General features: G+C 44.9%; 5 protein-coding genes across 10 annotated transcripts in view; 3 read left to right on the forward strand and 2 right to left on the reverse strand.

The window, feature by feature from the left end:
• The window catches only part of cdkn1cb (cyclin-dependent kinase inhibitor 1Cb), a 2,173-nt gene extending 1,018 nt beyond the window's left edge, over nucleotides 1-1,155 (reverse strand). Inside the window, exons 1-2 of the mRNA XM_012839085.3 lie at nucleotides 441-1,155; nucleotides 102-216 (exon numbers count right to left, since the gene is read on the reverse strand). Of these exons, the coding sequence (XP_012694539.1) occupies nucleotides 104-216; nucleotides 441-975 (648 nt within the window). The 5' untranslated portion in view covers nucleotides 976-1,155 and the 3' untranslated portion in view covers nucleotides 102-103. The remainder of the gene's footprint in view (nucleotides 1-101; nucleotides 217-440) is intronic.
• Nucleotides 1,156-5,525: 4,370 nt separating this feature from the next.
• Nucleotides 5,526-22,695, forward strand: ptdss2 (phosphatidylserine synthase 2). 5 transcript variants are annotated; one of them, XM_031565303.2, is made up of 13 exons: nucleotides 5,526-5,543; nucleotides 7,006-7,280; nucleotides 9,252-9,353; nucleotides 10,690-10,772; nucleotides 12,352-12,419; nucleotides 13,688-13,822; nucleotides 15,716-15,766; nucleotides 16,484-16,597; nucleotides 17,193-17,311; nucleotides 17,730-17,844; nucleotides 18,019-18,164; nucleotides 18,500-18,685; nucleotides 19,880-22,695. In XM_031565303.2, exons 2-13 carry the CDS (start codon nucleotides 7,036-7,038, stop codon nucleotides 20,046-20,048), a joined length of 1,533 nt encoding a protein of 510 aa, XP_031421163.1. In that variant the 5' UTR covers nucleotides 5,526-5,543; nucleotides 7,006-7,035; the 3' UTR covers nucleotides 20,049-22,695. The 5 variants fall into 5 exon arrangements, with proteins under 5 accessions (XP_031421163.1, XP_012694598.1, XP_042563312.1 ...); XM_012839144.3 differs by lacking the exon at nucleotides 5,526-5,543 and adding an exon at nucleotides 5,585-6,559 and having other exon boundaries at nucleotides 6,911-7,280; XM_042707378.1 differs by lacking the exon at nucleotides 5,526-5,543 and adding an exon at nucleotides 5,585-6,559.
• A 528-nt stretch (nucleotides 22,696-23,223) lies between these two features.
• Nucleotides 23,224-33,629, forward strand: fcsk (fucose kinase). The gene is made up of 23 exons (XM_031565301.1): nucleotides 23,224-24,099; nucleotides 25,118-25,269; nucleotides 25,395-25,445; nucleotides 25,553-25,678; nucleotides 25,899-25,971; nucleotides 26,097-26,194; nucleotides 26,337-26,417; nucleotides 26,647-26,766; nucleotides 27,146-27,317; nucleotides 27,434-27,540; nucleotides 27,824-27,925; nucleotides 28,042-28,215; nucleotides 28,428-28,495; nucleotides 28,641-29,008; nucleotides 29,504-29,720; nucleotides 29,973-30,139; nucleotides 30,390-30,617; nucleotides 31,004-31,147; nucleotides 31,326-31,445; nucleotides 31,744-31,931; nucleotides 32,396-32,495; nucleotides 32,826-33,049; nucleotides 33,169-33,629. Exons 1-23 carry the CDS (start codon nucleotides 24,018-24,020, stop codon nucleotides 33,253-33,255), a joined length of 3,249 nt encoding a protein of 1,082 aa, XP_031421161.1. The 5' UTR covers nucleotides 23,224-24,017; the 3' UTR covers nucleotides 33,256-33,629.
• commd9 (COMM domain containing 9) lies at nucleotides 33,601-36,427 on the reverse strand. Of its 2 annotated transcripts, XM_012839146.3 has the most exons (6): nucleotides 35,221-35,401; nucleotides 34,832-34,957; nucleotides 34,570-34,709; nucleotides 34,433-34,467; nucleotides 34,153-34,256; nucleotides 33,601-33,995 (listed from the first exon to the last, which is right to left on the reverse strand). In XM_012839146.3, exons 1-6 carry the CDS (start codon nucleotides 35,269-35,271, stop codon nucleotides 33,858-33,860), a joined length of 594 nt encoding a protein of 197 aa, XP_012694600.1. In that variant the 5' UTR covers nucleotides 35,272-35,401; the 3' UTR covers nucleotides 33,601-33,857. The 2 variants fall into 2 exon arrangements, with proteins under 2 accessions (XP_012694600.1, XP_042563313.1); XM_042707379.1 differs by lacking the exons at nucleotides 34,832-34,957; nucleotides 35,221-35,401 and adding an exon at nucleotides 36,320-36,427.
• A 3,411-nt stretch (nucleotides 36,428-39,838) lies between these two features.
• On the forward strand, nucleotides 39,839-60,740 carry LOC105910374 (transmembrane and coiled-coil domain protein 3-like). Its single transcript, XM_031565305.1, has 4 exons — nucleotides 39,839-40,184; nucleotides 57,483-58,480; nucleotides 58,658-58,793; nucleotides 59,328-60,740. The coding sequence occupies exons 1-4, from the start codon at nucleotides 40,101-40,103 to the stop codon at nucleotides 59,634-59,636; spliced, it is 1,527 nt and encodes a 508-aa protein (XP_031421165.1). The 5' UTR covers nucleotides 39,839-40,100; the 3' UTR covers nucleotides 59,637-60,740.
• Nucleotides 60,741-61,435: the final 695 nt, after the last annotated feature.

The raw sequence follows: 61,435 nt of genomic DNA on the forward strand, positions 1-61,435 counted from the left end.
TCACAACACCACTGAACAGTTACACTATGTACTAATTTGTAGTGTTTAGCCTATATAAACATAAAAAATCACCACTGATGACAGTTTGTCACATAACCTACCTTCAGCGAATTCTCTTGCGTGGAGTTTGCTCAATTGGGAGTGTGGTTGAAGACTGCTGGCAAACATTTTCACCTGGCTTCGCAACCATCGTTCTTCTCCTTTTCATGTAGAAATCTGAGAGGAGAAAGAAGGCAACATTTAATTATCTTGCAGGCACCAGAAAGGAGATTTATTTAGTTAGCAGCTTTTAGATTATTTCTAGACACAATGTTAAGCTTTACGAACGACTCGTCAATCATTCGTTTTCTAAAATGTACGCACACGAATAGGCTACGCAAAAATCTAATCATAAATAATACAATCTAATAAATACGCAAAATAATAATTAGATACCTTACCTGTGATGTGCGTTGTGGTAAGATCACTGGCAGTAGATCTTTTTCGTCGGACACAGGGGGTAACTTTACGAGACATTTTCCCTGAGTTGAGTGTATCCGCACAGTTCTCCTGGTTCACTTCGCTTGAACAGGGAGCACTGCCTTCGGAACCGGCGAGACGGTCCTCGCAATTCACAGGTGCATCCTGAGCAGTACAGTCCAATGGTCTCAAGTCCACGGATGGATTCCCCGGCAGAACAACTCGGCTTCGCCCAATTTGCACAGATTCGTGATAGAAAGCAGGTGATGTTTCTAACGGCTTTCCTTCCCACTCATAATCTCCAAGTAGTGGCTCATCTCTCTCGAAATTAAAGTTCCATCTTCGCTGATCCCGTTCGGAGATTTCTCGAAGTTTGGATTTCATCTCTCGGTTCAGCTCGTCGTGATCCACCGGTCCAAAGAGACTCCGACAAGCGCCCGTACGAGCGTGTAGAGGGAAGGTCCTCCTTGCCACCAACCGCTCCAAGGTGCTGGTAGAAAGCTGGACGTTAGTCATGATTTCGAAATCCCACGGACAAAATTAAGAAACGCGTATGATGTTCTTAAAGAACACCTGAATGAGTATATCCCAGTCTATCGCTAAATAGGACTACGCTACTATTTTTTTGTGGGGATGTGCTAGTAGCCTGGGTGACGTTTAAATGTATCGATGTTGTGCCCAAGATTCGAATTTAAAGTCCTTGACGTTTTCAGGGTTTGAACAGACACTTTGTCCTCTGCTCTCATTGGTTCGTTTTTGTTCCGCCCTTGCTTCAAATTCCCGCCTCCACTTAATTTACATTGGATATGAATCACGCACGTGATTTGTAGATGGGGGTGTTGGGTTGGGGTGATTGAAATGCTACGATAGGAACTGTTGTTGCTGCTCAAGGAACGTTTTGCTTACTACGTGTTTTTTTCTCTACCCATCCCCCGAGCTACTCCCCTCTTTACAACCAGACTGGCCACGTCCCGCAATAGAAAACTGTTGGAAAAAAAGAGTCCCATAAAAACATTCAAACATAGGCAATATTCTGCGTATCCTAAAACACTATTGAAGTATTTACAGCAAATATCTAATTTTATAAAAAATACAACGATGTAACAAATGAGGAGGTTATGTCACATATTATGATTAATACTGATTTGCCCAATTCAAATGTGCAGGATAGTCTCATACGGTATAGAAAAGTACTAAATAGGTTATGAAGGGTAGCCAAATTTCATCGTTTTAAAATATCCTCAGAAAACAGCATGTCAAACCTTATGGGTTGCTGTTTAGGTTCCTTGAAGGCAGTGTTGTTACTTGTGCGAAACACAATCATGGAATCAGGAGGAGTATGAGGGGGTGGCTAGAGAATGCTTTCCTATCTTAACCCCATGAAATAGACAATTTCTTTTTATCAAACCTATACAAAATAATTAAGTTTAAGTTTTCGTGATCACTAAATCCCAACATAAAATACCCTTTGTGACTTTTACCATCAGGCCTATCCATGCTTAAAAAAACGCAGTTAACAAGGGGTTTGTGACATTTAGTTACCAAATATCGTTCACTGATTTAGTTTACATCAACGGAGGAAAGTGAAAACAGCGTACTTCGAAGGACACGCCTTAACTCGTTCTGCTTGCCCAATCGCACCCCCACTTGTTCAACTCGAAAAATCCCTGATGGATATTTTGCCCAAAGTCTGCAAACTTAATGGAAGAAACTATATCTCAAATCATTTTAAATCATATTGATGATTAGAGTATTGTGTATGCAGCAGCTTTTGCATAGACGACGTACTGCAGGGTAACCTAATCAATGTAGGTCAGTTCCTAGGCCTATTCATTAATGAATTAAAAATAAAACAGAAACAGAAATTCTTACTTAAGTTAAAGATTTGATGATAACTGATTTGTTTTCCTCTAATGGTCTCGTTTTCTTTCTAGTCTAATGAGCTCCTTAACTTAGATTTCATGTTAATGGTACAACATTGCCCTCTTGTGACAAGATTTGGCACTGACTACAAAGAACTTTTAAGTGGCAGGATATGGCCCATTCAGAGTGCTGGCAGATAAAGGATGTCTAATTAAACACTCTGGCTGTATATTTGCTTACATTGAGGTGTATTTTAAAAGACCCTACACTGGTCAACAGTGAAAGGTTTGGTTCGTAATTTCAATCCAATAGACTTAAAAAAAATACAACAAATTGCTCCTCACAGTTCTCTATCTGTCCATTCTGAGTGTGTGCTAAAAAAAAACTCCAGTGTTCAAACACAGTCCTGGTTCTGTCAATTGGAAACAAATGATGTGGCTTGGACAATGCACAATGCACTATTCCAGCCGATCAGCAACCTTTTAATCAGAGCCACAGACTGTACCTGATAATTTATATGGTTTAAGTATATTTGTCTTACTCTTGTCTCTCGCTGCATGTTTGAATGAGAGAGAGGGAGAGTTTAGACAAAGAGAGGCCCTTAGGACATCAGACACAACGCACCCAAATTGCAGTCTTTGTGCACCCCTTCACCACCCCATGACTTTGAAAGACGGCCCCTAGAGACTCATGCGTACTTGTCCTGTCTGTCCTCTGCACTCATCCTCTGATCTACTCATCACTGAGTGCCTCAGGGCTCACCGCAAGGCTTGGCCTCTCTCTCGTGACCAACACGAAAATTCCTACACACTATCACAGAGAGAGAGAGAGAGAGAGAAAAACTCTTTATGGGTGTTGGCCTCTAACATACACTCTTCACCACCCTGGCAATTGATCATCTGTTATAATATATAGCATATAGTAGCAAAAACACAGCAATCAGGCTTTTCTTTGGTTCTATGCTGTTTATTGATGCAGGAACACAAGCCTCAGATTAATGCAGAACAGGGAAAGTCTCTGGGATCTTATATGCAGACACAGGTTACAAGGCAAAGGTGACACAGAGGCTAACGCTCAAGGAAACTACACCAGGGCATTTCACATAATACAACGACTCCTGCTAACATTAGAACGCCCTACATGGAAGATTAAGCACAGAATAGAACATTAACATACACATGCACAGAACTCTGGGAGCTCACAACTCCCTTTGCAGGCTACAAAATGTATTGTTTACACTGCATGTCCATGCAAGTTTTCCACATACAGTTCCAGAGAGTAACCAGAGTTCATAGCTTTTAGAATTAATTTAATAATAATAATTAAGACCTTTGTCAGGTTTTTAATGGCACACACGACACACTGGAACACACACGTGCATATATGGCACAATATACCCCTATTTCCATTGGGTGTAGTCTTGTTTAGGCCTCACTTAGACAAATCAAGCTTTTGTTCTGGCATCATCCCAACAGCAGAGGGAAATGGTTGATTACTGATGGCACTGATGCTGTCCCTTACAACCATAAAACCACCATAAAACCATTTAGGCTGTGTCTCATAACCTGAGGCTTGCATTTTGATTGGCCTCTTAGTCATTTATGATACTCACTGTGGGAAGAAAAGGAAACTTTGAAAACAGAGAAGTCTTAGGATATTACAGTTTTTTTAAAATCATTTTCACACTTTCTCAAATCATGACCACTTTTTGCAAAACACTAATTCGTCAAATCAGTAGAATATGTGAACGAAACTGTGGATACTTTTGTATTGCTTTGATGCAAAATGCATTCAATGACCCGTTCTTCCAAAATTCATGGACATTCATCTCGATCAATGCTCACCGTCAGCAAAATTTTGCAGACTTTTTAGACACTGTTGAAAACCAGCCAGAATTCATATCACTGTAGAAATATGTGGAAATATGCTGCATTTTGATAGACAAATGAAACTAAACTTGAAATAAAATAGATTATTATAGTTTTTGTGTAAAATGTATTCCTTTTTTTGCAGCCTTGTTACAATCCATACAAAAGTCATATTTGCATTGAAATATGCGTGTATGTAGGAAAAATATAGATGTAGTTGTCACTGAAGAGCTTTTCCCACTATTACTGACATGGGCTATCAGTGAGACAAAGCGTCCCAAAAATACAACTACAGTGAGTTTACCACACTCAACAGTGGTATTTACAGTATTGTAACAGGCAATCCAAAAGATCGAAAAGTTTGTTCTTGGTGTCATGATAGCTGCTTGGCTTGAAATATTTGTGGGGTGTAGGGGATTGTAGGAGTGGAAAAGCTTTTGCATCTAAAACATTATTTATTTATTATATTTATATATTATTAATATTATTTATTATTTACTGTAAGCCAAGGGAGAATGTGGCAATAAATGTGAAGTTCATAAAAATGTCATTCCAAATACAGAGGACATCATGGATCATCATTAGGGGCTACAGTAGACTTCTAGTGGTAGTATGTTGTATTGTTGTTTCACTTACTGTACTGACAAGCATCTACACACCTCAGATGGATGTGTTTGGTATTGCAATATGTACTATACAGAGGTGTCATATTTTTTTTTGCAATGCAACATTAATTAATTCAAAAATATGGGAACATAAGATATGCATTTTTCTATGCTTCAAGATGTTTGTGTTTTTTTGTGCCAAATTAGTCTTGGGTGACAGCCTTAGCTATAGTTTTGGCTACATTACTTCACTTGTGTGTGAAGTGTTTTGATGGTTGTAGTGCATTTGCATGAAAGGTTAACTGATGAAAGACTAACTTTTACTTTGTCGTCAAAGAATCCTGAGCATATGATTTTTGCTGTCTTATGTATAGATGTGCCTCACCAGAATAGATATCCGGTCAAGAAAACATAATTCGAATCTCCACATAAGACACATTTGAAAGCCTTTACTTGAGTTCAACTTGGAACACAAACAGTTATTCAGGTTGTTACAGAATAGGCCTATCACTTACCCTGGTTCCAATTAGTCTGATTGTAGTAGGCTCGTAGCTATCTTAGGCTAGCTAAAGACTAAGTCATCACAAAAGTGTTGCGGGCGACCTTGTGACTTCTAGCTCTCAGACTATGTAACGTCTCACATGTTTCATCTGTAGGTGACCTGAATTAAATAATTGATCTGTTAGCTGGTTTGTTATTCACCTCATTATGCAAGGGTGGTACGATGACGAAAGACGCCTACTTAAAGGTACAGTAAGCTATCTAAGCTTTTGCTGTGAAATGTTAAAGCCTAACTACCATTTAATTACAACAGTAATAGCCTTTCGATATTCATGTTTCTGTTTAAGCCTGTGCCTGTAAAAGCTCGCGTTTTCAAAATATAATCAGAGCAAAAAAACAGCAACCTCAAAGACGCCTATGTATATGAATTTGGAGAAATAGCATTTTAGCACGTCCCGAGAATTAGGCAACAAATCTGTTGCAAGTCTAGAAGCATTTTTTGATTTTTGTCTCTAGAGAGGATAGCCCTACTTCTACGGCAGGCTACTTCAACTTTAAGCCTAGTTTGGACAGAAGAAACGGAAGTGACGACACCCAAGCGACCGCAAGTTTTTTTTTATGACTGACAGCAAATTATTAGGAGTATAAGCCTTGGCAACAAAACGATGTCTCACATGTACAAGCTGCAGCCCACAGTTGTAATTCAAACGTTCGAACGTGAGCCTAGCTATAGCTAGTGTTGTTGGCCTGGACATCTGACTACATTGTTAATGATTTCTCAAAAGTCGAATGAAAAACGGAAGATTTCTGAAGTGGACACAATACCCGTAGCGTACCCATGCCAGTCGCATGCGTTCTCTATCGCTAGCATGTTGTATCGCTATCCTGTGCTAGCTAACTCGCTCTAGGACGGTCGTAAGTTAGCTAGCTACACTGTGTGTTAGTGAATTAGAAAGCTAGTTATCCAAATATTGGAAATTATACATAAATAATACAAGATGTGTTGCTTGTAACCTAGTGAGGAAGTGCCATACCAAGTCAATGCCACACGCCTCCGTGTTGCAACCTTTACGAATTCGTGGCTTAAGGAGGTCGAAGGAGGTGTTGTAACGTAGACAACGGCGCGTTTTAAGCGGGGAAGCGGTTACCTCGGGAGGTAGGCTATTTCAGTGTACATGCAACTCAGGACAAGACACTTTGGATTGATGACTGGAAACATTTGTAACATTCAGTGGACAGCGTCTGTAGGATTTGTGTGAAGTGGTGAGTTGGCTACAATCGTTCTCAAGAGTTCTAGCGATAATCTGCTTAGGTAATTATGCTGTCTTGAAGCTAACCCTTGATTGATTTTTGACAACACTGTATGATACATAGTTAGCTGACTGATATTGTTAGCACATCTCTTGGAAATCTAACGTTCGTTTAGTGTCAGATTATTTTAATCTGTTTAGCCTACACCTTCACACGCCAATATCGACGCGATTTCACAAAACGTAACGTTAACGGTTAGAGTTCATTTCGTCTCTACAAGGTCATGTCATAGTCTGTGTGTTTTAATGTGAAATATTTGAATGTGAAATATGTATTTTGTATTCTGTATTCTTGTGACTGCAGTTTCAATACCATTCGACTAACGGGTGGGGTTGGTAGCCTACCTTGAACGAGGCACATCCAAAACACTAACAGAAGAAAAGTTTGGATGTTGGCAGCTTGACAGAGAACGTGTCAGCTAACTGGTGATGGCGAAACCCGAGTCGAAAAGAGGTGCCATGGCCTTTGTCGCCGGAAGACCTGCTGCGGCACCGGAGGACCAGGTCAACAACGGGTCACTCGACCCGTCACCATCCTCCAGTTCTCACGACACATCACATACCACAGTGGCAGCCAACAAGTCTAAATCTGGTAAACAGACGTCTAAGGATCACCTGTCGCGACGGACAACCGAGAGTGAAGTGTTTGACGACGGGACCAACACATTTTTCTGGTAAGATGTAGCATGTATACAGTACCTGTCAGTTCAGATAGGTTAACGCTTCTCTCACCTTTTGAATATTGAGAAGAAAACAATGCCGTTGACCATGTAGCAGTTGCTTATTTTCTCCAGCACATCACTGTAATCTAATCATCGATGCCCCCTCTATCTTCCCAGTGATTCTTGCGGCATGTAGCTTACTGTTGGCTGTGATTTTAAATCTGTGGCTAGCCTAGTTTGATGGATTTGGGCTTTTGTGTACCTAGTTTCACAAGGGCAGGCATGTGTGTTATGCATGTCAGGCTAGACACATGGCATACATATATAGGAAATTCATGAGATTAAATAAAAAAATATCAGTATCTGTCTTTGAATGAATATTGTCAGGGTTGTGTTCTTTCAACCCTGGAGGGTCTTTAACCAGTCATTAGGACTGAAATGCTGTATTTGTAATTGTTCACACTGTTGTTAACTTACTGGTCCAGAGCAACCCATGAAATCCACTTGAGCAACAAGAGCTTTACTCAGAGTAGAGAGAGTCTAACTGTCATATGTGCCTTGGACCAGTCTTGCTGGGCACTGCTAGTTGTCTGTACATTTCTGGGTCTCAGATACAGGAGACGCTAGATATAGCTCTATTCTACTGACACATGACTTGCTTTCTGGTCTAGTGTAGGTGTGGCTGCCTGGTCAGGTTAGCCAGGCTGCTGCTGCTTCTTCCACTGCTGTTTTTGTTGTCAGGCAGAAGGGCAATTCTCGCCAGATGAGCAGGTTCCCAGGAGACAGGTGTAGGATGCCAGCCTGTCATTGCTTAGCCCTCCAAAGATTGCATCATAAAATGGAGTTACATCAGTGTCAAATGAGTGCATGCCTTCTTCATTACTACAGGCACTTTTATAATCTTGCCCAGGAGTAAAAGTACACATAATGGATGGTGAAATGAATCTGCCCAGAATTATTCAAAGCTATTGTAACTCCAGAGTTAATCAGCATAGAGTTGAATCTTCTTTGTAACGACCTCTGACCCATGATGACAACACCATCCATCTTCATGTTCACCGGTTTCTCTTTGCCTGTGTGGCTCTCCCAGTTTGACATTAGTCTTTGACTTACAAACTGATGCGGTTATTGTTCTTAGAATATACAGGCTCATTTGCGGATAGGTTCTTGATATCAGGCCATGAGTGAATGAGGGCTGGTGTGTGTGAGATCTCAGTGGAGACAGAATAACTCCTTAAGTGCTTGAATGACACGGCTCAGGGCCTGATATCAAAACAGAGGTATGGCTGTTTGAATGACCTTGCTTTGTGTGGTACAACCTTTTCCTTCTTCAAGTGAGGACATAGAAGCAGAAGCTTTGTAATTCCTTAATTATACAGGCATGTCTGAGTGTAACCTTCCTTTAGCTGTGTCTATGAAGTTTGACCTACGCTCCATGATTTCCTACTCAACTACCTCATCTGTGAAACTGAAGTATTTCCTTAGTTACCAGACAGGTCTGTTTATCACACATAAAAGACCTGTGGCACTATTCTAATTTATAAAAGAAGAAGGTAACCCACACCTTGGCTAGACCATCTATAGTTTTAGGTCTAGTGTTTTACACCTGCAAGATTAAGTTCTCCAGGGGCACATAGGGATTCGACATCTTGTCCTGTTTGTGTGGTCAAGAAGCCACCACTGGAAGTCCTCTTAGGTTATGTTAAATTGGGAGCATTTTCTTAAGAGATGTGAAAGGAGAAAGGTGTCTGTGTTTCCAAAGCTCATGTTTGGAAAAAGAGCTCTAGGAAAAACTGATATCCACATAACTACTGCAGAAGGAGAGCAAATGAAGTCTTTAAAAAGTGGATGTGTTGAAGGGCAGCGCTGTTGCACTTAATTAAATGAAGTGGAAAGGTTTGTATGCCGCATCACCTGATTCTCTTCCGTCCTTCTCCATTTCAATCTCTCTCTCTCTCTCCTCCTCGCTGTCTGTGTCTGTAGGCGAGCACACACAGTCACGGTGCTGTTCATCCTTACCTGTGCCCTGGTGTACGTCACACTACTGGAGGAGACGCCACAGGACACGGCGTACAACACCAAAAGGTCAGCATCCACAGAGACATTTTCAACACCCCCCCCCCCCCCCCACAATGGTGCCATGGGACCCCGCCCCTTAGCTCTAAGGGTTGGGCCCACAACAGACTGATACCATGCAACACGTTACCACGAAGCCTCTGAACCCTGGGGTGTGTCATAACACACATACACTCTCTCATGCGTTTATCGGAGTGGCCAGCGTGGCATTGATGCACTTCCATTCTCAGTGTAGGTGATACTTAGACAGATGAACAGTTTTGTGGATGGTTTTGCTTATTCGGTGTGGTGCCTGCTACCAATCCGCTCATTACCACACACACACACACACACACCCCGGTCTAGCGTTGTGCATGTGCATATTTGAAATTCACGGAGTGAGTGTCAGCGAAGGCCTTTTGGCCAGAGGAAGTTTGCGTATGTGTAGCCCAGGCCAGAAATAACCACGTGGACGTGGGAGGTGGACGAAGAGGAGGAGGAGGAGGAGTGGGGGAGGGGGAGAGGGCTGGTTGTCTGGGCTGCACACTAACAGGATTTGCTTGGGTCAGCGTAACCCAGGCTCAGGATTACTGAGCCCACGGCCCAGCACTGTCCTCCAATGTCTGTGACCTCACCTGATTTAATCCCCCAGCTCTGTTTCTGTCATCTCTCTCTCTCTCTATCTCTCTCTCTCTCTCTCTCTCTCTATCTCTATCTCTCTCTCTGTCTCTTTCTTTCTGTCTTTTTCTTTCTGTTCCTAACAGTAGATACACACTCTTTTTCTCTCTCTCTCTCTCTCCTCACACTCACACTCACACTCACACTCACACTCACACACACACTCACACATAACTCTCTCATGCTATAGTAGAACACATGCACACCCCTTGACTCATGGACGCCTAAATGACATTGGCCTTTGTCTCTGTCATCGGTAGGTGTTATCATAATATTCCACAAAGGGTGAACCGTTAGTGTAGCCTCTAACGTATACAGTATACATACCTGGATGGGAAGGATGCGTTTTGACAGGCGTTTGACAGGTTTCAGGCAGTGTTGACAAAATTATGATTGAAATGTTATCGTTTAGACAGGTAAAAAGTTTGGAACCCTCATAAACATGACCCCCCATTTATACAACATCTTTTACATCTTGTAATTATATGGACTTTTCCTCCTTCTATAAGCCTGTTAAGTGTGTACTCTGCATTTTTTTATATGAATCAGATTTATGTTTTACCACTAGCCCGCTGTCAGTTGATTTTAAAAGCAAGCTATAATGCATGGTACATTTTTTTCATGGTTCATTTTTATTTTCTTCACATTGCACATGTGTCTGATGGCTCTCTGTGGTGTCATTTTCCAGAGGGATTATCGCCAGCATTCTGGTGTTCCTCTGTTTCGGTGTGACCCAAGCCAAGGATGGACCCTTCACCAGACCGCACCCAGGTAGGAGCCATTGCTCAATGCACTCTTGTGCTGCAAACGGCGTGCACCCTCATGACCCTCTCTCCCATAATGGACTATTGATCGCTGACCCTCCCTCTCCTTCAGCAGTGGAATCCTGGACAGACAGACAGAAGCAGCCCACAGTCATTCCAGAGCACTACTGACATGTAGCCGTACCGGTAGCACTTAGAAGAGCCAATTTACTGATTGCCTGTAGTAATCCATATGCTACCACTCAGGCCCCGTGGCTTCTGTTGCCTCTGTCGACAAAAATGAGGGGGGGGAGAGAGGGGGGGAGAGAGGGGGAGAGAGAGAGGGAGAGGGAGAGAGAGGGAGAGAGAGAGGGAGAGAGAGAGGAGAGAGAGAGAGAGAGAGAGGAGAGAGAGAGAGAGAGAGAGAGGAGAGAGAGAGAGAGAGAGAGAGAGAGAGAGAGAGAGAGAGAGAGAGAGAGAGAGAGAGAGAGAGAGAGAGAGAGAGAGAGAGAGAGAGAGATTCCTTGTGATTGGCTGCAGAAACTGGGGCATTCGCATATGTCTCCTAATGGAGCGGCTTAGGGCGGCAGAGGAGGAGAAGAACGAGGGAGGGAGGGAGGGAGAGGAATGAAGGTGGGAGGAATGAAGGTGGGAGGAAGAGAGAAGAAGTTTTGTACTTTTAATTTGTACTTCTTTGGGTGGTGGGTGCTGGATTCTATGGGATCTTGGGAGTGGAATTCAGGCAAGTGTTACAACATTCATAGAATCCAGCACCCACCACCCATGCTGATACCAGGACTGCTGTTGTTTTTCTCTTCAACTCGGTGTATCTCGCTGATGTTGCAACCGTCACTCAACTGGTTTGGCCAGCAAAGCCAGTGTGTCTCTTTACCCTCTCCTCTGGGGAGTGGTTATCTCAGTCCTACCCACCTGGTGACAGTGGCACGGAGGTTATGTCTGTTATGATGAAGAATAGAGGATTCATTCATTTGCCATTGAATCTCCTGGATACAGAAAGAAAAAAAACAAAGCAAAGAAAGCAGTTGACTGTGTGTTGGTTTGTGTGCTTATGTTTGTGAGTGCTCATGTCAAGTGGTGTTTACTTAAAGGGCCCCAGAGAAAGCTGCTCTGCTGGCATGCTGGAGACACGTGAGAGAGGGCTTGTGGTTGGTTGGGTGTGAGATCCAAGCAGGGGCCTCTGAAGTACACAGAAGCTGAAACAAGATGGCCACCTGTCCCTCCTGTGCTTCTCCAGAGCTTTAGGGGACAGGGTTGAGATTTTTTTCAGTTAAGGGGCAAGAGAGAGAGAGAGAGAGTTCTCCAGGCTGCTTAAGATTTCTGGGAACACGTTGAGTCATAATTTGTTGCCTGGTGCTGTTGATCAGCGATCCAGTTTTTTTATTTTTTTATTTACACAAGAGAGGCAGCCATGGTTACACTGCACTCTTCAGGGTGTGTTCAACAATGAGGGGCTCTGTCTCGGGGGTTCCTGACTCTACAGCAGTGTGTGTGTGTGTGTGTGTGTGTGTGTGTGTGTGTGTGTGTGTGTGTGTGTGTGTTTGCCTGTTCAATCCTCATCTTTGCAACTTAATGTGCTTCCCCTGCAGCCTACTGGCGGTTCTGGCTGTGTGTCACGGTGGTCTATGAGCTCTTCCTCATCTTTATCCTTTTCCAGGTGAGACAAACGCCAACATAAAACACACAGCCTAATTACAAACAAACACACACACACACACGCGCGCGCGCGCGCGCGCCAAGTGCAAACCTCTCCCTTCTCTCAGCAGGCTCGGCCCTCAACAGTTCGCTCCCGGTTGACACGTGCACCCACCCACACACTCACTCCCTCCCGCTGAAAACATTCATCACCTTGTAATCAAACATACCCCACAAAGTAATGAAATGCGCACACACGCACACACACACACACACGCACGCACACACACGCACACACACACACACACACGCACGCGCACACACACACACACGCACGCACACACACACACACAGTCCCTAATCAAAAGAGACCTCATGAACGCCTGCTCTATTGTGAAGGGCCCGGGCTGCACAGCGTTATTAATCATTGTGCTGTTGTTTTGACCCGCGGAGGAGTGCTCTACAGGAGTGTACGACAGACTGGAGAAAGCCTAGTCAGCCTTGTGCTTCAGCGTCTGTCAGGCACCACGGGGCAAAAAAGGCCCCCTTCTACAAAGGGTCTCACAAGTGGACCCTCGACAGATCTTGTAAAACCCCTGCTAGTTACATCTTATTTGAAATGACCATATGACGGGTCAACGATTAATGTATGCAACACAGATGGAACCCTTCAGTAGGTGACGTGTCTATTCATGATGTATTAATATTCAGCTACGTTGTTATGCTAAATAGCATTGTGGGAGTTCATGGCGTGAATGACATTGGCGCCCTGCATGCATGACACAGGCTGTCGACGTGGCCCATCAGGTTAAATTACCACAGACACGACAATTAAAAACCACGACTGTCACAGTAATGGCACAATGGCATGTCTCAAGGGGTTTTGTCCGATGATATTCCCCATCTGCATGAGAGAAAAGGAGTCCATTAATGACCCTGTTCCTCTAAACAACCAACTTTGAATTCCTTCTTAATAGTCCACCATGTGATGACCACCCCCACCGCCTTCGGGGGTTTCCCTGCAAAAATGTCACTTCATTTGCGATTGCCTTCTCATGCCTTTCTATTGCTGTTAGACAGGCCTGTTTGTGACCACCATTACTCCCCTTGCAACGTGTGCCTTTTGAGACGTAGGTTGTTAAGTTAAATGTGGAGTTAAATGTTTTTTTTTTTTTTTTTCTGCAATATCTTGTAGAGTAGCAAACAAATAGAGTAGTCACAGTTGCTCTAAACTGGACGTTGTCTTTTTTTTTTTTTTTTGTGCAAATCCTCTTTGCTTTCATTGGCCAGACGGTGCATGACGGACGCCAGTTCATGAAGTACATCGACCCGAAGCTGGGCGTGCCTCTGCCGGAGAGGGACTATGGCGGCAACTGCCACTTGTACGACCCGGACAACACCACCGACCCCTTTCACAACATCTGGGTAAGGCAGTGCATTATCTGACACACGGCATTCACCACCAGTCACCTTTGGCCACAAACATTATCACACTCGGTTAATCATGAAACCCTGGGGCCAAATGGAGTGACTGATTCTTAACCAATCTAAACAGTTGTAGTGGGGAAGGTGACCGTGCCCTTTTGGGGGAAAGTACTTGTTTGTGAAGCTGTAGCCGAGGAGGTTAAGGAGGTTGTTTTGTTGTCTCCTCGTCGGCTCCTTTGTCCTCCTCCCTCGTGCCACGTGCCTGTGGCGTGACGAGGCTCTGAGGGGAGCCGCGGGGGTTGTGCCTCGTCTCCCTCAGCATCACCCCACCTCCGCTGCTCTCTCACCTGGCTGCGTGCGGAGCTCCCCCCTGCCCCCCCCCCCCCCCTCCCCCTCTCTCTCTGTCTGTGTCTGTGTCATGCCATCTGTTTCATTTCTCCACTGCTGTTGTTTTCCCCTTGCGTCACTATCTGTGAGGTGGTGTGATGTCTGGGGGTGGGAGGTTAAGAATCCTAAGCTCTGGCTGGCTTTGGGATGCGTCAGCCTCTTGAGTATCCCCCTGTGGGAGGGCAAGGCTCCTTTCCAATGTCTGTCTTTTTTTCCCTTTTAGACCCACTGCAGTCGTTATTAGGGCTGAACGATTTGGGAAAATAATCTAATTGCGATTTTTTACCAAAATATTGCGATTGCGATTTAATATGCGATTTTTTTTATCCTCTTTTTTTTCCCCAACAAAACCTAATGAATGATTTAAATATTACCAACACAATATAAGATACATTTAGTGTAAAATATTCTATCCCACATTTTACATTTTTATTTAACTGCTCATTACAGAAACAAGAACAACAAATCGGTGGCTTTGCCACTGTGCATTTAAGTAATTTAAAAAAAGTCATTTTAAGTATAAACACTAGGCATGCACTTTTTTTTTTTTTAGACCACGTTTTTTAATCGTGAACGTTGCGGTTAGAAAATCGCGTTCTATCATATCGCGATTAAATCGCAAATGCAATTAATCGTTCAGCCCTAGTCGTTATTCTTTTTCTCTCACTCATCCCCTCATACTTTCTCTCTGTACATATGCTTCTCTCTCTCCCTCCGTCACATTCCCCCTCTCCCTCCCTCTTGTTTGTGTGCATGCTGTCTGTGAACGGCTCAAGTCGGTCAAGTGTGACCGCAAACATTCAGACAAACACCCTCTTCACCGCCCCCCTGCCACACCACTCTCCCATTCGTCTCCAGAGCACATCCATTTCAAAAGACCCACGTTAAGCCAAACAGGATAAGGGGACATTGTTATTTATTGAAAACAAATAGCCACGCTCGTTTGATTGTTGAATATGGGCCCAGCCTATGTAGACAGGATGCAATATGGAGCCCAGCCTATGTAGACAGGATGCTATATGGGCCCAGCCTATGTAGACAGGATGCTATATGGGCACAGCCTATGTAGACAGGATGCTATATGGGCCCAGCCTATGTAGACAGGATGCTATATGGGCCCAGCCTATGTAGACAGGATGCTATATGGGCCCAGCCTATGTAGACAGGATACAATATGGGCCCAGCCTATGTAGACAGGATACAATATGGGCCCAGCCTATGTAGACAGGATGCTATATGGGCCCAGCCTATGTAGACTGAATGCAATATGGGCACAGCCTATGTAGACAGGATGAATTCAACAAAAGTGGAAAATCCCTGCACTGCTCTCCCTTTCCCAGCTCTGCAGAAAGCCTGGTGTAGATTCGGTTCTTGGTCTCTGTGACTCTCTTGTATTGGGTTACTCTCATGGCATTGGTACCACTGCAGTGGTGGTGGATTGGGCTGTCCTCTGCTGGCACGCAGACCTGCTGGCTCATAATCTTGACATGCACTCCCTCCTCACAGGACAAGATGGATGGCTTTGTTCCGGCACATTTCCTTGGCTGGTACATTAAGGTAGGTGACACACTGCCCAACTGTGAATGAACACTATACCTTGTTTTGTTCCTGTGCAGTCCACTGCATTATAGACATCATAGAAAGTCTTAAATGTCCTAATGAGACTAAAGAAGTTAAAGTAACACTATGGAGTTTTTGGAGCCGCTAGGTAGGGGGCTACTTTCTGCTAGACTATTCAGTAACTTATTTGCTTTGTCTTGTGTTGCACTTGCTTGATGTTTGACTGTGTTAGGAAAGCTGTTGACTTGCTAGTTTGTCATAAACAAAGTAAGCTCATTTCAACAGGTTTAGCTGCTAGCAAGACATCTCGTTAGCGATGTTAGCAAGCTTGTTATAACATTACGCTTGGACATTGATGCTAGTAATAAGTGCTCTTGCGTTGGCTTCTTTGTAATGTTATTGTGATAGCTGTGTTGGCTAGCTTGCCAACAGCTTTCCTAACACAGTCAAACATCAAGCAAGTGCAACACAAGACAAAGCAAGACAGCAAATAAGTTACTGAATAGTCCAGCAGAAAGATGCCCCCTACCTGGCGACTCCAGAAACTCCATAGTGTTACTTTAAGCTCTGAGAAAAGTCATACCATGTCAAATGTATGTTAAGTCATAACATAAATGTCTGCCATATTTCCTGGAAAGGTTAGAATACAAACTTGAGTCATGTGATGTTGTAATGATGGGGTGTGCCTCTCTGTATGTCTGATTGCTCTCCTAGACGCTGATGATTCGAGACTGGTGGATGTGTATGATCATCAGTGTCATGTTCGAGTTCTTGGAGTACAGCTTGGAGCATCAGCTGCCCAACTTTTCTGAATGCTGGTGGGATCATGTACGTACGGAGCAGTTTGGCTCTCACACACATCCACAGATGTATGCTTATGTAGTGTCCATATCACTTTATGCTAGTTTGATGAGATGGTGTCTTGTGTTTTATAATGTTAAAATATAATGTGCATTCATTCGTTTTTCACAAATGCTGGAGCCACAGTCAGAGCCCCATCATAGATATTTTATACACACACACACACACACACACACACACTCACACTTGGGCTGTACATTGACTGAGCTCACTACCTTAACTACTAGCTTCAACATGACACACAAAGCTCTTTCATTCACAGCGTTGCAGCTCAGTGCTGAGATTATGTAGCTGTTGATTTCCTGCTTTTGGTGATTACTGCAAGGATGTGCAAAAGCCTTGTGAAGGCTCCTCACTAAACAAACAGAGTGGGAATAAGAGCTCTGGGCTGAAGGAAGAGGATTTGAATGTAATCTGATGAAAACAGAAAACAAAAGCAAAATGGGTTGATCTAGAAGCCAAGACATCCTGTGTCCGACTGTAACGTCTGTCCTCTCTGTTCTACCGTACTTAAGCGTGTCTTCTGTCCACGTCTTTCACTCTCTGGCTCCATCATATGCAGTGGATAATGGATGTGTTGGTGTGCAACGGACTGGGAATCTACTGTGGGATGAAAACCCTGGGCTGGCTGTCCATGAAACCGTACCAGTGGCAGGGACTGTGGCACATCCCCACATACAAGTAAGGAGTTCCTCCCCCACTCCCCTCAATGCCTCTTTTCACATAGGAGGTCATATTTAACTAAAGGTGTCTGTAAGTGTGTGTGTGTGTGTGTGTGTGTGTGTGTTGTTTTTTTTTTTTTTTTAACAGTGATTTAGTTTGGTCCCTACAGTGTGATTTCACTTCAGGTTGGCTTTAGACCCCCCTCCCCCTCCCATTTTCCAGTGTGCTATTCTGAGTGGCACATTTCAACAGCTTTTGAAATTGCATCTGCCCTCTGTCTAATAATATCTTTCACGCACAGATTTGCCATGAGTCAGTGTTCAGTGTCACTGTGATGTCATTCTGCCCTCAAACGGCTGGCTGCTAATTAGCATCTCTTGTCGAAATTGCTTATCAGTTTGCCAATACTTAAAGGATTCTGTGTGTGTGTCCATAGGGGGAAGATCAAGCGTATAGCCTTTCAGTTCACACCCTATAGCTGGGTGAAGTTTGAATGGAAGCCTGCCTCAAACCTTCGTCGCTGGCTAGCAGTCCTAGGCATCATTTTCATGGTAAGTTTCCCCCCCCCCCCCTACACACACACGCACACACACACACACACACACACACACACACACAACTCACAATTGCAAATGACCCCATTTTCCACCTCTACATTCAGCAGCTACTACGTGATGTGTTTGCGTCATAAGTCTTAGCTTTCCCCTGGGTGTGTCTGTGTGTAGTTCCTGCTGGCTGAGCTCAACACCTTCTACCTGAAGTTTGTGCTGTGGATGCCCCCGGAGCACTACCTGGTGCTGCTGCGCCTCGTCTTCTTCGTCAACGTGGGCGGAGTGGCCATGAGGGAGATCTATGACTTCATGGATGACCCGTAAGTGTGGGCCAGAACTGGGCTTGGGCTGCTGCTGCTGCTGCTGCTGCCATTTGTGCCCGTCCCTGTGTGTCATACGTCCGTGTGTGGCATATGTCCGTGTGTGGCATTCGTCCCCGTGTGGCATTCGTCTGAGTGTGTACGTGCATGTGTGGTTGGACAACTGTGTGTGTGTGTTTGGATATGTGTCTTTGTGTTTGTCTCTGTGTGTTTTTTTTTTTTGTTTGTTTGGCTTTTTGGCATCTCTCTGCAGCTGGAAAAAGGGTCCTAAGTGTATTAAACGTTTCTTTGGGCTTTAGCGCTGTAGAGTTCTTAGTTCTCCTATTTCCTCTCAGGAAGTTCCATAAAAAGCTGGGCCAGCAGGCATGGCTGGTAGCAGCCATTACGGTCACAGAGTTCCTCATCGTGGTGAAGTATGACCCCCACACCATCACACTGCCCATCCCCTTCTCCGTCACACAGTGCTGGATTCTGGGGATGTTCCTCATCTTCAGCTGGACACTGTGGCGCTTCTTTTTCCGGTAAGCAAGTTTCTCTCTCTCTTTCTTTCTTTCTTTCTTTCTTTCTTTCTTTCTTTCTCCCTCTCTTCTTTGCGCTAGCTTTGGGAATCCAGCCATAGTTGCCCTCCACCTTGTTTTTGAGTGTGCCTTTGTCTCTAGCAGTAAGTGTACTAATTAGGCAGAGATGAATTAGTCTGATTACACACTGGTGGCCCACCCGGAGTGTGGGCATCGTAATGCTCCCTGTGTGTTTTAAGCAGCATCACTTCAGCTTTCATGCCACTCATACACAGGCTGCCTCCCTGATTCACGTTTGTTTTCATTTCAGTTCTTGATTTGTCACTGCTGCTCTTTGATTTGTCTTGACTTGATTTGTCACTGATTTTTGGCCTCCTCCTTTGGTTTTGTTTGTCTTTTTCACTCTCGTCGTCTGTGAGCGAGAGAGCGTCAGCCCGGCATGTTAAAGCTTGTGGTCTGTTTTCTTCGCCTGTGTCCACCCCTCCCCTCCTCTTCCTCCCTCTGTCCTTTCTTTCCTTCCTGCGCTGTGGCAATGTCCATGTGCAGTAATGTGGTGTGTGGAGGCGGGCCCCTTTTCACCCCTGGTGTGGTGCGGTTCACTTGTCCTCTCTCACTGCACCTCAGGGCGAAAGGAACCATCCTGCATGCTCTTTGACATTTCAGTTTCTTCCTGTTTATTTTTGGCCTTATTTATCAGAGCTTTTGCCCCCTCAGCACAAAGTTTGAATCCTGTCACGTGACCATGGTTGCACAGATACATTATTCATTATGCTGATATGGAAATAAAGTTGACATCCCGTCATCTTTCAGTCAACACATTTGTTTCCTCCGGCTTTCACCTTTTCCCATAGTCTGTCGTTGGCGTGTGTCTGTTTGACTACCAGTCACAAAACACCTTTACCGGGCACGTCCACACACTCTGTACGTGCCATAATTTTATGTCACTGAGCTGCAGGTACTAAAGTGAAACGGCACTAGTAAGCACACAGTTGAATGAGGCCTAGGCATTTTTTTTCTTGCTTTTTTTAGTTTTTTGTCTTTCTTTTTTCAGGTGCAAACTTTGTCCACTGGTCACTACTACCAGACTGACTTGCTCACTGAAGTAATTTCAGCTCTGTGTTAATCTGTGTTTGCGGCTTGTGTGTATGTTCTACCTTCCTGGTTATGTCTCTTATGTTTGTGTGTATGCCCATGTAGGGACATCACGCTCCGCTACAAGGAGACCCGCCGGCGCAACCAGGAAGGCACAGGGGAGCGGGAACGACACCTTGGCAACAGTAACAATGGCAACGGTAGCCCGGCAACCACGTCTGGGCGCAGCAAACTTAACGGCAGCACCGAGGCAGTGAGACAGAGGAAGTCCTGAGGACCCCCCGGCAGGGATCACACTGCACTGCACTGCACTGTGTCTCGGAGGGATGAAGGGAATGGTGGATGGAGGGATGAAAAGGTGGATAAAATGGACAGATGGAAGGCAGAGGCACTCTGTTTTTGCTGCTGTTGCTGCTGCCATTCCCACATTCAGAAACCTCACCAACGTCATCCTATCCAGGGCGTAGGTGGGCTGCTGTGTGTGTGTGTGTGTGTGTGTGTGTGTGTGTGTGTGTGTGTGTGTGTGTGCGCGCGCACCAGAACTGTCATTCCAATGCTGACTTGTCACTGTTAACATTATTCACAGAAGCAAACAAACCCAGAGTTGAGGTGAGGAGGGGATTTTAAAGAAAGGGGGCATGAATCGGGTCCATGGGGAACAAATTTGGGTGTCAAAACATGTGAAATCACAGGAAATCAGTAATTCTTAATTTTTCCAAAGGTGGGGAAAATCAGTGTGCGACTAGTCTTTGGTGTGTGTGCGTGTGGGATAACTGGATTAATGGCAATAAAGCCTGAGCCTTGCAAACAATGACCTTTTCTCACTGACTAGCTATACTGATTGCAGTATCCTTGCCAACGCAGATGCAGTTTTAAGACGTGTTCGGTCATGCTCATTGACTAGCATTTGGGTTAGTGAACAGTGTTTTGAAGCAGAATTCCACGCTCAAATTCAATGAGGCTGACTGCTGCATCACAAACTCTAATATATTTTTAGACTCTGTGAGAAGTGGCCATTGTAAGGCCTGCGTGTGGGTGAGTCTCTTGATGAAGATGTTTCGCTCCCTTCTCTTTGCCTTATTGACACAAGAGATGTGTGGCTCGTAACTTTGATGGAAGCTCTTATGTTATTTTTCAGTTTTTTTTTTTTTTGTTTTGTTTGTTTGTTTTTTAGTTTAATTTGTATTGCACTTACATGTCCTTAGCACAGGGTTTAAGCGAGGGGCTTTCTGCTGCTATGCAATAATGAAGGTTCACTACCATAGTTTCTTCCCCAGTGCAGATCACAGGATTTTGGTGGAGTTTTGTCAGACGTAGTTTTGAAGAATGGCAATGCCTTCCCTTAACATGTAGGTCTCATTTCTACATTTTCGTATTAAACCAGAAAGAGGATTGGCATCATTGGAGTTGTAACTAACTAGATTGGGTTCACCTGTTAGCTATTGTCTTTGTTAAATATAGCAAAATACATCAATTGTTTTACCAAATGGAAACAGAAGTCTGCAAGTCAAGCCCTGTGATCTCAATGGGTCGGATCACCCATAACTTAAATAAGAGTGATTGGAGTGACATGCTTGTCAATGGATTCATTCTTCTGTTTCCAAGCGTATAGATGAAGAAGGCCACGTTCAAAGCCTCACTATTCCACAGTGCACATGGGTGCCAGCACTACCTAGCAACATGTTCTTCACACTCATTACCTCCTGGAGCAGAAGGCAGAATAACTCAAATGTACTCTGAAGGATACTGCATAGTTAGTACTCCACTACATAGATATTTATAGTTTTATTTTAGTTGTTATTTCTCTTTCAATTAATTTGTAACAAAATGTTAAAACTCAGAATATATGTTTCAGATGGTATTACAAAACTGACATAGTCCTTAAAATTCACAATAAACTCTTGCCAGTACCACTAGGTGGGACAATCACACTAACTTGAGTCTTTGATGGATTAACTGTTGCTATAAGGATTCGGAAGCCAAACCCTGACCTAATGTACAGTTATCAGGTTAAAGTGTCGGTTACTAGAGGATGTTTTTTTTTTTTGGGGGGGAGTTAGGGTGTTTGTTTTGCGTAGAAGAGAGTCCTGGAAGCCCATCACTATTAGCCACATAACCACCCAATTGTGTGGATTTGTATGCTGAAGCCATACTTTGTGACATTGATGCTCAAATGTAACTGTTTCTATCTGCTGTCCTTTTAACATCGTCAGACCAGGAACTCCTCGGAAATCACAAGCCATTGGCCATTGTAAATGCTGTCTGTATGCCGTGTCGATGGTTGGTGTTAATGTTTTGAATGCACAAACATGTAAGGAAAAAAGAGACAAAAGCAGTAACCAAAATAGTTTTTTTTTCCAGTGTATGTGTAGTAGTCGCAGTGGTGCATCAGTCATTTATGAGGTTACCTTATAGGATGTGTATTCCAACCACACCAAAAAATAAAAGACATCGCAAATGTTGGTGTCTAAGGGAAATTGTGTATATCTCACTGGTAACATGGTGTTGGGGAGCTGGATCCATTGAACTGATTTGTTGTTTGTAAATGGTTCTGTATGAGTGTTTCCACCTGCTTCTGTCACTAAGTAAAATGTAGTGGTTCCAGGGAACCATTGCCCTGGCATGTAGAGATATTGTGCAAATTGTCCAAAATGGCCTCTTTGTGTGGTCTAGTTAACACTTGATGCCATTATAATTATGTGAATGTACAAAAGCAGATCTTGATGTTTTGCAGAAGAGGGCTACATCTTATTCAAATGCCAATTTATTGTTAACCATCCCAAATTTTATTCTTATGCCGAAAATTTGTTTTTATTATCCAGTACAATGTGTGGCTATTACATAGCACAGGGAACAATCCAAATGTATTTTATGTTGATGCTTTTTTTGTTGTCCAATAAAAAGAAGGGGTCCTCTTGGAAGATATGTCTTGGAAATACTTTATCTAACCTCGTCTTGCTTTGAGCAAAACATTTAACCCTAATGTGAAAATTGTTGATGGTGTAACTTTTCATAGATTCTCTGTATCCTCCCTTGTTATTTCTAAATATGGTGAAGCATCTTAAAAACGGCTTGCAAAAAAAGGCTTGCATGCCGGCGATATCCGATGTATGTAAGCTACCTATGAATTAGTTAAGTGCGAGTTCAGTGAGCGTCCAGCCATGTCCACGCGAGGGCAGTATATACGTATTTTTGTCAGTACCGCTGTAACTTTGTCAATTAGCTTTTCATTCCCAACAGTACAGAAGCTATTCGCTTGGATATCAATGCATACATGCAATGGGTGGAATGAATAATAATGAAGCGAACCACATACTATTTTATATTGTTTCAATTAAAACACGACAGACAAATCTAAGAAAATAAATTGTAGTTTTTGTGTTGTTTATTAAGTGACGCCTGTGTATATGACGGGGGTAATCCTGATTTTAGATTCCCTTTCAGAATCCAGATGGATACATCTGATCATAGCCTAAATCAGATTTTTGTTCCAAGGTAGGTCACACTAAAGCCTATTCCGATATCCAACAACGAAAATGACAGACTGATAGTTATAACTGCAGGGGCTTTGGCCTAAATGTGTTGCCTCCACAAGTCAGAAGACATCACTGGATAAACCAGTTAAATTCCAAAAACTCAATTTAGCATAGCACTGAATGCAAAGCGAGGGCAGGACAAGTTGGCCTTGTTAATAGGCTAAGTACAGATATTTATTTTTTAAAAGTTCAGATAGGGTTCCAATTCTGGATCGATGACGTCACTTACAAATGGCGGCGGGCGTAAAGCAAACTAGACGTGGGATTTTATTTGTGGAACCACTATAACTTGATGTAGTATTTTCATGCTTTTCAAGTTGGCTTTCGAGCATAAGTTTTAGCAGGCTTTACTAAAGCTGTTTGAAGGTTTTTCTAACCACAGTAGCCAAGAGTAGGCCTGCAGTGGTGACATTGTTTTGGTACGAGAAAGCGGGTCTATATGTGTCGGTATTTCATGTGTACAGCACAATTCACAAGATGTAAAGATAACTTATTAACCACAGACATTGATTTTTGCTTGATGCATAAAAAACCATTGCACAAGTTCGTTGAAAAAAATGCCGAAGAGACCCATTGCTCGAAAAAAGCTCTTCCGGGTTCATAAACCAACTGATCGTCCAGGTTGACATTGCTAGAACGCCCCGAGTCTCTAGGTATTGGCGACTTCTTATAGATGTCATCTGAGCATTTGTCATGCACGGAGTAGTATGGCAAACAACGGGAACAAAAATTGGACGGTTGTTGTTTTAACTTGTCAGCACAAAGACAGTGTATATGCATTTCAGAGGGGTGAGTAACAGTTAGGCTACTTTACTTCATTTGACGTTACTGTCACTGTTACTTGTCATACTTTATTCTTATAGAACTTACGTTGCTATCATTATGCACCGTAGTGCATTCCGACCGACCGTTCTGTCACATTGAAACTCTGTTCCCAAATGCATCTTTCTGTTTTTTCTTCAAGTGATACAGCGTAGCGGTATAGTGCTCTGTATTGACTGCAGCAGTCATGTGCTTGTTGGAAGAGGTTGTTGATATTTCCGCAGTAGTCAGTGTAACCCCACCACCTCTAAGGGTAGGTCAAATAGCTTTTCAGAAAAACAACAGTGAGCTTACAAACACAGAGATTCGTAGAAAGATGGAAGATTGCCTTTCCTTTGAGTCAAGAATGCAGTAATGAACATTTCAAAGACCTCATTTTTTTTTAAAGGCTTAAAAAGAAGTGGAACCCCTCGGAAACTATGTCAGAATCTGGGCCGGACACTTTTCCAAAGTGTCATCTTGGTCATCCCTTGGCGAGGTTCTTGTCTTCACATTATCCAAAGCAGTTAGATGGCATTTGTCTCAGTGACATTAGCAAGCCCTTCAGCCACTTGTAGATCCTGATCCTAAAAGGTCTGCTTGCATCTATTTGCGTAAGATCCTCCTGTGCTTGTAGTGTAAGCCTGGCAGGATTCTCATATCCTTGTTTACCTAGCTAGAGTGAGCTTGATGAAAAGGCTCAGCAGTAGTCTCTCTCTGGGGAGATGGCAAGGGCACAGGCCTCCAATACATTCATGTCCTCCAATACAGCCCTGTCATTCATGACTGACTGCTAGACACTAAAACTATGCCTCAAACTGGAAAAACGTAATGTGGCTGGTATGCAAACGGGCAGGTTTGTCATGGACTAGGCCTATTTAACGTGTGTCACTCCAACTGCTCCCCTGGGATGACATGCACTTGTAAACGTTGTGGTGAGACAGGGTTTGTCAGAAGTACCTCTCATAAAGCATAAACCTGGCTTAAACATGCTCTTGCATCTTAGAGTTGGACTTGCGGCAGCAGCGTGGGGGACTTCCGCCAGGCACCCTGCTGCTGACCGTGGCCGACCCACAGGCGCGACTGGGCAGTGGGGGAGCCACTCTCAACGCCCTCCTGGTGGCCGCCGAGCACCTCAGCGCCAGAGCAGGACACACTGTGAGTGAAGAGCCCGTTTGCCAGCCACATTTAGCAGCACACATCTCTCATGCTGAGTTTCACAGTACGATACACAGTAGTATGTTGTATTCATGGGAATGACCTGTTTGTTATCTTTCTTGAAGGTGGTGACTGCAGATGTCTTGGATGATGCCCACATTCTCATCCTTCACACGGTAAGAGAGGGAAAGATCATTTCCGTTGGAGGAAACTTGAAAACGGCTCGTACCACATAAATACAAAATTTACAGTGGTGACTAATTTCTCATACCCCATTGTGCAGGGAAGAGATTTCCCCTGGGATAGCTGTGGGAGAGCATTCTGTTGGCTACCTGTAGGGGGCGCTCAGCAAGCAGTGGAGAGTCCAGTTTGCTGCTTGGACACGCTGCTGGACTGCCTTTCTCATCAGGTCAGAGAAAGTGCCACGGCACGACTCCCGTATCTGCACTGATCCCTTTGGTCTCTTTGCTTTTGTCCTCTGGCTGGTTATTGGCAAACCCCCAATAGCCTTCTCTTAGCCTTCGTTCCTTAGAGAACTGGTTTGTAGTACAGACAAGTGGGCTGCTCTCTTATAAATATGTGAGGAGGAGTAATCTGGTATTTTGTGTGTGCGCTTTGGGCCTCTGCAGGTCAGCCCTGGCTCACCACCAGGAGTGTGGGTATGCAGTACAGACATGATCCTCACCCTCCCCTCCAGACAAGGTAAAGACTAGTCTGGGCAGAAACCGTGGCACCCACAGTCGTATGAGCCATTCATAACCTTTCTTTTCTCCCTCTCTCCCTCCCTCCTTCTTTTCCTCCCTTCTTCCCCCACTCCTCTTTTTCAGTGATGTCCTGGGAGGGCTTCTCAGGGGTTCGAGTGCTGGCGCTGCCAGGTGACGTCTCATACGCCACCAATCACGGGGTCTATCTCAGTGATGGACAGGTAGGTGTTCACTAGGAATGTGCTTGTGTTGTTGTAGTGCCTGTCTTTGAGCAACCCTGAGAGACTGGTCCTGCTTTGTGTCTTGTTTAGTCTGAATACTGGTTTCACTGAGCAACCAGCCTGCCTGTTCTTCTGGTCTCAGGGCGGAGTGTGTGACATCATCTACAGGGGGTCAGAGGAGCAGATCCGGCAAGCCATCCTGCCTGATGGGAAGGTGCCGTTGGTACGTCTGGGGGACACTTTGAGGCTTAGACCAAAGACGCAAGGAAATAGTCACTTTGTGTTTGAATGGCGTTTCAACCTCATTTCACACAATTATCAGAAACAATAAATCAACACTGAACCTTCTTGATTGATATTAGGACATTTTTGTTACAGTTTCTGTGCTCCACATTACTGTGTGTAGACAGCACTCACGCCCAGCTGCTTTGTGCTATTGTGCCTTTTTTCAGGTTTCTGGCCCAGTGTTCCTAAGCAGGAGTGTGTCCGAGAAACTACTCCAGACTCATGTCACCTCACCACTGGACGGCTGCACCTACCTGGGCATGGATTCCGGGGCTCCATCCTTACAGGTACACCGTCCTCAGGAGCTGTCAGGGTCAGCCTCGGTCAAAGGGGGGCGACAGTGGTACAGTGGTAGAGAAGTCGTTTTGTAATCAGAAGGTTGCTAGTTCGATTCCCTGTCGAAGCGTCCTTGAGCAAGACACTGAACCCCTAATTGCTCCTGATGTGCAGTGTGCCATCAGTGTAAATGTAAAATGTGTATACATCCTTGTAAGTCGCTTTGGATAAAAGCGTCTGCTAAATGACTAAATGTAAATGTAAATGTCAAAGTCTGCCAGTAACAAGGGGCCATTTCAATTTCCTGCACTTCTGTCTTTGAATAACTTAACTTATGTGTCAGCCAGTTTCTTTCCTTCATATCCTCTGCTCTCACTGATTTTCTTGCAGATCTCTCTCTTTCTGGACATACTGATGTGTCTGTGCTCAGATGTGAGCGAGACTCAGTTTATCAGTGAGGAAAGGCCCGGCTCCACCTCCCCAACAGGGCCACAGGGGGCAGCAGTGAGGTCGGCCAGGGCAGTCCTGTGGAAGACGCTGAGAGGAACTCCTCTCTCTATGGGTAGCGTAGTTTAAACATAGTAGTTAACATGACGTTAATCATTAACATTTCCACAGTATTTTTGCCAGCCTTCAAGTGATGGGTGTAGAGATGACTGGCATATTTTTTTCTAATAGAATACATAGCAGATGGGACCTATGACTACATGACTCTATCAGGGAAGGAGCACATTAGCCGGCTGACAAGAAAAGGATGGCAGATGGAGACCCTGTCTCATATCCAGGTAGCTGGCCTTGATTTTAAATAAGCTGTCTCATATCCAGGTAGCTGTCCTTGATTTTAAATAAGCTGTCTCATATCCAGGTAGCTGTCGTTGATCTTAAATACCTTGAAGATGTAATGCCCATCTCTTGAGTGCCATAATAATACATTTTAGGGGCAGTTTACAAGCTCACGTACTGTTGGCTGTGGTCAACATGACCTTGCAGTGATAAAGATGTTTCTCTCTCTCTCTCGCTCTCTCTCTCTCTCTCTCTCTCTCTCTCTCTCTCTCTTTCTGTTCTCAGAAGATGGACTGTGTGAGTGCAGATAGCAGAGTGATAAACAGTGTGCTGGAGGGAAATGTCACGGTGTCATCTGGAGCTGTAATTCAACATTGCCACCTCCAGGTGGGAAGACAAATTAACAATTTCTTTAGTCTGCGCCAGCGGTATAATAAACGACACGCAACAGTTTATAATAGCTCTTGCCATCAGATGTCTCTCTGTTTGCTATGCCCACCCAGGGCCCAGTACAAGTGCAGTCTGGGAGTTTCCTGTCCGGACTGGAGGCCACCTCTGGAAGCCACCTCCAGCAGCTGCTTCTGAGTGGTGACATTATCATCCAGGGACACCGTGTGCAGCTTGGAGAGCTCAAACTGACCGTTTACACAGTGCTGGGAGCACATGATGCTCTGGAGGTACCATTTCAGATATGGACAGAGTGTACTTCATATCTTTAGTTTGAACATTTTGCTGCAGTAGTGTTTTTTTTGTTTCGTTTAAAGAATGAATTGCAGAGAGGAGTTTAGCACATGTATCTTTAAACCCCAGTATCGGGTCCTGATCAGCTCTGAAATGTAGTTTACTGTTTGTTTACCCTATTTCTTATCTTCTTCTGTTTTCTTTACAGGCTTCTTATGAGGAATCCACTTTCCTGAACCACAACTGGACTGACCTGTACAAACGTACTGGGATACGGTAAGAGACTGAGCAAAATCAATTCTGGGCTTGCTTTCCAAATTGCATCTGAATGGCTTACATGCAGTGGACATTAGACAACTACAGTGTGGAGGTCATATGAGCATCATGGTTCTCCTGCCTTCCAACCCCTCCCCCCCTTCAGGCCTGAGGAGATATGGGCCACCAGCAGTGAAAGCAAGACGCCTCGACCCCTCTGGGACGCCCGGCTCTTCCCCGTGTTCCAGCCCCGTGACGGAGCGGTCGGACTGGAAGGGGTTTCCTGGTTAATGTCGGGGGGCCCCGGAACTCTGGAGTGGTGGAGAGGGGCCTGGAGGCTGTCCCTGAGGGAGGTGCTGTCCCTCACCGACCAGGAGGGGGAGCTGTGCTGGAGAGAGGAGCTGTTCTTCCGCGCGGCTAGGAAGAGAGCCACGGACACGCTGAGAGGCCACAGCGACCACAGCCTCCTGCCCAGCATCAGAGCTGCTGTTCTGGGTGGCCAGCAGGGGAAGCTCCTGAGCACGCTGGACAGTGGTGAGGAGTGGGGGTGGGGCACAGAGTCGTCATGTCAGTGCAGCCACTGTGAAGTATACAAATGTTTTTGAAAGATTTTTTTTTACTCTTCCCTATAAATAGCAAAGCTTCTTGTCTCTAAGGCTCCCATGCACTCTATAATATGCAGCTAAATGGGATAGCCAGGTCCAGATATATGAATCAGGAATCAAGCACGTCTGCCTGTTCGGTGTCTGCAGAGAATATTTAAGGGTCTTTGCAATGGCCGATCAGGTGGAATCAGCAGCTTTAACCATCGAGTGAGGTTAGTGAGGTTAGTGAGGTTAGTGAGGTTAGTGAGGTTAGTGAGTGTGAGTGTGAGTGTGAGTGTGAGAGAGAGAGAGAGAGAGAGAGTGAGAGTGAGAGTGAGAGTGAGAGTGAGAGTGAGAGTGAGAGTGAGAGAGAGCGAGAGAGCGAGAGCGAGAGAGAGTGAGTAACTCTGCCCGAGATGAGATCGTTTTCCTCATCTGTCTGCAGTGGCAGCAGGCAGCAGTGAGAACCTCGGTGTGGCCGCACGAACTCTGGCCTGCATAGCCGACGTGCTGGGCTGCATGGCCGGGGAGGGCAAGGGAGGCCTGAGGAGCGGCCCCGCCGCCAACCCCGCCTGGGCCGCGGCCTTCAGCCTGCTGGAGCGGCCAGATCTCCCTGCAGGGATCCAGGCACTGGCCAATCAGAGGAGTCACTGGATAAACAGGTCAGAGGTGAAGGGTAGCCTGAGGGCACTGGATGAAAGATGATTTCACTGTAAATGAAAAGTGCAGCAAAGTCTGTTAGGGTACGTCTGATACCACATTTTCAGTGATTTCAGCATTTTAAGTTCTGTATATCATCTGCTGTATAGCAGAAGCCACTTATTTGCATTTGCTCTTATGTCCACATATATAGTTAACATACTGCAGAAATACATTTGTGTGTTTATAATCTTAATGTGTGTTCACTATCACAGGCCTGATATGTTGGTACGTGCAGCAAGACACTATGAGGGGGCAGGTCAAGTGTTGCTACGGCAGGCGGTGATGTCGGCACAGGAGTTTGTATCCATCGGCCAGGGAGAGATGCCACCCATTGGGGAGTGGCAAGAGGTGGAGTGCCCTGCCAGGCTGGACCTATCAGGTGAGTCTGCTCTGTTTGAATTCATATTCAGAAAGTAAACCTCTGTCACGCAGCTTACTAGCTTTGCTCATTATTACTTTAATAACCGCCAACAAAATACGAGAGCAACTGATTAAAAAGTGAGAATGGTCTTCACATTCTGCATCTTGGCTATCGACCTGTGCTTGTGAGATGCAGAGGGAGGGAGGGAGGGAGGTAGGTGTGAGGGTAATGTGATACCATATGTTAACTCAGACTGGTAACTCTTTAGGTGGCTGGAGTGATACGCCGCCCATTGCCTTTGAGCGGGGCGGGGCCGTGGTGAACGTGGCAGTGAAGGTGGATGGAAGGCGGCCCATTGGTGCCAGAGCGCGCCGCATCAGAGAACCCCGTCTGCTATTGGTCACCTCCAGCAGTGGGGCGGACTGCAGTGTCGCCACGGAAACAGTCTGCCGGACACTGCAAGATCTGGAGGACCACTGTCAACCCCATGCCCCTGGTGAGGCAGCCTGTCAGGAGATGTTTTATTATTCAGTACACTGGGTTTGAGTTCAACTCTTAAAATGCGTAAAAAAATGAATTTGTGGAGTGTTAGGTCATGAGCACAGCTTTGCTGCTTATTGTCAGTTTTCTAAAATGGCTCTGTAGTTCTCTTTCAACCTCTGCAACTTCTCCTCCTCCTCCTCATTTCTTCACACAAGATTGAGGCAGAGATGTGTGACCCCCTATCAGCAGATTCTGGCTTACACATGCAGTGTAATAATAGTAGTAGTAGTAGTAGTAGTATACTCAATGGAGACTCTGGCTGTGCTGGGTTCTTTAGTGTGTGCGTTATCTAACATTTGGCAAGAGGTTTGTGTGTGATATGGTGTGCTGTTTGTGCAGGTGCCCTGCTGAAGGCTGTGTGTGTGTGCAGCGGGCTGGTCACCTTCCCTTCCCAGCAGCCTCTGGCCGAGCAGCTGCTGCAGCGCTGGGGTGGAGGACTGGAGCTGCACAGCTGGTCCCTCCTGCCTTACGGCTCCGGCCTAGGTGAGTGAGGAAGAGAGAGAAAAGATGGAAGTGTGGTGGAAATAGCTTTTTGGGTAGAGAAATACCTGATGGCTTAAGAAAAAACTGATACTCGAACACAATACTCGTGTGTGTGTGTGTGTGTGTGTGTGTGTGTGTGTGTGTGTGTGTGTGTGTGTGTGTGTGTGTTCATGTGCAGGGACCAGCAGTATTCTGGCTGGGGCAGTGCTGGCCGCAGTGTACAGGAGCACAGGCCGCACCTACGACACAGACTCCCTCATTCACGCAGTGCTACATCTGGAGCAGACTTTAACAACAGGTAATGGCCTGAACAGTGACTCATACATTTGCTGTATATCTCAATACAAATAACAAGATGAAAAACATGATGACATGAAAGTGAAGAACAGAGATATAGTCATAGTGTTGGTTAGTTAATTTAGTGAAGTGTGGGGGCCATAAATGCTTTGAGACACTGTCATCTGTAAACTCTTAGTAAATGCATACTTTCTATCAGAGCTTGTGCTTCCTTTGAATTAAAAATGTAATTAATGTGTTGCCCTTCCTTGAGATTTCGTCATCCCCATGCTCTGAACATGGCTTGTTCCTGTGTTCAGGTGGAGGTTGGCAGGACCAGGTGGGCGGGCTTGTGGGCGGGGTGAAGGTGGCTCGCTCTAGGGCCTCCCTGCCCCTCAGGGTGGACGTGGAACGCCTCTCCCTCTCCCAGGATTTCCTGTCTGCCCTGCAACAGCGCCTCATACTGGTGTACACGGGCAAAACGCGGCTGGCGCGCAACCTACTGCAGGTCAGGCTGTGGCATTTCTCTTCAGACTGGGTTCACAAGGCCCCTTTTCATGTCTGTGAAAGGAATATTGTTAATGGTAACTTAAATGTAATATTTGTAATATTTTTTCACTTGATAAATATGATTGAATTACTGTTAATTACATTGAATTACATTACTCGTTTCCTGTATTCGCAGTCTCACAGGCCAGTTTTGAGCATATTACTTCTGGTGTTCTTACCACCATCTTGCACTTTCGTTTTTTCTCTCTCACTTAAAAACTCAATTTTGTTTCTCACTTGAAAATAGGCACACTTGGTAAAACCCATGTTCTTCTTTCCATATCAAGTGTCATCGTATCATCAAGACCACTTCCTGTTTCCACTGAAATCTATCTTAACTAACTTACATGTGCTTTTGTGGTGATACAAAGGTTATCTGGAGGTCCATCTGTTGGATAAGGAGTATTGATCTTCTCTCTGCAGGATGTGGTGAGGAGCTGGTACAGCCGACTGCCCTCCATTGTCACAAACACTGACCAACTGGTCACCAATGCTGAGGAGTGTGCTCTTGCATGCACTGATGGTGAGACCCTTGTTTTAGCCTCGTAACGCCTGCCTTCATGGCCATGTATCATTTTAGCGTGGTGCACCCATGTGTAGTTTGGTGTACACACAGACACACACACATTCACACACACACACACACACACACACACATATTTGAGTCATACCACTTGTCATACCCTCTGTATATCTTTTACTGCTGGAGATTAACTACATTTAAAAAACAGATGTTGACTAAAATGCTATGGCTACGGATTTTTTTTAGTAAATAACATTTTAGACAAATAGGGCCTTCAAACTGGACATCTTTCAAATTCAAACCCCTTTCGGAAACCCCTCTCTCCCCCAGGCTCCCTCTCCAGGCTGGGGGCCTGTCTGGACTGCTACTGGGCGCAGAAGAAGGTGATGGCGCCGGGCTGCGAGCCGGCTGCGGTGCGGAGCATGATGAACGCCCTGCGGCCGCTCGCCTTGGGCCAGAGCCTGGCTGGAGCGGGCGGCGGGGGCTTCCTCTACCTGCTGACCCGAGACGGCCAGCAGGAGGAGGCAGTGCGGCAAGTTCTCGGCAGCACACCGGTGAGCAAACGGTGGTATATATTATGGTATAAAACATTAGGTTTTAGTGACCTTATTAGGACACTGGTTCCCAAATTTCTGAAGTTCATTGAGCATGACTGTATTAAACTGTTACACAGGGTCTGGGAGATTTCACTGTCCACTCCGTAGAACTGGACATGGAAGGGATCTGTGTTCTTCAGTCAGCAAGATCACCAGACCAATGAGGAAAACTACAGTGATCATGAAAGTGTTTGGATGTCAAAAGATGTCTGTTTCTGGTCTTTTAATCACTGTTAAACTGTAAGTCTAGAAGATTTTTACTTTTAACATAGAAACCTACGAACTGCACATTTGATACATACATTATCATAACAGAATTATTCAAAAATAACTTTTCCTAACACTGAATGCATCACCGACATGAGAATGCCAACACTGTGTGAGAAGACTATGAGTTTTGTATTTTTCTTTCCAATCTGTAAATACTGACACTTGTGTTCACACTCCAAGATATGTTTTCATGAGACATGCTTCTCTCAAGCAAAGACATACTTGAAACATTCCACAAATTAAATAATATTTGTATTTTAATAATTCACAATGGTCTGGTACAAAAACATCATTCATACATGCCTAAACTATTAAGGAATGTGAAATCTGCATTGAAAACTCTCCATGTATTTAAGAGTCTGAAGTGGAGGGGTGTGTGTGTGTATACACACGCAGACATGTGCATGAAAGAGCATTGTAAGAGCAATACAAGCAGTTCCTTGTTGTCCAGAAAAAGGCCTCTTGTTTAAGGCACCATCCTGGTGTCGGAAAATGTCTATTTGCCAGCGACTGTAGACAGCTGGTCTCGGATACGACCTAATCCATCCAACATGGTGTCGAGTGTTTCTTTACTGAGCTCCATGGTGACTGAGGAGAGAGAGTCATTGCCTCCCGAACAGGAAAAGTCTTGAACCTGCAGTGTACAACACACAGAAAACATTGGAATCCAAGCAAGATCAAGTTTGGATGTAAATATTCCAGTGCAACAAATTGGTAAGCTTCACTCAAATGTATACTAGAAAACAGCCCAAGATCAAGGCTTGGAGCTTTGTGAAGAATGACTTACGTACCTTCATGTGAACCAAACAGGTGGGCACTGCCATGCGACTGACTGAGTCTGAGGCAGTCTTCATGTCCACCCTCCAGTCCATCTCCACCAGCTTGGGCAATGAAACTGCAGGCCAGAAAACACCTTTTACCAATCACTGGGCAGGTTGTGTCATTAGGCCATGACAAGTGATAAAATAGCCTCCTGTTCCCTCTCACACATGAGCAATGAGATGAGAACACGACGGAACAAATGACTGGAGAAAGTAGGAAGGATGAGCTTAGATAATGGATGATGCTTACCCTGGTTGGCAAGAGCTTCATTTGTCCATGTTGGGCTGGCGATGACAAGCAGGGAGTAAGAAACTGAATTAATGGGCTCTCTGATAAGCCTGCGGTTTATTCAATAGTGTGATCTAGGAGGCCTACGCGCAACCTACCGGTGTTCCAGCAAGATCTTTGTGATTAGGTTCTTTAGACTGGAATGGAAGGTGTCTGGGAAGACAGCCAGGATCTGTTCGGGTGAAGCCAGGTTGTGAAACAGCACGTAATGCGAGAGAGTGTGCAGAGCCGTGAGAAGCTGTAAGAGAAATCAGGGTAGCGCCATTTAGGTTAAGTTACTGCCTCGGGTAAATGGTGTATACAATTCAAATTTCATATGGCTTTAGTGGAAATAACGAGTATTCTCTGTGAGCTGCCTACTTGTTTGGCCTCAGCTGATGACACTGAAAGGGTTCCAGCTGTACTATCTGCCAGACGCCGTGATTCAGGAGCTCCGGACGGGAAACTGCCGGCACACATCTGCCGCACGGCATCTTTAGACGGAGCCTGGACTCGTTCAGAGAAATAAAATATATTTGACATGACAACAGCAAAAAAAAGCTGCTTACTACTATTCCAGAAAGGATTATGTCCGCGGGCTCAGATCGCTCGTGGAGGAGCATTACACTGAAGAAAGAAGGGTACAATTTCGTATCGATAATGTATCTGCCTCGACTGCTTTCTCTTGACTAACAAACGATTAAACATTAGGTCAATTTTTCCTTCAATATACAGGTATGTATCAATTTGTGCTACAGCGTGTAAAATACCTTCAACAAAAGTTGCAATGCAGAGAAGTGTTCCTCTGTTAGCGTAGCCATTTTGGATTATGCATGTCATGTGATAAGTGATTGAGGGCAGGGGTACTGGGAAATGAAGTCATTTATGAAGACGTGTATTTGCAGTACAGCAAGATGTATATTAATAGTTAGGCTATCAATGAGTAGGGTACAGTTGTTATTTCCAATGTACTGTCACAATAGCACGTTGATCTGCTCAAACACCAGTGATGGTTCTTTTTGGTATGTTGCATTAGGTAACAGAACACCTTTCCAGAATACCAGATTATATGTTAAAACAGGCATTTAAGTACTTTCATTGTTTTGCATTTTAGCCTGCATCAATATTTCGCGTTTTAACCTTAAATACACAAAATTGATTAGTATGGAGGTAGAATAGTTTCAAAATTCACAAATGAATGTCATGCTAGACTGGCCAGACACCACATGTCAAAGACAGAGAGATGACAGGAAACCAAGTCCAAGCAGAGGTCCCTGGAGCTCTATGCAGTGTCAGTTAGGGAGTAGGCTGTGCACTACAACACTGCAGTCACATGAATATTCAAAAATATAAAATTTTGACACTCATTAAAGAACCACTTCCTAAAGTAGCCTAGCACTAAACAGAGCCAATCTATGGTGTTACAATAGTTTCGAAAGTCATACTAAATGTCACTTGTCACGATGTTCACAAACGTATTTCCTTATTCACACATAAATGTCACGTGATTCACAAATGTAAATGCTGTTACTTTCATTTTACAGACTAATGAATGTGCATTTACAAACCACTCACCATTTGTGAATTGAGGATTTTTGTGACTTTCCTGGCGTGGCTTGATTCACAAATACATTTAGTTCAAAATAGATAATCTGCAGCCTATCCGATATGGCTCTTACAAGTTCAGCCAATCACATCAATGTAAATTTGAGGGTATTGACTGAATGTGACCACATCTGTGCGCTGTCCGGTTATGTGGACTACTACACCTTAATGGACATATGCATATAACCAATTACACAAAGTATAGAATGGGGTGAGGTCCAAAAACAAAGTCCAAATAACGAGTATTCTCTGTGAGCTGCCTACTTGTTTGGCCTCAGCTGATGACACTGAAAGGGTTCCAGCTGTACTATCTGCCAGTCGCCGTGATTCAGGAGCTCCGGACGGGAAACTGTCCATAAAACTCCATAGATTGGCTCTGTTTAGTGGGAGGCTACTTTAGGAAGTGGTTCTTTAGTGATTGTCAAAATGTTATGTCTTTGAATATTCATGTGACTGCAGTGTTGTAGTGCACAGCCTGACACTGCATAGAGGTACCTCCGCTTGGACTTGGTTTCCTGTTATCTCTCTCTTTTGACATGTGGTGTCTGGGCTGTATGGCCTTTTGAAGTGACAATGTGTGTTTGGAATGAAAAATGGGAAGCATCAAATAGCTTTATGTAGATTAAGAGGGTCTTTTGAGTTCGCTTCGTATAGCCCTGCTTATCTGGCTCCCACATAAACAGTCTCATAAAATGTGGCTGTCTCCTCTTCAGCAAGGACCATAAAGGATGAAAGGGGGAGCGTGGTGCCCCCTCTTTTCAGTGGGGTGTCTCTGTGGCGCTGAGAAACACATTTGGTATGCAGCGCTGGTTAGTCATTCTCATTCTCCATCGCAAAGCTACTTCATCAGGATGGGCCAGACAAAAACAGAGGAAGGAAGAGGGTCAGAGAGAATGTGACCTTCAGCTGGGGAGAAATCTTGTCTATGAAGATTCATATCTAAAAGCAAAACTGGGAGACCGACTCTGCCATGTGACAGTCTCTCATATTGTAAAGGTTCACTTCAAAACCTGATTTTTTTTTTTTTTAATTTTATACACAATTAATTGAAGCAGATTGTTCAGCTGTTAATAGGCCAAGTGTGTATTGACTGTGTGGGAGTTGCTTAAACATTTCTACGCCTACTGCTGTCAGTAGACAAACTGTGTAAGATTAATTCCAGTCTTTTTATCTCTGTGTTTAATTGATGCACACGAGGATAGCTTTGATATCTGCAGAAAGTAATCGTGTAAAGTATATACACTGGCACACAGGAACTCACGGGAGATCTGATTACGCAATTTTGTTAAAGAAGTTAAAATCACTCACTGGGGTCATTACAGCTCTTCAGCTGTCAGAGTGGCTGGCAACGAATCATTTCTTGGTTTTATTCAAGTTAAAATGTGCTATGAGATCATCCAGTCTTACAACTAATGATGAATTGCCGTCTAAGGTCATCATAACACTGGACAGCATCATACTCTTATGACAACCCTGTAGCATTTTACAAATAAGTTATGGATGTACTGTTGGAAAATGCTTGATTATAATTGTGTGTGTGTGTGTGTGTGTGTGTGATATGATCCTTAATATAAGTAATTCACTTATGAAGGTGCTGTAGATATAAAAACAAGTCTTTAGAATGTGTTTTTCCATTTTTTGTTTTTAGAATGTGTATTTCTGTTTACCTGCAGTGCCGTCAAATGTTGTTTGAAATGAGTGGCAAACAGTGTTTGTCTAAATACTGGTTTTGTTGCTGTATGTAACAATTCTATGTCATTTTCTGTAAATGTCACTTAGATATTACTTAATCAACAGCATTATCCCGGGAGTGAATTGGAAAATGTCATTGCTCTCATAGACAGGGAAACAACTTATTTTAGAAATTTGAGAGAAAGGCAAATTACATTAAAATGTGGCCGATAACATGAATCATTCATACTTGTCATTTACCCTGGAGAGCACCTGTTATAAATAGACAAATTTGAGCCTTGGCTTGATGATAAAGTCGATCTGACATACAGTTTTAATGTGTATTAATGTATATGTTTTTCAACTGTCATTGTAGTGTCATGGTTTGGGATTTTTTTGATTATACAACTGGCACTGCAGCCATTTCTTTGAAATAAGAATGAAATGGCACTCTCACCCAGCTTCCACTAAGGCAGGGGTCAAGTCGTGTCAGTTTGTTGTGCTAACACTGTGTGTAAAGAGAGTGCAATTACACAATACATTGAGCAAGAGACAGGAACAAGAAAAGTGCTCTTCGTGTCTGTTACAATGTGCAATCCTTTAGTGACTGTCTTAAGACTTTAGACCTTTTAGACTGTCTTTAGTATACAGTTGCTCTTTTTCCAATTAAAGCTGTATTCACTTCTCCACTCATTTGGCAGGATGACAAGATAGACTGTCAGGTATCTAGATACTTAGTCGGTGACGCTGGAAAGTGGCTAAGCTAAGTGTCAAATATCTGGTACGGAGGAGGTTTAAAGGAAGGCTGAACTCACTCATTGTTTGTGTGTAATTACTTGCTGAATATTTAATTTGAATGCCAAGAATAGGCAGATTTCCACCGCATGTTTGTTGTTTATAGAAAATGATCATAAATCATTGATGGATTTGTAGCTATTTTTAAATGAGCTGTAACCCTTTATTAGGTACTGTATGGTTTTAACTGTGTTGTTGAAACTCTTGAAGTTGTTTTTGTTTTTTTCAAGCACCTTTGGGGGATTCTGAGAAAAACCATATGCCTCAGGTTAGCAAATTATCTTTTCACCTTAAGAGGTGAACAGACAAGAATTCCCATACTTCGTAACAACATGGCATGCCTTAGCATGTCTTAGCTTTGATCCCTTAATTAGACGTTGGCAATCTATTGTCCCTTAAAGATGCCATCTGCTATTCGGTTTTAAAATTATACCCCCTCGCTTCCGTGCTCCGTGCACTGTGTTGATTGGCAGGGATTGTTTATGGCTCGGTCCGAGCCACTGTTTTTCCCATTTACAGAGCCAGGGCTGTGTACAAGCACCAGAGGCTTTTTGAGCACAAACGCTGAAGGGACAGCTAGGAGACTGTGAGGAGCAATTTGTTGAATTTGACAAAAAGTGTATGGAATTGAAATCTCTGACCCCCCTTTAAGGTAGATTCACTCATGATCTGAAACAGCCTTTTTTATGGAGAAAAAAAAAACAAACATTTGTTGCAGTGACTTTGTATTGTGTAACTTTTGCATTGACACACTTTTTCCTGAACATGAGACAGATGTCATGATCCTTGAAATACATCATAACTTGACAGGATGGCTTGACAGTTCAAACCTGCATGCCATTTTGGTTGTATGACAGACATGTCTTTTGTGATTGAATACATTCCAAGTTCCATTCCAAGTCATCACATAATCTCAAAACAGATGACAGTTATTTCCCCTGAAACTAAGTGATTAGTAGAGTTTTGGTTTCGGTGACAGTTCTGAGAAATCACCTGTTGTTGTTTTTGTTTTAAAAAGTTTCAGGTGAAACGTGGCTGCATTCCTTCGGCTCTGAAGGTCAGATTGTCTTTATCCAATTGAAATGGCTATGAAAATTCAATTTGGATGGCATTTTTAAGCCTGTGGTCTTATCCTCAAACAAAAGTCAGGGCCCGACTGTAAAATTGAAGAGACAGCCTAGCCTCTCCATTCAACGTGCTTTGAAAGTCCCACATGATTAGCCTAGCGTTGTCTTACCACAGAAACCAATTCAATGTTAATACCAAAACTATGCCTATTGTTCGAAGTCTTATCAAGTTCTGGCAGTAGGCAGTTGTTATTTAAAAACACTTGCAAAAATGTATGACTGCTGAATCTATTAGTTGTGACGTTGAATATGTTAACCCCGCCTCTTCTCCCTTATCAGGACTCGACGGGCAGGGCATGTTGAGCCGCACATTGTCTTGGAACTCCGAGGAAGCGAACAAGCTTGAGGTTGAGCTGAGCAGTGAAAGAATGTAGCTAGACAGTTCATGCATATGCGACGCAAGTTGCCAAGAGCACCGTATAACTTCCCCCGATGGCTTTCGCCAACGTCAGATGGTGATTATGCCTAGTGCCGACTCCGTTACGGGAAGAAGTTTACCAGAAGTAGAGAAATATCAGCTGGATAGACACCAAGCGGTAAGTTTTCAATCTGATTTTGTCATCATTACAGTGCCTGTATCATTGCATTGTGTTCGAGGGAGAGGCTGTTGTACAGTGTTCTTTCATTTGATCATCATATTTACACCCGTGTTACTCTCTGCTTTTGAATTCAAGTTCAGACAATTGCTTGGGAATTGATGTAGCCTAATATTGTGTTATGAAAGCAATATGCCCAATGCGCTGGGTGTAGGCTAATAACTCTTGGCAGGCAGGACATTTGAGTCCGTCGTAGCACCGTTATAGTTTAGTATCTATAAACGAGCCTGTATCCAACCATCAAAAGCATTATCTTTAGACACCTCTCAACCCCCTCTGACTTCTTTTGACGTTCTCTTTTCTGATTGTTTCAAAGGGCTGTCAGTTTTACCGCATATTCGGAGGGTCTCAGTGTTTACATTGCCTGACTAACCTGAGTTTTTTTAGGTTTTTTTTTTTTCAAATGTTTTAACAATATCTGGATTGACCAATAAATGTGAAGAGCTGCCTGTCTACGTATACTCCTTATTTCGTCGACACGTTATAAGTTAAATTAGTATTAGATCTTCAGATGACCAATTTATTTTTTAGACGCCCTTTAGCTGTTATGATTCTCTCTCGAAAACACAAATCCTATTTGGCATCTGGGCGGTGTGATCATATTTCATGTAAGCCCATGCATTGTCAAACTCATTCATCAAAGAAATGAAACCGTGAATTTAGATTGTAAAGTTCATAACTGGTTCAGTATTCTGCAGTACCAAGTGATGTTACCAGGGGGGTTGATATGGTCCCACGTTGGAAGGAATTGGACAGCAGTTGTGGTTTGTGGGCTTGCCGATAGTCAGCTGAGTCCCTTAAGGGTCATAAGGTGCAGCGCTTTAATTGCTAAAGACACTTTAGCCCTGTTATGTCTTCTCTATTCATCTTACACCAGTCTTGTTGCAGACATCTGTTCGGGGGTTTAGATATGAGTGATGGCACTAAATGGTCTTGGCATAACATGAGAGGGCTGACTGTCTACCATCCAGGACTTTTAGAAAGCTTTCATTGATCTCATCGTACACTTGCACTGCACAAGGATAGTTTCCTCGAATTTCTAGCCACAGACTCACACAGAACACGCAGCCATTAGCTTCAGTTCAAACCCACAGTGGGTTGAGAGGCCAACAGTGATGTGACATTCTTGCAAGAGTGCTAATTTGTCTACTCTTGGCCTAGTGGAAACCTTTCCCAGTGGGACTGTCAAGCAACCTGTATACTCAACAACAATCATCTTTCTAAAACACTGTTAATATTCAGCACCTGTTTTAAGGGCAGACAACAGTGCCTGAATTGCTTAAACTAGGCTAGTGCCATTAATGAATGAAGATTGGACAATATCACTGGATAACGTTTCTTTTTCCAGCGAGATACCTGGAGGAGCAAAAACCTTTGGCACAACAAGGAATGTCTGGGTTGCACTGAAGACATAATTTGCTTTGTTTTCTGTCTTTGTCTCTCTCCCTCTTTCTCTCTTTCTTTCTTTCTTTCTCTCTCTCTCTCTCTCTCTCTCTTTCTCTCTTTCTCTCTGTCTTTAAACTGCCACTCAGCCCTATCATGCTTGTTCCTCAAAGCAGAGGGAGCAGCACCATAGGGTAATAGGTTATTGATTCGTTTATTTGGCCAGAGCTGCCGGGCGGGGCCCCCGGGAATGAGCCAGAGGTCACTCTGCATTAAGTAGAACCCCCTTACTGGTCAGCCATGAGCTGCGAGGTGTGATTTGTGTCTCTTGTCATGGAGGCCTCCTGCTTCTCATGGGAACTCCTGCTGATAGGGGTGTGTGTGTGTGTGTGTGTGTGTGTGTGTGTGTGTGTGTGTGTGTGTGTGTGTGTGTGTGTGTGTGTGTGTGTGTGTGTGTGTGTGTGTGTGTGTGTGTGTGTGTGTGTGTGTGTGGGTCTAGAGGGTTGTTTACCTGCCAAAGCTCTCTCCTCTCCCTCACTGAAAGTCTTTAGTTGATGTGGTTGACTTTCCAGAAAGATGAGGAGGGTGGTGCCCAAGTGGGTGGGTTTACACGAAGGGGCCTCTTTACACGAATAATGCCCAACCCTTTGGGCCTTTCACATGTGTGGTTCTTCATGGCCCATCCAGCTGTGGCCACACATGAGACCTGATTTGGATGTGTGTGTGTGTGTGTGTGTGTGTGTGTGTGTGTGTGTGTGTGTGTGTGTGTGTGTGTGTGTGTGTGTGTGTGTGTGTGTGTGTGTGTGTGTGTGTGTGTGTGTGTGTGTGTGTGTGTGTGTGTGTGTGTGTGTGTGTGTGTGTGTGTGTGTGTGTGTGATGTAGGCTGTGTGTTCTCAACTGGGTGGGAATGTTTCTGCTCCTCTGCAGGGACCCTGATGTGGTAAGCTGGACTGTGTGGATAGCTGTGAGCTTTGGGGGCCGAAGAGGAGAGCGATGATGTTGTCTAGTGTCCGCTCAACTTCGTTCATCTCTCTCTCTCTCTCTCTCTGCTCTCTGCTCTGTGTCTTGTTCTTTGAGCAGATCTATCTGTGTTCCTCTATGCCAGGGAGGGATGATTCTCATCTGGGCTGATGCACTCATCAGCCCAGATGAGAATCATCCCTCCCTGGCATAGAGGAACACAGATAGGGGAAACTGGGTACAGTTGGAACTTGCTTAATTTCTCAGCTCGTGTCTTGTGTAATGCAATGAAACTCGCAGACAACATGGCATCAGTATGCTACATTCAAAATGTCAGCATTTGTGTGTCAATGTTGAGCAGGATTTTGACAGCGAAATGAACGTGTTATGACAGGAACACAAGTAAAAAGTGCAAGCTAGCCTCTTTTGCAAAAATGTGATACCCTTGTAAGCGACTCACTGGCATTTTGAAAAAAAATTGCTGTAAAGACTACAATTCCCAGAAAAAATCACCACTGTTTGGGTTTGAATAATGCATGGCTGTTGCGGTAAATGTTATTTAACTTTTTACTTTACCCTAAAAGTGGCATGTTGCAGTCCTCGGGCACTGTTACAACTATCCCTGACGTGACAACTAAAATGTGTTGCATATATGTTAAAATGAAAGGTGTCACTTGGCGATAAAAAGTACAAAAAGCAAAAAGTGTTTCAACTGTACCTGGTTACAAAGCCTCTCTCTCTCTCTCTCTCTCTCTCCCTTTCCCCCTCTTTAGCATAATGTTTTGACAAGTAGGTAGAGCTGTGTGTAATATCAAAACACCCAAGTTTATTAATGATGCATGGTCTGCACTGCCTCTCTGGTAGTTTCTGGTTTGTTTATGCATGAGGCATATAATGTTAATTGGTGAAGTCACATGGGCTATCCTGCTATCTTTTTATGACCATGCAGTCCTCTACTGAGGTCCCTTTAAACCCACAGACTACAATCTTGAAACCAGAAGAAATGACAGAAGCACAGCTCAAAGCACTGGGGTGGAAGCGCTTTGAATGACAACCTTATTAAAATAGTACTTGCGTAAAGCCTTAAGCCTACCTGCCAGCCAGCTTGTGAGCCAGGCACATTAACACAACTGGCTAATCAGTTCTGTTGTGTGTAGTGTGTGTTTTTACAGAGACTGAGGTGGGCAAGATGGAACTCTTGTCTTTCTCCTCTGTTGCTCTTAGGTGCTAGTGCCCGTAGTGGTGGTCTAGAGGGGATGTGATTGAAAATTCTCAGCATTGAGATGGCTTTTATTTGCTCTCATTAAGGTTTTGTATGAGTGTAAACGTCTTTGAGACAAAAACCTGCCTCGCTTGCAGTTTTAGGCATTTATCAGTTCCTCTTGGTCCATCTCTTGGTTACCTGAAACAGTGCCAGACCCATAAATTATTATCTTACTTACTGAAGTGGTAGCCATATGCATATGAATATTTGGAAAGACAGACAGAGAGAAAGAAAGAGAGAGAGAGAATGACAAGAGAGGCCGGTGTGATTTAATAGTGTCTTCAGCTCACTGGTGACTTGGCGCTTGCCCATTTGGGTTGTTTATCACGGCTGAGGCATCAATGGATCCCCGCTCCCTGGTTCTTCTCTGATTTACGGAGGTCTACAGATTTATCTCCTCCCATTTATTAAGCCTCGCATTCCACAGCCCCAACTGGTCTGGACAGGTTTCTCAACTCTCTGCTGGCTGGAACTATGTGTGGTCATGCCACAGGCTACAAGAGCAGATGTTTTTGTCTGTAGGCAAGTTCAAGTTTAGCTGGATTGTTTAATGGTACATTTTGCTGCTTTGCTGCCCCCCCCCCCCCACACACACACACCCCACACCCCAAACCAGGAAAAATATTTTGAGAGTAAACAGACCATTTTAGAGTTCTGAAAATGTGTGATCTTTTTAGATCTACAAATCTAGAATGATTTCTTCGCGGATACCAACTCTTTACCACTCCATCCCATTGAAGGGGGGGGGGGGGGGGGGGTTGTACTTTTCAGTGCACCAGAACAAAAGATTTTATTTTTCTCACCCTCACCCACCAGAACCGAATCTACACGCTTGCTTGCCTGTCTGCCTGTCTGCATGCTTGAGAGGACGCCACTTTGAATCCTGGCTGGGTCGCTAACAAAGCTGTTTCATTCACCTACTGTCACTGCGGACTTTCATGTGCTAATTTGGGGCTTATGAGATTGTTTTTAGGACTTGGCTTATGGGGTATGGAGGCAGTATTATTGAAGGCTGTTGATATGATCTATCCACTGTCTCAGTTCCAGTGGAGGCTGGAGATGATGGGGGGGCAAGATGAGGGGATCTCTCAGAGGAGAGGGCGAGAGAGAGCCGAGGCCAGCGGCACGCAGATCAGAGGAGAGGGCGAGAGAGAGCCGAGGCCAGGGGCATGCAGAGGCCGCCTAGAGGGCTGAGGAGATCAGGGGAGAGGGCGAGAGAGAGCCGAGGCAAGGGGCACGCAGAGGGATCTCTCAGAGGAGAGGGCGAGAGACAGCCCAGGCCAGGGGCATGCAGAGGCCGCCTAGAGGGCTGAGGACTGAACGGCTGGTTTGTCTGGAGAGGAAAGCCATGAAAGGCTTCCTCTGTTTCTCTCTCCCTTTCTCGCTTACTCATTCTTACGTTCTCTCTCTCTCTCTCTCTCTCTCGACCCCCCTCCCCCTTTCCCTCCCCAATGCTGCTCACTAAACCTGATATAAACTGCTGAACTGGTCTTGTGTAATTCCTCATTCCAAAACGCAAAAAAAATCATGTTCATGAGAACAACAAACTGTCGACGGGAAGCTCTGTTGTTCTCAAAGTTTGGAGAAGACCTGCCGCGCCAGTGTGTCATGTTTATAGCCCTCCCGAGCGTAATGCCAGCTTTAGATTTGTGACGCCTCTGAAGCGTGCTTTTTTTTTTCTTCATGAAGATAAAAGGCAGTCATGCGCAACGAAAGCCTCTTCCTAGCCATCAGTTATCATTTCAGTACAGCCACTTGTCTTCAAAACGAGATCTGTGATAGCGCCCAGTATGCGGCTGCCGCTATCTTTGTGTAACAGGCGAGCAGAATTTTTTTTTTTTTTTTTTACGCCCTCAGAGATAAGGAAAATATACATCCACAAGTCCATGAATGAACTGTTTAATTATCACAGGCAGCCATTGAGGATCACTGTGGGTGTGGGTGTGCCACACTGGAACCTGACACTGACAGTTTCGGGAGCCAGTCAAATCACCTATTACAGCTTCTTATAAAATCAAGCCCAGTAATCCTCAACGCATGATGAGTCACACCAAAACACGGCACAGGTGCTTTCCATCCCCGGAGCAGAGCAGAGCCGAGCCGAGCCGAAACCAGCAGAGCGGGCCCTTCCAGCCCAGGCTCAGTATGCTGGAGGTGAATGGGCTCAGGTGACGCATACTGTAGTTCCGTGTGTTCTTGAAGGCTACTCATCGGGAACTCTTCCCAGGAGAACCGGTTCCGCATGCATACTGAGCCACCTATGTGAAGTGTACTGCTTCAGGAGAAAGAAGGAAGGTGCGTGTGCGCGTGTGTGCGTGTCCGTGTGTGTGTGTGAGTGTGTGAGCGAGAGAGACATAACTGATTAGCTTCATGGTGAAAGCATGACCACTGCTCGATGACTGCACTCTAATCATGTGAACGGCCTGATGACGATCATGATTCACAGCATGAGAATGGTATCCTTCCCAGAGTCCCCATCACTTGAGCTGAAGCGTGAACACCAGCGTAATTAAATACTAATAGCATGACGTCAGTGCCAATGAAGAATCCCCAGGCTCCTTGGACAACAGATCCTTTTCACAGCTTGATCTGTTGTTGTTGTTTTTTTTTTTATGTTAATCTCTCACTCTAATCTAATAAAGTGTATCAAATGTACCCCCCCCCCCCCTCTCTCTCTCTCTACATCTATGTTAGAGGTCTGGATTCAATCCAGTCCAGCTCTGCCCCTCAGCTGTCACAGTCTAAATCCCTGAACTCCCACTGAACATTTGGTTGGCTAAACAGACTGTGGGGGTAAAATACCCAGAATGGTCCAGGTTAGGTGAGGTGACAGAGGAATGAGGTTTACAATTTTTTGTGTCCACACGCCCACATACAAATCATTGTAATGCTGGGGAGCAAGTACCACACAAGTAAGATTAGTGCCGTCGGGGCCTTTGTAATGGACTTTCCAGAGCAGCAGATTTGTTTGCCAGTTTGATGAGTATTTGCTGTTCTTTCTGATCAACAGGGTGCTGCTGCTGCTGCAGCCTTGGCTGTTATAGAGAAATGTTCTGTATTCAGGGCTTATGCTTCATGTGCGTGCGTGTGTGTGTGTGTGTGTGTGTGTGTGTGTGTGTGTGTATGCATGCTTGTGTGTGCAATAGAGAGATGTTCTGTATTCAGGGCTTATGCTTTGTGTGCGTGTGTGTGTGTGTGTGTGTGTGTATGTGTGTGTGTGTGTGTGCGCATGTGCGTGTGTGTGTGCACGTAGGTGACATTTTTTTTTTTGCATGTCTAGAAGAGGCACTCTTGGAGAAAAAAAAAAAATGGTAGCCTGTGCAAGCAGTTCTGAGGAAGCCAGCCCTGCAAAGAAAGGGGTAATTCCAGTGAAAGTGATGGATCACATCTTTCTCCCTAAAGGACCCAGACAGCCTCAGTTCTCTTGAATGGTTAGCGTAAGCCATGTTTGGTGTTGGAGTCGAATCTTTCTGTGTCGGGCAACGCCTCAGTTCAGTGAGAGTGCGAGGGAGAAAATGCTGTGAATTAGCCTGCAACAGTTCAGGATTGACTACATCAGCGCACTGTTCAGGAAAGCCATTAGAAAAAGATGGATTACCGGTTTAGCTCGTTTCGAATGGGTGGCTGGATGAAGCCAGGCAGGTAATGGGTCTTGCTACAAATCACAGTTCAATTAATGGTTTGCTTTCGTGGGTCACAGACCGCATGGCTTCAGTTAAGGGAATCCATACCCAGATACAGTGGGGAAAATAAGTATTTGAACCCCTGCCGATTTCGCAAGTTTGGCCACTTGCAAAGAAATGTGTGATACTTATTTTCTGCATCAAATACAAATAAAGTCATAAATGTTATAAAATGCAGTTTTCTGGATTTGTTTGTTGATATTCTATTTCTCACTGTTAAAATACACCTACCATTACAATTATAGATCACACATTTCTTTGCAAGTGGCCAAACTTGCGAAATCGGCAGGGGTTCAAATAATTATTTTCCCCACTGTAAAAGAGTTGACCTCTGTTTTAGTGATGAGAATATCAGTGGCCGTGAGAGCACGGAGTTGATGATCTCCTCCGTTGTTGTGTTGACTGTGCTGCCATTGGGTTCATTTGTCCATCGCGCTGCGGCTCTCTAATGACGGCTGATTAATTCCATCCTGTTTGTTTCCGACTTTGGTGGTGTGAAGCCATGCTGGCATCTGGGGTGTGTCTATGTTCATATTTGTATGTTTAGGTGTTGGGGGGGGGGGGGGGTGTGCTTGTTCAGTCTGTTGTAATCAGTGTCCTGTGGAGAGAGACCGAAAGAAGGAAGGAGGCTGTAAGGAAATCAAATGGAAGAGAGAGAGAGAGAGAGAGAGAGAGAGAGAGAGAGAGAGAGAGAGAGAGAGAGAGAGAGAGAGAGAGAGAGAGAGAGAGAGAGAGAGAGAGAGAGAGAGAGAGAGAGAGAGAGAGAGAGAGAGAGAGAGAGAGAGAGAGAGAGAGAGAGAGAGAGAGACCGAGAGACCGAGACCCTGGGAAGGACAAACAAGAGAAAAAGGCCCTGTTGTGACGGGTCACACTGTGCTGTTGTGATGGCTCACAGTCTGCTGTTTTTCAGGCTCGACTGGCAGGTCGTCTAATTGCGGTTCCCCTCACCTGCCGCCCTAATGCTGCATGTTCAGACCAGCCTTAGAGGGCAGCCATTCAAACACAAAAGCTAATCCAAGGGCGTGTGTTCCATGTGTTTTTGTGTGTGTGTATGAATGTGCTCCATGTGTGTGTGTGCTTGTGTGTTTATGAATGTGCTCCATATGTGTGTGTGTGTGTGTGTGTGTGTATGTATGTTTGAGATGTTTGACTTGGCTTGTTGGTTTAGGTGCTGAGTGGAGATTTGGGTCAGCCCGTGATGTGTGCTGATTTTCTCTGGGTGTGTATGTATGTTCATCTGAGGCTTCCCTTCTAGCAGGCTGTGTGTTCTAGTCTGGCTGTAATGAATTTCCCTTTGCAAGATTAACCTGTTAAGCTTTCAGTTTAGGGAACTTCATTGTTTTGTTCTTTCTCTTTTTTTATTTGTGTGTGCGCATGTGTGTATCAGTGTGTGCGTGTCATGGTATGCGAATGTGTGTGTGTGTGTGTGTGTGTGTGTGTGTGTGTGTGTGTGTGTGAGTGTGTGTGTGTCTGTGTGATGTGTGGGTTTGCGCTGCTTTCAGCAGAACTCGGTCAAAGCTGTCTTATCCCCTGGGGCATCCGTTGAGGACATTGGCAGTTGAACTTCACGCCATGTTAGTCTCAAGACATCAGTGCACATCCTCAGCTTTCAGGGGAGAGACATTCTCCTAACGGGCTTCGTCTCGTGCAGCAGAGACACTGCAGCCACCAGTACACCACCAGCCTTCATTTAAAGGGGGACATGATTTCTTTTTTTTCAGCTGCCAACTGTCTAGCAGTCCACGGCCCGACTTGGGTGTCTTTGCTCTAATGCTTCCAGCCTCTCTAGCTAATGCTGTGCGCCTGCTAGTCAAGTGCAGTGATGTGAGCAAAGGGAATAGATTTCTGAAGGTCACCTAGGACATAGATGTCGGTTAGACCGATGATGCATCGTCAGGTCCCTGTGGTTCTAGGGTTATGGCTTAGAAAGGGTTAGAAAGGGGTTAAAAGCATGTGCCACAGACGTGACTTGAAATATATAGCTGAAAAATAGCCTCAAGTAATTTGCAGCCTCAAGTAATTTGCAGCATTTTCAGTTCAAATTAGTTTTTGTACTCCATTACTTCCACAATAGCTGAATTGCTTTGTGCATCGGCAGGGTGCAAAAAAATTACGTTTTAATGGCCTCAGTTATGAGAACATTAGAGAGAGCTCTGCTGCGCTGCAGAGAGACATCTCACTTCTGTTTTTGTGTTGGTGTGGCCAGGCAGCCACCAGTGTACATTAAGGTTATTTTTAGTTTTGGTGTGAAGGGGTTTGTAGATGTGCCTGAACTTATTATTCGTTTAGCCAATATTACTATCTGAAGCAACACACAGTCCAGGAAGGGTTTACTTGTGTGTGTGTGTGTGTGTGTGCACAAACGTGTACGTGTGTGCTCGCACAGAGTGCGTTTCCTCAGTCCCTCCTCTCATGTCACAGGCTCAGTCCATATATACATCACATCCATGAGCAGCGGCTTACCCAGAGACTCTCAGCTGCATGGACGCTGATAGCAAGAGTGGTGCTTTAAAAGCCATTTTGACCCTGAATGGTATAGAGGAGCGTAGAAGAGTACATTCTTGTCTTCCTGGTGGACGTAAGCACTACTCCCCTCATGTACTCGTGATAATATAATGCCAAAGACACCCCAGCACCATTTACCATGGCTGTTTTCGGTTAGATTCAGCACTGCTGCCTTGAGCTCTGTTTTCATGTGCCATTGGATTGGTATAGACATTTCAAGGACAGTAAATCCGTTCATCACTTCCACTCACGTTCAGGCCACACTCTGTCATGGTTGAGCATAGACTAACGTACCTATCTTTGTAATGTAATATATTGTATCTTTGTGATATATGTCTGGCTCCACAAAATTAAAGATGCAAATTAAAGAAGTATTTTCGGTGACTTAAATTATTACAAAGAAATGATACATTAATGTCTACACACCTCATCAGTTTGAGCCGTTGTATAAATGTAATTACTGTCATAAAATGGTCCCCTGAGATTGTCTGCCTTGACCTCCGAGGCGCTCGCTCTGTTGCAGCAGTGTCTACCTGTCTCCCTCCCAGAGTTGAACACATCCATTAGCGGTTGTTTTGGTGGCAATGTGAAAATGAAATTCCTAAATGACGACTTTTGCTGCAGGGAAACGGAAATTGAGTTTCCTGACACAGCTGACATTATTAGATATGCCTTTTTATTTGACTAGTCATTTGAATGGTGAGAGTCTCCAGCAGTGTCAACAACAGGACATGGCTGGCTAGTGCTACTGCTTCTACTTTTAATTATAGTTGGAAATGATTATTCTTTTGCCGTGTACAAGATGATAGGTGTGTTTCGTTTTGTATTTGAATGATGCGTTGTATTTAAATGTATTGTGAGGTAATGAAGTGAGGACAATAGCCGTGCAGGCAAATATGGCTGTCATCTGACCGTGTTCATTTGCATTCTTTGAAAGATGATGAAGGAAATCATCGTTCACCCATCTAATTACGATCACATCACATACCTGTAGGTGATTAGAATTGAGTCAGGGAAGACTAGACTAGACTAGACTAGACACCCCACTCCCTCTTCACAGACAGCCCTCGGCTCACCTCCTCAGTCTGCCTGGGAAAAGCCCCAGCCATCAGCCAGTCATTATGTAAGCTTCCACAGGCACTCCTCACGCCCTGCCCGTTATGGTGGCCTGATTCAGTCAGTAGAGGATGGAGGGAGATGGTCATGTGCCTTGCTTGTTCAGCCTCCTTCTACCTCTTGTAGCCCCCAGGCTTTCCTCTCCACTCAGGTTATGTGAGAACACACACACACACACACACACACACACACACACACACACACACACACTGCCTCAAGAACAAAAGAAAAGGCTGAGTTCCCATACGTCTGAACATGGACGCAAAGCTAGCTTTGTTGTGTGTGTCTGTGTGTTTTCCCTTTGGCTGGTCCATGACATGACCACTTTATACATGCCACTGTGTCAGGGCACATGCACATATGCTTGCATTCAACACCACACACAATCCACACACACACACACACACTTTCCCTTCCATGTTCAATGCCTTGGGCTGGTGTGTATTTTCTTCCCGGCGGCGTGTGTGCCACGTCAAGCGTGACGGTCAGGTTTGTAATGAATCCCGCTGTGAAACCGACCTGACACAGATGTCAGGATATGTCGCCCTCCCCCTCGGACAGTTAATCGGGCAATGATGTATGCACTAACAAGATGATTTCACACTTTCATAAATAAATAATAACTTATCACGCAAATTACCGTGTTGGACTCCTCAGTCTAATTCTGGCTGAAGACTGGCTTTTTACGGGCTTGAGGAGTCTAGACACTTGTGACAGAAGAATGTAATAGCTCCTGCATTCACCATAATAGGCTATCAGACCCACAGCATTTTCCCCATGAGAATTAGGCTTGTTGTTTGAATTGAATAATGACTATATTGGGATCGAGGACACATAGTCCGAAAGAGGGAAGGAAAGTGGGAGATAAAGCCAAGTGAACGCATCGGAGATGGGTTCTTAATTCTGTCTCCCGACCCTTATTTGATATATATAGTCTCTCACATGGTGAGGCGTCTGTTCAATGCAGTGCCTTATCTATTGTCAAAAAGGTCTGCTTGGTAGGAGAGTAGCGTCTCATCTTGCCGTAATAGAGTAAGATGTCAGAGATGAAAGTGTCTAATCTGTGGCTGGGGTGCCCCTCGGGTCTGCCGCTTCATTTCCTCTCTCCTCTGCTGTTTTTAGACTGCCGCCGAACGCTGACTCAGCAGAAAAAAAAAAGTTGCCTAAATCAGTATTGTCCCTCAGACGCAGACGCAGTGCCGGTGTTTGTGTTGCCAGACGTTCGCCGGCTGTCGCACTAGTGCTTGATGTGAAACGAAAGAAAGAGAAACGGGGGAGGGGTGGGGCCGAAAAGGAGAAGAAAAAGAAACAAAGTGTACGGATATCAGCACATTTAGTCATGCCTTCACTTCTCTCTCCTTCTCTTCCGTCTGTGTCACTTGACCTTGCCATGTTGGGGGGGGGGGTGGTTTGGGTGCAAAGCTGCCTTGCTTGTCTTAGACCAGTTGGCTGTGTCCGCCCGCACTGACCCCAGTCCTGTAACTGGTGATGTGATGCATAGCCAAAGCAGTCAAACTCCCATATTGAAGTTGCAAGTGCTCTCTCCATCTCTCTCTCCATCTCTCTCTCTGTCGCTCTCTCTCTCTCTCTCTCTCTCTGTCTCTCTCGCTCTCTGCTCTGGGCTTCTTTCCAGATCAGCCGTATTGCATTAATCAACTGAGGAGTGTCTGATGAAGTCATATCCTGTGTGTGTGTGTGTGTGTGTGTGTGTGTGTGTGTGTGGTTTTGGCCCTCTTCTTCACCACCTAGCCCCAGAGGAATGACTGAAACGGGCTTTGGCAGTCTTGCCTCGTCCGCGACTTTTTAATTTCGCTTCCTTCGGTGGCTTTCCGCTCACCGACCTGAGAGGACCACAACCTCTGCCAAGGACACAAATAACTTTGGCCACTCTGTCAGCCAGCAACTTTTCTGAAGATCGGCCTGGCGGCATGATGTAAAGCCCTCTGTTCCATCTGTCTAAACATTAACACGCACGTTTAGCCTTTTGAACTCTGTCCATAGTTCCCTCTGGCCGAGGCAAAGGGCAGGGACTCCGCTCTACATCATGGGGTCCGTCGCTTATACATTTTTCGTGAACCCGTGAATTGTTCCTTTTAATGTTTTGTATGCATGAGGAAATGTATTCTTTTCCACCTTTTTAGTTAACCCAGCGTAAAACATTTTTATTTTTGTGTAGACAACATGCTTGGTATTGGTGAATTGATTTGGTCCACAGAAACTGGAAATGGACCTGTGTACACATGCCTCTCCAAAAATCTGTAACATGGCGATTCACCATGAGGATCCTGCCATGGCTTGTGATTGGATCTCCGCAGTAGACTGGCACAAGAAGCAGATCTAGGGCAATCTGCACTATGAACCAGAGGCCCTTTACACTCTCAACAATCTGCACTATGAACCAGAGGCCCTTTACACTCGCTCAACAATCTGCACTATGAACCAGAGGCCCTTTACACTCTCAACAATCTGCACTATGAACCAGAGGCCCTTTACACTCTCAACAATCTGCACTATGAACCAGAGGCCCTTTACACTCTCAACAATCTGTGGGGTCTCTGGGATCACCCAAAGCACATTTTAGAATCGGATTAGCAACCTGATGACAAATTATGATTATGATTTCAATGTGGTCTATTATCTCCCTCCCTGACACACACACACACACAGAGAGAGAGACACACACACACACACAGAGACACACACACACATTAGTCGTCATTCAGCTTCATTCAGCTGTCCAGTGTTCTCATGCACTGCTATGGGGTAAAACTCACTTTTCTCCATGTGCAGTCCAAGGCAGCCACTACTTGAGCTATGACTCGCTCGGATCTCTCGATGAGACCGCAGTAGTCAACCAACCAACTGTTCAAGTGTTAATCACTGCCCTTTGTAGAGCGGTACTCCATCCTTAATTAACACTAAAAGAGAGGCCTGCTTACTACAGGACTGTCGACTGAACAAAGACTGGCTGTTATTTATCCACCATTGAGGGTGCAGCACTGTTTTCGGTATCCGCTGCCTGAATTTGCAGAGGTGCAGGTAAATAAGAAGAACAAATAGCACAGGGCTACACCCAGGGCTAATAATAACAAACACAGAGGGAAATGGCTCTTGTTTGTTGGGGAGGATTTCCAGCTATATGAGGAATTTGAGAAAGCTGACCTTTTTAGTGTCCTCATGCTCATCAACAGTGTGTCTGTCATTGTGCATGGTGAACACATGTGCTCTTAATCTCACATGGCCACTTGGTCTCAGTTCCTCTCTCTCTCTCTCTCCATTACTCTCTCACACACACACACACACGCACACACACACACACACACACACACACACACACACACACACACACACACACACACACACACACACACATACCTGGTCTCAAATCCATTACATGCACAATATTAGCCTTTTCTTCAGCCATTATCACTCAATTATGTTTGCCCTTTCAAACCCGCAACATAGCTTTGGCTTACTCTGATTGCTGGGCACATTGCTGTATCCACCGTACCGGATACTGATTAGCACTTTTTTTTTAAACCAGGCCCACATTTGTGTTGATATGTCACACACCAGAGGGTCTGGAGAGCTATGAATGTGAGGGCCTAGTCTAGAAGTTCACGCAAGCTCTAGAAGGAACACACTGTTTCGGCCCTAGTTTATCACCGTAACATGATTTTAGACGGTCTAATGCGATTTAGAGAGGTCTCAGAATTGTGCTAGCCCAGAACCGCCTCCCCTATGGATGGTTCACAGTGCCCGTCTTTGTCCGCTAGGCTATATGCCTACTGTCATGGTATGGCAACGCAAGGCAGGCTCTCACGTACGTGTGTTGTTTGTAGAAGAGGGGTCACTCCCAGTGCTGGGCTCACAGATCATTTTCATGGGGCTGAAATGGTTTTCACAGTCTTGCGCATTGTGCACCCATCAGCAGTAAATTGCAAACAGCTTGGAATGTTTGCTGTTAATATGACACAGTGCAATAACCCCCCAGGGAAATGTATATGCATGTATGGAAGTCTCAACAATGTGCTCCCTTGAAAAACGGGTTCCACATAACACTGTTGCAACGCAGTGCCAAAAGTCCCGGCTATTAGGTAACAAATCTCATCAGGGGCAAATCAACTGTGAGAGTAAAGCCATCACAGAGACAAAGAGAGAGACTGAGAGGGAGATACTGGTGGAGGGGGGAAGGAGTGAAAAAGAGGGCAAGAGAAAGGGGGAGGCTGAGTGGATTTCCTCCAGAATGCCATTATGTTTCGGGGCTCGTTATTGTATCGTGCCTGTTGAATAGCTTAACCTGGTCATGGACCGGGGCGTTCCGTTCCGTTCCGTGGGCTGGATACATTGTGTGCTAATGGGAGACACCAGTGGTGGTATAGCATGACTGCAAAAACAGGATGTTTTTTTGCGCGGACTGCAGTTTCCTTGAGACGGTTATAAAAGTGGAACTTGCCCAAGCCGAGACGCGAGGTCTCAGATTGTGCTCTCTGTGCATCCCTGAGAAGGAGGGGTGGACGGGAGGAAGGGGGGTTGTATGCTAGACGGGTGCTATTATGAAACAGTATGCTATGCTAACACACTCTGGCTTTTATGTAACACTTTTGAGTACCTTTGTCCTTCGACAACAGCGCTATCTTTTTCGGTAGGGCTTGTTCATGCCTGTCCACGAGATTGAGAATTCTCAAGAAATTCTCAAGAAAAACAAATGAGGTGTTGGAGTGTGTGTCACTCTTTGTGAGGCACTGAATTACTCAGGAATTCCCTTCGTATGAAATGGAAACCATTCAGGATCATCTTTAAAGAGAAGAGAATCTCAGTACAAACCAATACAAATTGCCAATGGCAAATTCCCTAATTAAGCAGCTCATCTTTGTTAGTGAAACAAAGATAAAGACTTGCATTTTTAACCTTAAGGCACACATTTTAAATATTCCTATGCATCGAGATACAAATATATATAGAGAGAATAGTGTATAGATGTTTTCAATTAGGTTATTCAGTAGTTAGAATAGTCTGTTCAGAGCTATACTAATATATGTCTAAGTATATATGTCTAAATAAATAAATAAATAAATAATGTATGGAAACTATATAGCAAATATATTACTATACAGGTAATTATCAATAGTAAAGAGATTCAGTCAAATATATCAATGTATAAATAAGGCTCTGGGCTCTTACTAATTAATGATGTACATTATTGCTATTAATATAGTAACATTAAAATATTCACACACACGCACTCACACACACACACACAATATTCTCAATTCAAATTACAATTTCAATATAAATTGTCCAAAATTCAAAATAAAATGTCCTTGTGTCTGAGTCCACCAAGCAAGCAGTGCTGCTGGAGCTGACAGTCCCGTGGGAAGATCGCTAGGAAGAAGCCTTTGAGAGGAAGCTCTCCAAGTACGCAGGACTGGTCAGTGACTGCCAGCAGGCTGGCTGGAGAGCAAGGTGTTTCCCTGTGGAGGTTGGATGCAGAGGATTTGCAGCCCGTTCCTTGGCCAGAGCCTTCAGCAGTTTAGGCATCGAGGGTGAGAGAAAGAGGAGAGCCATCCGCAGTACCACCGATGCGGCAGAGAGAGCCTCAAGATGGCTGTGGCTCAAAAGAGGGGAGCCATGGAGTCATGGTAGCTAGCTAGCCAAGCTGGGGTCTGATCAGCCCCGGCTGGGTCACCTGGAGGAGGGCGTATGATGTTGAAAGACCCGAAACGTCCAATGATCCCAGGAACATCACTGAAGATGTGTCCAGATTAGGCATCAGTAGATGTATGTACACAGGATGATGCTGATCAGTTCAATCAATTTCTCATTAACTCACTTCAAAAGGTCCAGCACCCCAGCTACTCTGGTTCAGGGTATTATTCAGGAAGAGGGACAGGAAGAAGTGGCAAAGTCCAAAGTCCAAGGGGGAAAAATCCAAATGTCCAACGAAACATCCCATAATCAAATAAAATAACAGAACCTCCAAGCTTAGGAAAATAATCGAATCTTTGAATCTTCGTTTTCGTCTTCATTTTTCTCTTCGCTGTGTTGATTTGATTGATCTGTATCTTAACTGAAATAACCATGTTGTTTTTGAACTTGCTGTTTACATTCAAATATGTGTAAATAAATATGTATTAATTAGTTTGCTTACTTTCAATACTTATTTAATATAAAGTATTAATTATAATAATTATTTGAATGATAAAATTAACTGGTTACGTGTGTGTGTGTGTGTGTGTGTGTGTGTGTGTGTGTGTGTGTGTGTGTGTGTGTGTGTGTGTGTGTGTGTGTGTGTGTGTGTGTGTGTGTGTGTGTGTCTCTCCTCAGATGGATCAGAGCGACGGCGGTTACGTGCTCAGCATCCCCGTGCCGCCCATGCGGCGCGGCGGCTCCGACACGCACCTGGAGCTGGAGCGCAGCGTGTCGTCGGCCTCCTCGTCGTACGCCGAGCTCTTCCCGGACTTCCGCCGCAGCCGCGCGGGCCTGAGCAGCCTGCAGCAGAAGATGCTTAAAGTGACGGAGCAGCTGAAGATCGAGCAGACGGCGCGCGACGAGAACGTGGCCGAGTACCTCAAGCTGGTCAACAGCGCCGACAAGCAACAGGTGGCGCGCATCCGCCAGGTGTTTGAGAAGAAGCACCAGAAGTCGGAGCAGACCATCGCCAACCTGCAGCGCAAACTGGAGCAGTACCACCGGCGCATGAAGGACTGCGAGAGCAGCCAGAACACCTCCGCATCCTCGCCCTCCACCTTGAGGCACAACGTGTCCAACGCCTCGAGCAACGCCTCGCCGCCCTGCCTGGTCAAGGGCAAAAGCGACCCCCCGAGCAGCAAGGGGGGCCTGCGAGACATGATGAGCAGCGGGCGCCACCCGACCCTGGACAAGATCAAGACCATCGGGCCGGGCGTGTCGCTCTCGCCGCCCTTCTTCTTCAGCAAGCCGCGCGAGTTTGCCAACCTCATCCGCAACAGGTTCGGCAGCGCCGACAACATCGCCCACATGAAGACCTCGCTGGAGGTGCCCTCGGGCTTTCAGCAGGAAGGGGAGGCCAGCCGGGCGCTCAGCAGCAGCACCAACACGGTGGACAAGCCCAAGTACCCCAGCGACGACGAGTGCTCTACGGGGACCTCCGTGTCGGCCGACAGCAATGGAAACCCCCTCTTGGAGCCCGCCGAGGGCCAGGGGCGTGTGGAGCTCCTGCAGGAGGAGGTGCGGGAGATCCGCGAGGTGCAGTCCAACCTGGCCGACGACATGGAGACCCTGAAGGAGCAGTTCAAGAACGACTACAGTTTTCTCACACAGGCGCTGCATGAGGAGAAATACAGGTAGGCGATGAACTCCACTGTGGCCAACGACTCCTAACTGCCCTCATACTTGGTGTAAATTGATCAGGCAAATTGATCAGGTTGTCAAATGCAACCACCCATAACGTTGGAAAAAAAAAACATCATGATGGCTCTATCTCCATGTCGATGGCTCTTTCCTCTCTCTTTCCTTGATAGATTTGAGAGGCTGGAGGACCAGCTGAACGACCTGACTGAGCTCCACCAACATGAGATGGCCGATCTGAAGCAGGAGCTGGCCAGCATAGAGGAGAAAGTGGCCTATCAGGCCAATGAGCGAGCCAGAGACCTCACGGTACCTAAGCACTCCCACCCAAATCACCACCTAAAAGAATGAATATTTCGGAGCAGAGTAAAAGCACTTCCATGGGTGCATATGCCCCTTATATTCACTCATCACTGATTCTAGATCAGTTCTTCCTCCCTCTGTTCTACCTTTTAACCTGTAAATTGACATTAGATGCAGAAAAACTCATTTCCCCTCTGTACACTCTGTACCCTCTGTACCCCTGTGTATTTCTATTTGCAGAAGTATGTGTTGCCTAGACACGCTATGTAGGCATATATATACATGTGTGTGTTTGTGTGTGTGTGTATGTGTGTGTGTGTGTGTGTGTGTGTGTGTGTGTGTGTGTATGTGTGTATATATATATATATATATATATATAGAATATATAAATATAGAATATATATATAATGTTCAGTGATATTCAGACTTGTTGTCAAGCTAACTGTTTAGGCTTGAGGTCAGGCTAACTTTTTGTTGTCAAGGTAACCATCAGCTCTGTTTTTTAACTCTGTTTCTTTTAACTCTTTCTCTCCTGCGCAGGAGGCTCTGGAGACGTGTCAGACGCGGGTGTCCAAGCTGGAGCTGCAGCAGCAGCAGCAGCAGCAGGCCGTGCACGGGGAGAGCAGCGGCGACGCGCGCGTGCTCCTGGGCCGCTGCATCAACATCCTGCTGGCGCTGGCCACCGTGGTGCTGGTGTGCGTCTCCACGGCGGCCAAGTTCACGGCGCCCATGCTCCGCAGCCGGCTGCACGTGCTGGTCACCTCGCTGGGCCTGCTGCTGCTGGCCTTCTGCTGGAAACACTGGGAGCAGCTGCAGTGCGCCCTGGAGCGTCTCATGCTGCCCGGGTGAGAGCGCCACCTTCTGGTGGGGAATGAAAACGGTTGCTCTCAGGTACTGGGAAAGGGATTATGGTTACATGGCAGCATGATGATGAAGGCAACAGCATCTTCATCACCACCATCATCATCATCATCATCACCACTAAGGGAAGAGGCCCCTACTGCTGTCAAGGGGTTTTTGGAAGGATGTCTGATGGATGATTTGGACTGTGCTCAGGGGAGTACTCTTCATAGACAGTCTGGTTGGAGGGAGATTATGAAAAATGTGAAAAATGTGATTCAGCCTCATTCTCATGTCTTTCTCTTAACTCTTTCTTTCTTTCTTTCTTACTCTCTCTATCTCTGTCTATTTTCACTCCTCTCTACTGTCGCCAGGAGATGAGATGAGATGAGATGAGATGTGTTATTCTCTAGACTAGAACAAGATTGGTGTCAGTTTGGTGGTATCTGTTTTTACTGGACCAGTTGAGAAAAGTGCAATATCTGTTACCTTTTTTTGTTTTTAGACCTTTTTTTTTAAAAAACATTCTGGTGAAATTGTGTGCATGTTTTTTAAACACTTTACTATCAAACACTCAGAGAGAGAGAGAGAGAGAGGGTTAGGTGGTGTTTATTCACCCAGTCTATTTGGACATCACTCACGGGGCCCGTTGGCGGACTCGGGTCGCCCTCTCCCGCGCTCTCCTCTCTCCTTATATGGACACCCACTGGACTCAGCCCTACACTGCGCTCAGCAATGCATCATCCCACTGACTCTACCAGTACAACCAAGAGGAAAAAATAGACTTCAAGGCAAAGATATTTTTTTTATTACTATTATTATTGTGTTCACTGTGGTCCTCACTTTACTCCTCCATTACACAACCTGCCCTGCCTGGACCAGCAGAAGTGTGGAGAGAGATCGCAGAGCCCCGACACCCTGACCTTGCTCGCTGAAGCGGGGCCGTAACTCCTCACTACTGCTCAGGCGAATGTTCGGTGCCCGACGTCAGCGAGACGGAGCAGGGTTCCTGTGGAAACATTTATTAAGACTGTGAGACGGTTCAAGCCTGTGGAGTATTTTTTATACATGTCTGGATATCCTGAATGAAATATAAGGTTCATTTTTAAGCAACACTTGTGTTTGTGTCAATTTTGCAGTTGGATAATTAGGTTGTTCAGCCAAGGCAACTCAGCAACCCAGACATCCAATTAGTAACACGGTATACTACCACAGTGTAGTATATGTGATGTATATTTTCCATGTAAAATGTCCATTATATCCATGTAATATACTGTATACGTTGTCCATATAATGGGAAAATGGTCAATTCCACAAATCCAGCACAAATCCATAATGCAGTCCTACTATATTTTAATAGTAATTCTTCCAACAAATTATCTGTCAATTAGTTGTTACTGTTGACAGGTAAGAATGCCAAAATAAGCTTAGTGTTAGGGGTAGGATTAGGTGGTAATACAGTTCAAGCTAGGACTGGAGTTGGTATGAGGTGAGTCATGTTATGGCTCAGAGTTATTCCAGAGGCCATGTAGTGTCTGAATAGTTTGATTATTGTTGACCACTAGATTGTACTATTCAAATGAACCCCCTACTGTGACACTTATTATGATAATGCTATGATCAACCCAGCGCATCAATACACAAACACTTGCCACTTCCGCCATGTCACCACTAAGGGGTGCTATTACACTACCAGTGAAGCCAAGCAAGGTTGTTCTACAAACACGCTGCCATGTAAAGCTTCTGTTTACAGCCACCGAGTGTCCAAGGTGTATTACTCATCAATCCAAATAGAAAAAAAAAGAATG

This window comes from Clupea harengus, chromosome 3, assembly GCF_900700415.2.
Source record: "Clupea harengus chromosome 3, Ch_v2.0.2, whole genome shotgun sequence".
Taxonomy (NCBI): domain Eukaryota; kingdom Metazoa; phylum Chordata; class Actinopteri; order Clupeiformes; family Clupeidae; genus Clupea; species Clupea harengus.

Coding starts and splice junctions, on each gene's coding strand:
- fcsk (XM_031565301.1), top strand. CDS start 24,018: ATGGCAAACAACGGGAACAAAAATTGGACGGTTGTTGTTTTAACTTGT. Junction 25,446..25,552: donor ACATTCTCATCCTTCACACG/GTAAGAGAGGGA, acceptor CCCATTGTGCAG/GGAAGAGATTTCCCCTGGGA. Junction 29,721..29,972: donor AGGAGTCACTGGATAAACAG/GTCAGAGGTGAA, acceptor TCACTATCACAG/GCCTGATATGTTGGTACGTG.
- LOC105910374 (XM_031565305.1), top strand. CDS start 40,101: ATGGTGATTATGCCTAGTGCCGACTCCGTTACGGGAAGAAGTTTACCA. Junction 58,481..58,657: donor CTGCATGAGGAGAAATACAG/GTAGGCGATGAA, acceptor TTTCCTTGATAG/ATTTGAGAGGCTGGAGGACC. Junction 58,794..59,327: donor AGCGAGCCAGAGACCTCACG/GTACCTAAGCAC, acceptor TCTCCTGCGCAG/GAGGCTCTGGAGACGTGTCA.
- ptdss2 (XM_031565303.2), top strand. CDS start 7,036: ATGGCGAAACCCGAGTCGAAAAGAGGTGCCATGGCCTTTGTCGCCGGA. Junction 13,823..15,715: donor ACCCCTTTCACAACATCTGG/GTAAGGCAGTGC, acceptor CCCTCCTCACAG/GACAAGATGGATGGCTTTGT. Junction 18,686..19,879: donor CTGTGGCGCTTCTTTTTCCG/GTAAGCAAGTTT, acceptor ATGCCCATGTAG/GGACATCACGCTCCGCTACA.
- commd9 (XM_012839146.3), bottom strand. CDS start 35,271: ATGGCTACGCTAACAGAGGAACACTTCTCTGCATTGCAACTTTTGTTG. Junction 34,710..34,831: donor CATCAGCTGAGGCCAAACAA/GTAGGCAGCTCA, acceptor TTTCTCTTACAG/CTTCTCACGGCTCTGCACAC. Junction 33,996..34,152: donor CCTGTTTGGTTCACATGAAG/GTACGTAAGTCA, acceptor TGTACACTGCAG/GTTCAAGACTTTTCCTGTTC.